Genomic DNA, 72,089 nt, shown 5'->3' on the forward strand with positions numbered 1-72,089 from the left:
GTTTTTTTTTTCGTTTTTTTAACTGCCAGGAAGATGCTGGTTACAACTGATTATGTGGTCGTCCAAATGATGTCTTTGGTCAAGCGTACGTATATCTTCCTGCCAAATCCCTTTATATTTTGAAGTCAAATGAGTGGGGTTGTTGAGCTGCCAGTGGGAGGGTGAGTCTAAACCACCTTTAGTACCCGGAATAAAATGAATGTTTTCTCTTTCCATTTCTCTCTATCTCTCTTTCTCTCTCTTTCTCTCTCTCTCTCTCTCTCTCTCTCTCTCTCTCTCTCTCTCTCTCTCTCCATTGGGAGCCAAGTGAGTGTGCAAAAAAGGTAATTGTGATAATTACATGGCAGGTCCTCAGCCAGAAACGCTTGGCAGTAGCCAGTTAGCAGTGAAGCGGAGAAATATCACCGCCATCGCTGCCATGGCATGGATGTTACACATTGGTGTGATGCTCGCCTGAGGGTGCTAATGGCATTTAGATGTGGATCATGAAGATCAAACCAATTTAGGTATAGATAATGAACGGTCATGAATAAAGATACACCTCGTCGAAAGCTATAAAGTAAAGACATATAGATGATGAAGAGTCAAGAATTCAGATGTGGGAAGAACTGTTAGTTCAGATGTTATTCATTATGTGCTACAAATCAGTACAGAGTAGTATAACCACTGAGGTGTGTTTGGTGTGTGTGATGGCCAGGTGAGATTTTTTTGGTCACTACAAGCTGATAGTCGATACTGAATAAAGTCAGGGCAAACTGTTATTAGGAGTGGTATCAGCAAACTGAAGCTAACAGTCTACACAATAACTCTAAATCACTAAACCAAGGTCACCGGTAGAATCCAGGGCCTGAGGCACATTTATTACTCCGCTTGTGTTTTTTATTTGTTTCCCCCCCTCCCCCCCTTCTCTTTGTCTCTCTGTCCCTGCCTGTCTCTCTGTCTCTGACTGTCTCTGACTGTCTCTCTGTCTCTGTCTGTGTGTCTGTGTGTCTGTCTCTCTCTCTGTCTCTCTCTCTCTCTCTCTCTCTCTCTCTCTCTCTCTCTCTCTCTCTCTCTCTCTCTCTCTCTCTCTCTCTCTCTCTCTCTCTCTCCCTCCCTTTCCTTGTTGTGTATATGTGGTGGTGGTATTTCGGTCCTGTGGGAATGTTCCCTGGATCAATGCGGATATTACCTTGTGGTATCAAACAGGGAATTTCCACATCACTTCCAAGTCACTCCCCCCCCTTCCCCCCCACAGCAGGAAATCAACTTATTACCTCATGACACCTCAACTAAGCCTATAGCCTGCCGCCCCACCATGACGCCAAGATTGCACCACCAGTCTATACACAGTGGATTTCATTGTGCTAATTCAGAGTAAGATCAACACTATCAGTGTTAAATTCAACTCTTTGGGTGCTGAATTTACACCACAACATTTACTGTGTAGTTATATCACTCTGAGTCACAGTGAGTCAGGGAAGACTACGGGGGAAAGACACCCACCCACCTGGCTCTCTAATCTGGTCCCTCTTCTTTTTGATTTGGTTTGAATCCCCTTTTATGAAATAATGGCAGTCAGTCCACCATAGGCCTACACTAAAAAATGCAATGTTACGGAAATCGATTTTTCTTTCATAAAAGTTAGCATATTAGCTTTAAAAAAAGAATAAAAAAAATAGTTAGCTCATATTGAAAGTACATTTCAATGTCATAGACGTAGATCCATCCCCCTGTTCTGAGGGAGAGCGAGGTGATTGTGTGGTTGTAAATTAGCCCAGCGCCGCGGGGATCCCGGGGAAAAAGTCCAGCTGTCATAGTCAGCTGAGGTTTAGCCTGGAGATGAGCCAGAGCCAGACATCGCTAATACGTATTACCCCACAATTCAGGTGTCTTTCCTTTGATCTGCAGACACTTTGAAAACCAGACAGCCACACAGTGTTTAGACTCTCCCTCAGATCAGACAGTATTGGCCAGCTGTTGTGTTCTTAATGCCAGGGTCGCTCCACCACACTAGACAAAAACAGAAATCATTAACTTATATAGTTGGAGATGGTCTTATTGAGGTGCCCGTCTTGTTCAGCATAGTCGTGGGCCATATTATAACAAAGAGGTAAATTCTGTGCATCAAGTATTCTTTCCTCACATTGTACAGTATGTTGTTGATTATGTCCTTTGTTGTAAGTTGCGTTGGATAAAAGTGTCTGTTAAATGCAATGTAATGTAATGTTGGGCAGGGGGGGCATACCCAGTTAATGGATGAAATCTTGGTTTTACATAGGAGATTAGCATGAGAAAAAATGACAGAGCGAGAGAAGGAGAGAGAGAGAGAAAGAGAGAGAGAGAGAGAGAGAAAGAGAGACAAAGTGATAGATAGATAACAAAAATGTAATCGAACTGAACATCCTTCAACCTCTACTCAACCTCACACTTAACTCGGCACAACATTCATCTCAACGTCATGTGATTTGCATGGTAAACATGTGATTATGTCACTTATGTACACGTACATGTCATGCTGCTCACTGATTTACGGCACGGCACACGGTGCGACCGACCTGGTGGGGATGTTTAATGACATGTTGACGCAAATGATGTTCTGTCTTCCAACTCCACACTCAGGTACAGTACAGTTTGTGTCCACTTACCTCCGTGGTGAGAAAATATAACCTCGGTTTATAGGTTGCTATTTTTCACCACTAATGGTTGTCTTTCGGAGCGGTTTGCTGTTTATTGCTTGGCCATGGTTGGCTTGTTCCTGACAGGAAGCTGTCATAATTCTCCATTTGTCTGTGGCAACAGCGCGAGTGTAAGGCTGCATTTCTTCATTACCGGACAGTATGTGTGTGTGATGGCCTCCTAATTAGAAGAAATAACCCAGCAGCTGAAGCCACCACGCACAAAAAACACACACACAAACACATGCACGCACGCACGCACAAACGCAAACGCAAACGCACACACACACGCAAACGCACACACACACACACACTCGCACACGCACATGCACACACATACAGAAGAAATAGCCCCGCAGAACCTACCACATTCTCTCTCTCTCTCTCTCTCTCTCTCTCTCTCTCTCTCTCTCTCTCTCACACACACATGCACACACACATACAGAAGAAATAGCCCAGCAGAACATACCATATTCTCTCTCTCTCTCTCACACACACACACACGCACACACACACACACACACACACACACACACACACGCACACGCGCACACACACACACGTCGCCAAGTCCCAGTCAAGTGTGCAGGAGGACATGGCCTGTCCGCACGGTTATAAACGGCCACACCTCTTCACTTGTACAGTACAGTAAGACCATGATGGATACCTCACCCCCAGCTCCAGGATCAGTTAGAGCAGATCGATCAGCGCAGCCTGCAGCCGCTAAGCTAGCCTCTTCATCTCATGGACTGACAATATAATATGGTCACTCAACACATTAGATATTTTTTTATATATTCCATGCTCATCCGAAGAATTGACCTGAAACGGAAAAAAGTGGGAACACAAAAAATCAGTTTGAAGCGGACTTTTTCGTCCTTTACTTGTATATTCCACTCACACCCATGCGAGCAGGGTGCTCAAGTGGTCAGTGTTAACATGTGCATGCTCCAGTGAGACGGAAGCAGAGGGACTTATGCAGGTTAATCCTCCATACCACTCATGTCCTCCACAAACAAAACAAAAAAAACAACTTCAAGGATTCAATTACTGTATATAGTACTATCGCAGTACATTGTGCCCACAGGCACAATCGTGCAAATTCTCACATGCTTTTTGAAGAACGAGAGCTTTCCAATTAACTTAAAGCTCATGAATATTAGCCAGCTATGTCAAGTCAATCAAGAGAGGGTGCTACTGCCAAACTCCTCGTTGTGTCTCCAGAGTGTTGTTCTTCATGCTCATGTTTATTACATACAGCATCTCTCTATGCAGGCCCGCCGACATTGGGGGACAAACAAGGGGTATGTTGTCCCGGGCCCAGTGAGATATAGGGGGCCCAGAATTGGGCTCCTGCCCTTTACATTGTACTGTATGTATTGGATGGAGGGCTCTTTCAGATGACTTCGTCTTGGGCCCCAGCAAAAGCTGTCAGCGCCCCTGTCTCTATGCAAAGATGATTACTCCTGCCCGCATTGTGTAGTGCAATTGTGTGGAATTTTCAATCAATTGCTGGATTTCCTTCCACACAGAAACGGGGCTAATGAGTCTCACTGTAAATTAGTAAAGCCCCGTTGTACAAAGTAGAGGAAAAACAACAACCAACTACTATAACGCCACCACCACCACTCCGAATAAATAATTTAACATCAGGCTTATTTACAATTTACTCATTCTCTGTTCACATCCACGTAAGGATAGAACAGTTGTTTGTTGTTGTGTTGTGTTGTGTTGAGCTGTGGATTTTGACAAAAAAGGATGCTTAAGTCTTCTTCAAACAAAATATGTAATTCCTTTTTACTGATATACAGTGCCAGTGTGGAAAAGTTTTTTTTTCATTGCAAGTGAAAAGTTATTTTCTGTAAGTTCATCAACTTATTTCATCCAAGTTACTTTCTGCCTCTTCTGCTGCGTGACACCATGGGTGGTTTTAAGAAGCATCCGCCTGGCATGCGGGGGGAAGAAAAAAGAGGCAAAACCCAAAGCAGCACAAACATCATTAATGAGACTAACTGATTATTTCCTTTGTATTTTTTATCTTTGATAACTCGGAGCCAAAACATTTGGAGCAGTCATTAGGCACAAAACCTGTCACTGCCAGCGCAGATGGCAGAGATCTCATGAATAACAAAAGAACTGATTTGGGCTAAATATACAATATACAGGCATCAGCACAGCAGAACCTTCTCGTGCCCATACACTTACTGTCAATCAAACCCTTCTTGATCTCACCAGGACAAGCCAGAGCTAAACCACAGCCCCCTCGTTCCCTCAGTTACCGTACAGTTCAGAGGAAGGTCGTCTACTGTAGTACGGTACTGAGTTTCATTTCTTTTATCACAGACAATGTAGGCTACAAAGTTTGATAGTGAGACTAACAAAAACTTTGCAGCCTGCTTATCTGTGATAAATTATATGATATCATCACCAAGGACGCAATTACGTATGCAGATAATGAATTCTCATTCTACATAGTACATTTTAAGTTAATTCAACACTTATGGAGTAGGAGAGTTTTAAAGTGTACTTGCTAAGGGTAGAATTAACACATTTAATTGTATACAGTTATTTCAGTATCACAGGTGTAGCGCCATGGGTGGAATGGTCATCAGGTCCATGCTCCATAAGTTCTATTGACTATTTAGGAATACAAAACACCCAGACATGAATACAAACACTTGTATGCCGCTAAACAAGATCGGCAGTAGCAATCAGCTGGCCGTTGTGACATGCTGTTGTCCCCACATGCAGCAGATGGGGACTTAAACATCGTCTCAAAATGTCCTCTGGGACTCTGTCTCTCCCCCTCTCCCCCCCTCTCTCTCTTTCTCTCCCTCTGTCTCTGTCTCTCTCTCTCTCTCGACACTCCAAACATTGTCATAGATAGGGTAAAGTTACATCATCATTCAAAGTGCATTCATATGTCAATTTTGCAATAAAACAAAAAAGCTTTATCGCCCCTCTGTTATCATTATGCATTTTCTTTTATTATGCCACAAGGGGAAGATCATTCTTTATTGTTGGGTAGTTAACAAAGCTGTCCGTTTGGTGTGAATAGCCTATTTGGCTGTCAATAAGTAATGTTGAGAAGAAGACTTTAATCGCCCTCCTGAAGAGTGCCAGTATCTTATCTGGACAAAGCAGACCTGGTTATGAAAGTGCTACTGGGTCTGGCAAGAGAGAGAGAGAGAGAGAGAGAGAGAGAGAGAGAGAGAGAGAGAGAGAGAGAGAGAGGGAGGGAGGGAGGAGTGAGCAGAAAGAGTATCCAATAATTACCAAACGCTCCATGTGCGCTCGTGAAATTGCTCAAATTTTAATTAGGGTTTTAATGGACCATCTATCATTCGGAGTCATGGTAGATCTGTCAGAAAGACCCATCCCAATCATCAATTTGTACTGCTCAAGATCACAGCGAGCGGTGTGTGTGTGTGTGTGTGTGTGTGTGTGTGTGTGTGTGCATGTGCGTGCGTGCGTGCGTGCGTGCGTGCGTGCGTGCGTGTGTGCGCGTGTGCGCGTGTGTGTGTGTGCGCGTGTGTGTGTGTGTGTGTTTATGTTTGTGTATGCACCTGTGTAGGTGTGTCTGTTTATACCTAAGTGTGTGGGGGTCTACATTAAATGTGTGTGTGTGTGTGTGTGTGTGTGTGTGTGTGTGTGTGTGTGTGTGTGTGTGTGTGTGTGTGTGTGTGTGTGTGTGTGTGTGTGTGTGTGTGTGTGTGTGTGGTTGTGTGTTTATGTTTGTGTATGCACCTGTGTAGGTGTGTCTGTTTATACCTAAGTGTGTGGGGGTCTACATTAAATGTGTGTGTGTGTGTGTGTGTGTGTGTGTGTGTGTGTGTGTGTGTGTGTGTGTGTGTGTGTGTGTGTGTGTGTGTGTGTGTGTGTGTGTGTGTGTGTGAGTGTGTGTGTACTGTAAGTGGTTAGTGTGTGCACTATGCATGCGTAACCAAGGGACGGGCCATGTTTAGCCCTGCTGGGAGCTGCATTGCTACTGGGCCTCTGTGTGTGTGTGTGCGTGAGTGAGTGAGTGAGTGGTGAACTAGCGAGCAATGAATCTCCCAGAGTGCATTTGCAGTAATCAAGAGCGAGCCGCCATCACGCTGCACCGCATTTGCATCTCAGTGCTAAAGCGTGTGCTACAGTACGCTTCCATCATTCGTCTGCTGTGCACACCGCCCGTGACTGTCGTGGGAATGAGTTGGGGTGTTGGGTGTGTGTGTGTGTGTGTGTGTGTGTGTGTGTGTGTGTGTGTGTGTGTGTGTGTGTGTGTGTGTGTGTGTGTGTGTGTGTGTGTGTGTGTGTGCGTGTGTGTGTAGGGGGTGCAAGTCACTTTTTTAAGCCCATGATGGACAGTCGGATCATATTTCTGTGAAATTATGCTGGAAACGTGCTCCCAGAAATGAGAAATTGGCCCCATTTGAGTCCAACGTGAGCAGGAATCCGTCATAGGGGAGCGGCGGGCGAATTCACAACACGTTAAAAAGCAAATCAGTGTTCTCTTATATTCGCCTTGGCAGGACATTTTCAGACTAAATGGTCCCTCAACCACTCTGAGATTGCAACCATTTTGTTCACGTCATGGGCAGAAGGCCGCACGCAAGTATAGGCCAGCAGCGAGCTCATTTTATTTTCTTTGAATTTTGGTACAATTGACGTCAGCACAACACTGCAGTTTGGTGAAAACACACCTGCCTGGCTTCTTTCAAAGTCTCCTGTTGAAACTCTTATTACCTGTCCCCCGAATGCATCAGTCATATTTAATCAAACACCAAAATTATAAAAGGATTAAATATTCATGTGAATGTGAACACAGCGGTGAATACAGATACGGAGTCTTGCTAAATGTTTGTGGTGCTCAAGGCAGCAGCAGGACTGCTTGTCACAGTGGCATGCAGATTACCTGCCATTATCCTTGATTTGAACAGCGTGCGGGAAAAAAGGGCTTGCTGTATCGAAGAAGAAAAAAACATGCATGTAATTTGACAAAGATGGTTATCTCAGAGCACTCCGAGGACATTTCCTGTATTATTCGGGACGCTGCGGCTGAAATTGTCGGTCTGCGTTGATTATTTCCTTCCCTGTGACAAAAATTCACCAGATGTTCTAAAACATCATTTCCAGCACGGTTAACGGGCGGAGAAACAATTGGGTAGTTGTTTTTGTTTTTGCTGCGGTTGTTTTGTCTCTAGGGGGGAGCAGGTGCTCCGAGGGAAGAACACTGGGGTCAGCAAAGAGAATCTAAAAATGCAGATGGTGTAGTAGGCTACTTAAATCTCCAAGACCTTGTTGCAAGGTGATTGTGTAGCTTGGGAGAACTTGCTACTCACCCAAACACTACTACACAGGAAAAACAAAAAAGCTGTGTTAAGTCAACACTTATCGAGTTACTTTTGGGAATGTAGAAGATGTAAAATTGACTCTCTAAGGCTTGAATCAACACTGCAATGAACACGTCCTCAAATAGTTAAGTATTGCTTAATAGACACAACCATGGGCCCAGTTTTATACTGTGTTGTGTATATTGGTGAGTGTCCTCACAAAGAACACAGTGTATTGTTAATTTCCTCTTTTTCACATCTGTGGGAACAAAGAATATCATGATCACTGTTTGCATGTAGTTTCTGAAAAAAAAGTCATAAATAAAACATTTAACAGTAACAAACTCCCTGATCACAACCCTTCAAAACCCCTAAAACAATCATCCAAATGCCAATGCAATGCTTCCCTACATTCCAAGAAAATTACTTAATGAACAATATGTAATTCAAATAGCGATGTTTGACAGCAGGTCAAAAGGGTGACAATGTACTATGTATGTACTGAGTCCATTGCTAATATTAGACTCCGTTTAGTCCATGTCAGCACACGCACCACATCGCTCCAGTAATATATGCTATACATACAGTATCTAAAATGCACATATCATACATCTCATCAGCTTTATTCAATGCTCATCAAAGCACACTGGGTACTTGAGACTGAACACTTTACTTCAGCACTGTCGCTTCGAGCCCACCCTCTGTTTACTGATTTGCACCGCACTCTCTATTCCCTGATTGATCTAGGCAGGGGTGTTGCATTGGGTTGGGGTGGGGGCTATGTGTGTGCTAGAGCCCCAAGTGTACAGAGGGGTGGGGGTGGGGGTCACATGAACCTCCAGGGTATATGATCTGCTTTTGCATACACTAAGGCCCAGAATGTGAGTATAATCGAAAGACATGTGACAGACCCAGGATAGTTGGTTACAGTATGTTAGGCTGGTATACATGGGTTCTAAATTTTGTTTATAACCTGACTGCGCAAACCTAGCTGCGCACAACTCAACCTGTGATTGTTGGAAACCGCTGTCAGTCAATAAATTAGCTCACGTGGTTGGCTGCCAGCGTCAGCGTCAGCGCCAGCGTCCTCCTCATAACATCGTGTTGATAAACACTGAGATCTCATGTATATGTGTGTCGGTTTGTTAGACTGGTATGGGTGTGCAGATTCCCCATGTTTGCTTGTGCACATATCACCATTACCATCACATTATAAATTATTATTCTGTATTATAAACCCAAAGAAACAAACACTTAGAGTAAGTGTGCTTTTGCTGCCACTGCCATATTGTGTTTTGGAATGCATAATGAGCATTGTCTTACAAGTGTTAATTTGTGTCCCATGGGCCATTGGTTTTCGCTTCCACGTAATGGGTCCATGTGTGTGCGCTATAAATTACCAGATAAAAGGAATAGGCACAGTCCAGCGTTGTGATTCATCATTTCATTTCTCAGCTGCATGTGGCCCAGCTCAGCTCAGGTGGTGGTGCCATCTCTAGAGGTCCCCATGCGGGACTGTATAAGCAGATTGACAATATGTGTAATCATACACACGACAACGCCTCCGCACTCACTTCCTGTCTTCTCCTCAATATCTCGACATTTCCCAGCCTACCTTTGTAATCTACTTTCCATCTAACTTTGCTCCGGCTCATATGCGCATGACACCCTTTCAATATTTATTAGACTCTTCAGATATTGTGGCTTCACGTGGGAATTGGGCGGGGAAAAAAAATATCAAAGGGTAGACAGTGTTATTAAGATTTCTTTCACATGTCTGGCGCTGATGTTTTTACTTCTATTTTTCCGACATCACCAGATTCAGATTTATACACATTTGTGATGAGGTATTATGATGAGCCAATTCGCCATGCTGCTTTTAAACTGTGTTCACTGAATTGAGTCTTTAGCTGAGTAATTCATCAAAGTTATGTGATTATGTCATTGATTCATTCCCTGAGCCTTATGGTATAGTGCTCTGCCAGCAGCCAGCACTCTTGGGATCTATTTCTGATGGTTCTGTGGGAGGAGACACTGTTTTCTGTGTATACACACTGTACAGTAAATACATTTGGGCACAGCTCGCACGATTGCACTTCTCTGCTCTGGTATAAAAACAATAAAAAGAAATAATAAAAGAAAACGAGACACCCACTCCTCGTGGTCTATTTGAGTATGCATGGCTGCAAACAGAGGCATGCCCTCCTCCATCTGCTGTGCTGTCCTCATTGAGGCGCCAACAGATGCAAAGTCTCAAGTATGTTTGAGAGGTCTCCTATGCGCACATTCAAAAAGACACACACACTACACCACACCACGCGCTCTCCACCACATACGCATACTGTCATTGTCACTGTGAAATGAACAGAGGGACGAGACCAGACGGTTTTGACACCTCCACAAGAATGAAGTGGTTTGTTGTGACCTCAAATTTCTCTCTCGCCTCCCTGCTCCCTACCCCCTTCCCCGAGCCTGATCTCGAAGGATTGCGTCTCATTTATCACGCAAACCAAACTCAAAATTGCGTCAATACAAGGACGCATTCTCTTTTATGTCACACATGCGCAGTGGCCACTCTGCTGTCTGGAGCCCCCCTGACATCTTTGTAGCCTAATTTACTGAAAAATAAGCCGTTATTCATGTTGCTCCACATAACCGCGTATTGCAACTTCATAATTAAATCCCCACAACAAAATACTGAGCTTATGGGCTATTTTAGTCACATTTTAGTTCCTAGACAAAAGTCTGTTTTGCTAGGATATTAATAAAATAACAGAAGCTGTTTTATCCTATACGAGAGCATTTGTAGTATTTGTCCAGAAGACTTTTGTGGCTGAAAACCATTCAACCAGTAAGGTTTTTGAAATATTCATTGTAAATAACCCTGATGTACCCCCACTGTTTATGATGATGTCATTTCATCGCGACCTCCATGCATTGGATTGTGGATTTGATTGTACTGCCTGCAGTCTGATGTGGTTTGGCTGAGCTTTATTCATCAATTGGTAAGTTAATCTGATAAATTAGATATTTATCATCTACCCTATTTGAATGCTTGACACAGCGGCACATCGGGATGATCATGCAATTTGTTTATCACACAATTCCCACTTCATTTGTTAAGCTAACTTGGTTTTACGAGCTAGCTGCTTCTACACCCGTATTGTATTACTCGCGTGATTTGTGATGTTAACAGTTTGTTTAGTCCATAATTTATTAACGTGATTGTTTATATGCGTGCCATCTCAGCCACATCCACCTCTGGTTTGCATGTAACATCAAAATTAGCTGCAAGTTCAGTGTGGTGCAACTAAGTTAGCCTAGCTTTACCAAAGGTGTTGTATGTTCTCCCTTTCCAAGGTCTCTGGCTTTTCCAAATTCGACTTAATAGCTCATTTTGCATCACTAACTAATCAGTATTAATGTGCATTTTGTGTGCAAAGTCAAAGTGCCGTTGAAAATATCTGAAAAAGGAGATCTGAACAGAAATAAGATGAGCTATTAAGTCACACCAACCTAATTGTCTCTTCTAAGCACAATCTTCTCGTTGATTTAATGCATGTTATATTTTCCATCCTCTCCACAGAATATGACAACATTGTCTTCATATGGCTGTTTGTATGCATTATCTAACTGAAGTTGTGTGTGGTTTTTCTGTTGCACATTTAAGAAACTTACTATTTCTTCTGGTCTAAATCTTACTTTACAGTTTTACGTCTCCAGTTTTCCCTGAGGTCCAAAATATTCAGTGGAGCGAAACTGTTGATGGGTAAGTAGTAGTTTCATTTAATTCATATGCTGTGTTTTTTAACTGAAGTACAACACAAATCTCAATCCCTCTTTATCAGATCTCATTCTATCTGGTGACATTAGGATATAATTATCAATATTATAAATGCAGTTTTTAGGCATGTCCTTTGTATGTTCACAAAACCAATGAACGGAAGAGAGGGAAGACTAGGAGGGGCCTAGCAAAACCAAAGAGGCACATTAATACTGTAAAAATGACAATGACAGCATAGACGAGCATCATCATATTGGCTGAGAGGACACTATGATACCTCTTCCTTACGATGGTGAATAGTAGATGAGCTGGATAAAAGAGGGGTTAGAGTTTATGCAAATAGTCTTCCCTTAAAAATATCTACCCCCTGCAACCTTGTATGGAAATGGTCTCATCTTGAAAATCACTTGTATTGATATCATTAATACAATTGCTGAGGGGGTTAGTAGACTTAAGTCAGTGATGTGTATTTCCATTGCATTGGTTAATGTGCAGTCTGTTCAAAGTAAGATTTAATATCTATTGGTTGTGTTTCTGTCAGAAGTACAGTGCATTACCAGGCGAATACACCGGTGGCGACAAGATCAAGCAACAGAGAATCGCTGGACTGTGCAGCAAGAGTGATAGAAGTATGTCCGTTAAAAGCAGAATGCAAGCAGTCCAACATTCCAATTGGCTGTGGCGACTGTTGCAATACCACATCATAGCTAATTTGAATAATAAGTAAAACTACAAACTGTCGCTCAAGTCGCGCGAATTGCCTCTAGTTGCCCGAATCACTTTTGTTGGGCGACTCAATGCAAAGTCAATTACTTCCGTCGCTGGAATCGCTGATGTAGTGCTTGGTCTATTTGTGACGGATATGTTGTGGTAGGCTATTCACCTTCTATTCTTGCTATGGTTCATTCTTCTGTTTCAGCAGCAAAATGTAACAAGTTTGTCCTGGAGGACTGCTCTGATGGGGAATGCTGTGGAGGAGAGACAGGCAGACTGTGGTCCATCGTGTGTGCTCCCAGTGCGTTAATACACGGACAGTCCTTTTTAAGTAAGATTTCATATCTCCTGGACCAATAATGAAAATTTGTATTGATCAAACAAAAAAATGAAGGAGGAATAATATCCATTTATATAATCATTCAATGTGTCATTATGCATGTTTTTGTAATTTCACAGTGACACTTTTACATGTAGTTAAACACATTTCATATACAGACAAAAAATGTGCTAGGCTCCAGTGCTTGAGATTGTGACTGATGTAGACTTTGCAGCTGCACATTTAGTCCACCAGATGGCAGGATTAAGCTTACAAATCAAATAGTTACAATTAACAAAAGGCTTGACCTCAATGGGTGGCTGAACTGGTAGAAACACTTTTAGATGTTATGTTTAGTCATGGGAACTTGTGCCCAAGTCATGGAAAAGTCATGGACATTTGTTGGTTAAAATGTCTTTGAACTCTGATTGGTTGCGTTTCTGTGAAAAAAGATGCATTTCTGCATGTTGCTGTCTTTCTTTAGCCTCCTAGTTTCATAATCAAAAAGCAAGTTCACAGTAAGTAGTTTTGGTATTTTGGGCAGGTCTTTGATGTGCAGATTTAATGTAGTGGTGCGCTGCTTTCTTCATCTACACCTTTCTTCATCCACACCTACTGGTGCTATCACAATAACTGATGTACACTTCTATCTGTGTTGTTTTCAGGTGCAACCAGAGGAATAATGTGATTGAGAGGAAGAGTGGCCCCATACATTGCTTGACCTGGAGCCTACCAAAGTCTAAGGTCTCAGGTAGGCAGCAATTGTGGGAATGTTGTTGGAATGTATTGTGTGTTGGCGTTACAGGGCATTCCACTCATTTCTTTGTGGTTAGACGATTCAATGTCATGAATGTCAGCCAAATCACTGGGGTAACATACTGTATGCTTTTAAACTAACCTTCTGTCTAAATTGGAAAAAACACTACTAACATGATGTTTGCATGAAGTAACATGAAGTATTGACACTACATCTTATGTGACATTTTTATGGTCGCCCTTTTACATGAAACTTAGTATGTTTCATAAGGGGCCAGTGCACAGTATGTTAGCATTTGACCACCACTGTTTGAGGTGCTGAGGAAATATCTTCAACTCCTCAACATGATGCAATTTCAAATTCCTGAATCTGGACTCATGTACCCTCCACAAGCCGTACACAAGTTTTGATGAGCCTGATTGAAATTAAGAGATGAAACTAAGGTGTTCACTCTTAAATTAGAGCTGATACTAATAGTATTACTGATAGTAGATACTAATAGTATTACTATCTCTCACAGTTTGTAATCATAATTTTAGCATTCCTGTTTAATGATGGAATGCTCTTGCTGAGGACTGCTGATTCTGCTGTGTTGTGTTTTGTAGTTGTTGTTAATGTTGTTGTTTTTTTTTATATGGCCATATGCACCGTCATATATTTACTCATGCCCATGCATGTATATTTATTTTGTTTTGCAGGTGTCTCCAGAAGAACACATCCCAATGAAGACCCCAGTCATAGTCATCAACTTGACAGCTCAGCCTGTTACTTGAACTGTGTTCTTAGAGCCAAGTGTAACTGAGGTGTTTCCACACAGTCTGTCCCCCTTAGATCTTGAACTTGCCACCACCTAGTCAACGCATCGGTTCGGGTATGGGAGGCACAGCACGATACCGCTGAGCTAAATGACCAGTCCCATAGCTCAGCGCTGCTGGTACTGTATGAGGCTTCGGGAGGGAGGTTTACTATCCTTCCACGCCACACTCTGCTAGTTGGCCTCCGTTACACAAGCTCGAATAATCCAAGCAGCCAATCCAACTTCTTCAGCACTGCCTTTGAACACTATGAAGAACCACTCAGAACCACTGGTCCTAGAACTAAATGACCACATTATACTGTTAAAGGTCCACTGTGTAGGATGGTGATCAGAGCAGGTATTGCACCTATGCTGCTCATTGCAACTGTGCTACCTATTGTCCATTTTGACTTTTGAATTTTCAAGAATTTTACCAAGTATTTACTAGTATGTACCAATATTTACTAGTATGACCAAAATACAGTACATTATGCAACTAAATTCAAGATGGTGGACAATGGACTCCTTTCATGTTTTCATGAAAAGTGTAATTTTCCCAGTCATAATGAATACTCAGAATTTGATGGTGGTAAGTATTCTGAAAAAGGTTACATTTGTGAATGGCCTGAATGAATTCTGGAAAGAAACTGCTTAAAAATATTACACAGCGTACCTTTTAACATTTCATCTGTAGTAACAGAATGTAGCGTTTCTCAGCTGCGACTCAAACCTAGACCCTCTTTCGTGGTGGTTGTTGTAATGACACACTAAAAGCGATAATATCTGCATGAAGCTGCTCAGAAAGTGTCACTGGATATATACCTTGATAAAAGCAACAGAATCTTCAAGGAAGAACAGATACAAAATGGGATGCATGCATCATGACATGCCAACTGGTTGCAGTGATATTCACTGGTTGCAGTGATATTCATGGAAATGTCTAATGCCTTTTCACCATTAACTTAAACTTCTTTTATGTTCTGTTCTTGTCTCTTTGTTATGATTGAATTAGGAGTTTTAATTTACACAAAAGCTGACACATTTCCCACCTTTCTGTTAAGACTTGGTCCTAAGTGTTCTGATTTGTTTGCTGTTTTATACCTTGTGAATATTGATGATTTTTTAATGATTTTTAATAAACTGTTTTGATCATTACATTGCACGTCTTAGTTATTTACAGGATTTTGGTCACAGTCCCTGGAGATGTGTGGGTTTAGGTGCGTTGCACAAGGGCACTTCAGCTGAGGATGTCGGGCGAGGTAAAGCTGGGATTCAAACATGCAACCCTCTGATCTTAAACTCATTTCCTCAAGCATTAGACCACGACTGATCACCTTGTTTTACTGGTGATTTCATGTTTAATGCAATAAATAAAACATCTTAGCATTGATGATGCCCTTAGTAATTACTGTCATTGTCTTTTAAAGTATGATCACTGCATTTTGGTCATGGTTATAAGGCCAAGTTAGGCTAACACTGACTTGAGGAGTCTTCAGTGCAGCATATTGATCAAGTCCAGACACTGAGTTAGTTGATTCAATACAGTATGGACAATGAGTCTTTTTGGGCTGCATTATGAAAGAGAGCTGGCCCAAAACCTGGTTTAGTATGTGTTGGTGTTGAATACTCAATAGAAATGCAGGAACAAAGTGAAATGATATTATGCAGTCTTGTACATTCCTTATGATGTTTAAAGACTACATTCACCATTTCTAGCTACCTTCTAGGCCCATAAAATGTGGTAAGCTATGACATGCTGATGTGTGCTTACAACAACTGTAATCCAATCATGGCATGTAGTTCATGGAATTACATATTACTTGGGTCTCGGATTAAAACTATGCATGTGACATAAAATAATGTTACCTAAAACATTTCTGAAATCTAATTGCACTCTGTTGCATCCCTTTTATGATAAGAAAAATACAGCCACATGAAATTACACCATGCAGTCTTTTGTACACCCAGGGGCGCAACTACAGTATATGCGACGAATGCGTTGCAGGGGGGCGCCAGAGAGAGGGGGGCACCAAAGGGAGGGCATTGGAGGGCGCCAAATAATGGGGTTTTTTTGGTGGGGGGGGCACCTAATAGTTCTTGCATACCCCCCCAGAAATGAGTAGTTGTGCCCCTGTGTACACCAGTGATACACATATTTCAAGACTATAAGACCACTAGGATTCTATCACCATTTCCAGATACTTTATAGGCTGGTAGAATGTTGATTATATGCTGCCAGGACATTCTGACATGTCCATACAACAACTCACCCAGGCATGGCCCGTATTCTAAAGAATTGTATTATTTGAACCCAAGATTTAAGCCATGCATGTGACATACAATAATTTCCTGAATTATGCTGTGTAATCTAATTGCAATTTACACACTCACTGGTTCTGTAGCACCACCTTATACACCACATTTTATCCTTAATCCAACAGGCGTTTCATCATTTTCAGTTTGTTTCATCATTTTCAATTTGTGTAATCCCTAACAGTAACATAATGTTCCACGTGCTCATATTTGTTTTCAATAACTGCCCTATAACTCTATTACAGGCTATTCATTATGGAATTCGTGATAATTAGGGTTAGGGTTACCATTTCTAATTTCCTTTTATTGCAGGATGACAAACTTTGGTATGCAACATCAATGTGTAACGAAAAACATGGGATTGGAGTCTGATTGTGGATTACTCATTGTTAAACTCAATAGCGCCCCCTAGGAATTCTTTTTTTTGACATATTTGGCACCATCTGCTGGCAACATGCAACAATTTGGAAATCTAAAATTTGGCATAGAACATCTTTGTGTCTCCCAGAATAAGTAAGTTAAGTCAAATTACAGATTTCCTAGCCACAGACTCTGTAGCGCCCCCTACAATTTCATGCACTTTCTCTCTTTTTGACAACTTTGGCCCCACCCCCTTGGAATTCAAAAGTACATACAGACTTCATATTGGATATGTCACTTATATAGGTCACACTGAACATGTGAGTGAAGTCAAAATGCAGCCAACACATTTGCAGACTCAATAGCGCCCCCTAGAAATTCTATTTTTTGTCAGTTTTTCCTCATTTTTGACCCAGTCTACAGCCAACACATAAAAAGGTAGAAGCCTGCAATTTGGTATGATTGATCTATGTGTCACACAGAATAGGAAAAATAAGTTAAATTACAACTTCCATGTTCACTGGCTCTATAGCGCCCCCTAGAAATTCCACATTTTTGATTTTTGGCCCCGCCTCCCAGTCACATACAAGCAGGTAGAGGGCCAATATTTTACAGATATGTTTGTCACTATAGCCTCTATCAAAATATGTGCCATATGTTGACATTCCATGAAAAAAAAGGTGTTACGCCTACCAAGCTGTAAATGGCTCCTTCGCTTCTTTTAATGGTACCTTTTTAGGATGGCTGTGGGCTAAGCATCGACAGAGCATGAAAATTTGCGTGTAATATATTTTTTTTTTGCAGATCATGTATTTCTGCATCAAGACAAGTCAAAATAAGAATGTTTTGATGTTTTTTGACCAATTTATTGACTTTTAAGCATTAAAAGTCACAACCGTTGGATGCCAAAATTACACATGGCAAGCATTTCCCTTTCCCTACAGTGGCTACTATTAGTCAAATGCCTGAAAAATGGTTAATATAATTTCAGCACATATCCATTTGTCAATTCAAGTACATATTGGGATGTGTAAGTGGGTAATAAATGATTTATTAACTTAAAATTACCAACCGTCATAGCCGTTTCCTACCAAAATTATGCATTTCCAAGCATCCCAGTTTGCCCCACAGTGGCTACATTGACTCAAATACCTGAAAATTGGTTTATTTCACCACAGCACACATGGCTTTGTCAATCCAAGCACATATGGGGATGTTTAAGTGGGTTTTCAATCATTTATTTACTTATAAGTATCAAAAGTCTTAGTCGCTTGCTGGCACAATTATGTATTTCCAAGCAATTCAGGATGCCCCACGCATGGCTATTGAATCAAGCGTCTAAATCTTGGATTATTTCCTATCAACTTGCCAATTCAAGTGCATATGTGGATGTTAAGAGAGTTTTAAGGATGTATGGACATAAAAGTAGGCTACCAAAAGTCATAGCTTGCTGCCAAAATAAGCATATACGTTCCCCCCAGTGGCTACATTGAGTCAAATCATGCTGGATTATTTCTGCAAGGCGTATGTTCACCTATCAATTAAACTAAAATGTGGATATTCAAGTGGGTTTTGAATTAGGCTATGTAAGTTATGTGTGTAGGCAAAACAAACCTATTTTTACAGAAAAAAAACGAACTGGCAGCATATCCAAAACGGTCTCAGATTTGACATTGCAAAACTGTTTTTTATTTTTATTTTAGAATGGCACACATCTGGCCTATAAGCACAACTCAAAATACATATTTACAAGTGGGTTTTGAAGGATCCAAGCCAGGAGTATTAAGACAAAATGCCAAAATCAAAATCTGAAATAAAGTTAGGCCAAACGAAGTATTTGTTTTGTGTGTAATATTTTTAGTATTATTTCCAGAGTAATACTAATACTACTGCTGCCCATTAACAGATGTTAGGAGACCTTTTTAATGAATACTTACCACCGTCATGAAATTCAAAGTAGGCTATTTGTTATGACCGCCATTTTGAATGTCCAGAAATAGAATTTTTAGCTGCAAAACTTACTGTACTTTGGTCATACTATTAGATATCACTTTAGTCCTATTATTTAGTAATTAATCATGAAAAGATCTAATTTGGCAATGGGCAGCACTATTTCAATGAGCAGCATAGTTGCAATACTCTGGCCAACATCCTACACAGCGCACCTTTAAGTAGACCTAATATGTAACGAATTGGTCATTGCCATTCTGGTAACAGCTAATTTAGGTCTACAGGGGTAGTGCTTTAAAATGTTACATACACTCTTCTCCATCATCATGCATGGTAGTTCATATTGTGTTACATATGAATGAGCTGTTTCATTGGCCTGGGCACACTCATATTCCTCTGACAACCAAATTTCATGTTCAAGTCTTGTTACAACATACATTAATGGTGTATGTGGGCCAACTGTGTAATACACATTTGAAATGATCCCATGGGCTGCATGAAATTAAGATTTTGCCCCCAGTGTTATGTACAATAAAACTGTAAACAATACGCTACACACAGAGCTGTCAAAGTCTAGCCATACCAGACGTTTATTTCACTGAACTCGCATCCCAGCATGCCCTGCACAAATGTTATTATGTCGTCTTCAAGTAGCATCAGGAAATATGAAATATCAGCACAGGCAACAGAGCAGACATAACATTTCCCCCCTCCCCAGGGGAGACCCAGGAACATCATTCATATTGTCAGAGTACATAGTCCCTGAGATGGCCTGGATGGGCCCTTGTACGGGCCGGTCGCCTCCAGGTCTGTTGCAGTAGGCGGCGGCACCTTGCGAACACGGCATAAAATGGCGGGGCCCAGCTGCTCAGTCACTTGCAGTGGGGCAGAACAGAATGACTTGAGCTTGTGGCCCCGGGTAGGCCTGCGGATCCTCAATCAGTCCAGTGGAGCAAGTGTGGGGCTTTTAACCCTGTGGGAGCGGTCAAAGCACTGTTTCACTCTGCGTTGATGAGTGGCGACCCAGCTGCTCCAGTGTCTGGTGTCGCGCACCATGCGGGGCAGATGGTAGTGGGCCAACAGGGAACTGCAGACGATCCAAAGGTAAAGGCAGTTCGGTCTAAGTTTAATGTGAAGACTAGCAAAAAACACATTCTATTAATTTAACATATACTCAACTCCAAGCTCAAACCTGATAAAGGCATATAGTATATTGACAATTAAGAATTAAAAACAAGGACCAACCAGATGTGTCAATTACGTAAACTTTGACAAAGTTTTGTATAAAAATCACCTGTCACATCGACTTGACTGGTCCCTTGAAGAAGAAATATTACAGACTGTACACAATTCAGAATCGTTGGCAGGCATCATTAATGTATCACAGCTATTAAAACCACCTGAAATAAAATATGACTTATAGTGGATCGTGTAGAATTATACTGTGAGTCTGCATACAGCCTCTGGTCATGCCATGACCAAGTGAAGACGTATGGCAGTTCTTCAGTCACTTGGTCATAATTTGGCATCCTGGGATGGGAGAGAGGAGGGACGATTCGGCATGACAGTCTGGTAGATGAAGATGTTGGCGAGTCTGGAGTTGCGGAAGCAGATACTCCTGTACCTCTACCCGGAGGGCAGCAGGCTGAACAGCTTGTATGCGTTGTGGTATACATCACTGCCAATAATCAGTCCTTCATAGGTGAAGCAGGTGGTAAATGTCTTGCTTGAGGGGAGTGGGGTCCCAGAAGCCTTGTTGTAGTCTGTGCAGCTTCCACCCCACATAGTGATGATGAATCTACGGAATTCGGTGACACACTGGAAACAACATAAAAAACAGGAGATATATATTTTAAACAAATATATACATTTTTTTTTTAAAGCAGGAGATATATACACAGAAACATATACATAACAATCTCAAATTAAATACAGATTCAGACATTATAATGGCTTTTCACTTGTTGCTGCATTTGGGGAAATGATACATTTTTTTAGTGTACTCATCCCTCTCAACTTTCAAGCAGTTTGTGGAGACTCATCTCGTCTGAGAGAGCTCCCCTACATAACAAAGCATTCATTCCTAATCTGTAATTCATAACCCTATGCACTTACTTTATCCTGCTTACACACGATCAGTAGGTCTTCAGTTTTACAATGGTTTACTTGTATACAGCTGTCCTCTGTGTTCACCCCACACTCTGATCCACATGGATACACATTTGGATAAAGTGTCTGCTAAATGAATTGTAATGTAATATAATGTGATAAAATCACAACACCAAAACAACAACTAAACTGTACTTAAGTTAACCTTCCTCTACTTGGTGGGTTAAAAGATGTCAAGTAGACATATTCTTTTCAGCTTTACAATGTAGAGGGGTGATATTTGTGTGGAGATCTACAAACACAACTGGGAGGTTAGCATGGTCCATTCTGCAGGAGCAGCACTGAGCAATGTGTGCGGTGTGGGGGAGATAATATGGTTAGGTTGAGAAATATGGTTAACTACTTCTACTGTGATCCACCTTCATAGTACACGGACGTAAGACACTTTACCACTGACAGATATTTGGTTGTCTATTGACCCCAAGTGATGGCCTTCAAAAACATCACAGGCAGGATAATGGAGCGCATATGCTTTTTCGACAGATAAAGTAAAACATACCTGCAACCAAACTGGCAGCGTGTTCACTCATCATCTCCTTAGCACATACCCATTAGAATCTGTGAAAAGTGTAACATGCAATGAAATTAGAGTTGTCTGCCTGTATTGTGAAACTCAAACATTCTAATGACTAATCTTGCGGAGCGAGTAATTAGTGGTGTGTGTGTGGAGTCAAGTCAGTTATATTGTCATTTTCTTCATATGCACAGGTTATACAAGTAAAATGAAATTCTCACTCTATGCCATGTCAGGACATAGTCTGTAAATGTCAGTTCTGTGTATGTCTGACATTAGTGCAAGACAGGACACGTAACACTAGTAACAATAAAGTAATTAATTAATAAATAATTACAACAAGCAGCGTTGGTCTGCGTCTGAGGTAGTGCAGGTAAGGTGCAGGTAAGGTGCAGTCACATGGTGCGGTTCCATAGGAGCTGTCTGTGTGTGTGTATGCGTGTGCGTGTGTGTGTCCTTTCCACGAGGGACAGGATCAACAAGCCATTATGTACAGTATGATGTCAAACGCAAACAGGTCATTTGAGTAATCTGGGTCTTCACTTTTTCCCTTGGATGCTCATCAGTGTAGGGCCTCTAAAACTTGGTCGAAGTAGACAAATACTGAGGCACTCAAGGTAACATTTTTTTCTTTTATTATTTGGCTACAATGCCTACGTGTTTCGATCCTTATGTCCCTTCCTCAGGGCATATGTAAAAATTGTAACCTTTAGGAGTTTAGTGCCTCAGCATTGTTCTACCTATGTATGATGTGTTGTATGTTGTTGCAGGGTCCAGACAGTTATTGTTGGGTAGTGTATGAATGGGATAGTGGGGTAGTGTGTTTAGAGAATGCCAAAAATCTGCACATAAGCAGTGTAGTCAGTAGATCCACATCACAAGATGAGATTCTGGGGGATGAAATGGGATGAATTTGATGTGCAAAATAGAAAGACCACAGCTGACCGACCAGTATGACAAAATGTTCAGTTTGTGTATGCTTACCTGCAAATTAGTCTCTGGAAGTAGGAGGGGGAGGGCTGGATTATCTGACGGAGGCTGGACAGGATGAATTCCATGGGAATGGTTGAAGAGGGCAGTCGGGGTGCCCGGAGTGTCATCACTACCCCTCGCTGCAGCTCCTGGATCAGCTGGGTTGTTGGCACTGCCTGGGCTGAGGAGCTGGATTTCTGTTTTTGCCATGATTGGTAGACCCTTTGAATAACTCGTTACCAGCATGATCTATGTAGGTAGGAACAAGCAAAATCCACAAAGATGGTGTGTATACAGCAGGGGTGAAAGTAGTTTTCATGTCTTACAGGTGCTATACCCCACCCATCCCCACCCTCAACCAAACAAAATAAACATGAGCACTACAGATCTATAACTGACTCTTTCAGGTGTCTTCATAGGACACTTGTCTCAAATGGCAGTGTATGTGTTTTTTCCACACCTTGCTTTTTCAGATGAGGGTTTTTGTCCAGCATTAACTCTGTTCTCTTACCAGCTATGTGCTGCTGCTGTAAATGTTATACCAGTCATACACACCTGTGCGCAACGGTACACTTTCAGATGCCTAGGAGCGATGCGATGGAGATGCCTAGGGAAATGCAGACATAACATATGATGACCATATGATCACAAGACTACTACTACTACTACTGTAACAAAACAACAACAAAAAACACAAATAACAGTACTAAAAACATTATGGTAAGCTTATTTAGTCACACAGCATCTCATTCATATGCAGTTAAAAAAAACATGAAAAAATAAATAAAACAGCCCCACCCAATGAAGTTCGATATAGAGTTGGGGGAATTAGAATATGTAATGGAAATTGGCCATTTTATACAGAGAAGCATTTGAAACAAGGTAGACACAGTTTTGGCTGCAATGCTAGGTTGGGTGCCATGGTCAATAGGACTTTTTTTGTTTTTTTTTAAATTACTATGACATTATACTTTAGCTGACGCTTTAGTCCAAAGCACAGAGTATTGGTTACAGTCCCTGGAGCAGTGTGGGGTTAGGTTACGTGCCTTGCTCAAGGGCATCTCAGCCATGGAGCAAGATAGGGAGTGGAAAAGTGGGATTCTAACCTGCAACCCTCTGATCTGACGCCCGCCTCCTGCTCTAGGCTGCCTACTTCATGTATAGATGCAAATGTAAGTTCAAACACATTTTACCTGCATGTACAGAAAGAATGGAATTTGAACTTGAAACACCTAACCAAACCTGTAGCCTACACACACAAAATGACTGCCCATGTAGCCTACCTGGGACAGAAGCACCAGCTCAGTAGGTTAATGACAGAACCAGTCCGAAGCAGGTACAAAATATCCTGTCACCTGAAAGTTGGGGGGAGAGAGAGAGAGAGAGAGAGAGAGAGAGAGAGAGATTAGTGAACCTGTCAAGCAAGTGCTCTGCTCAGAATGAGATTTCAGAGTACATATCGCGCTATTTACTCTCTTTAGCAGAACTTTGGCGCATCTGACGTCGTTTTCAAAGTTCTGCTTGCTTGATGAGGCCGAGATACCGCTTGTAAAACCAAACAGTATAAATAATTATGGACAGAATAATTTGCCACGCGAGCAATAATGGGTAGGCTAGGCTAGGCTACACAGTAGAAGCAGCTGGCTGGTAAAACCAACTGTGACAGTCAGAAAAGTTTGGCGACTAAACCAATGATGTGACCTGGAAGATGCATTCAAATATAGCAGTTAATGCACATTCACCTTATCAATTAAATTAACTTACCTCCAGTCCAATACGGTCCAGCTAAACCCAGTACATGGGAATGCAGTCCGTAAAATCCACAATCCAGAGAGTGGTCGCAATAAAATGACATCATTGGTGTAGTAGCAGAGGGAGGGGGTCTGTGGATTTATTATGAAATTATTATTAGGGATTTAATGATGAAATTATTCAAAACGTTGTAGGCCTAGAGGTTGTTGTGCGCAAATCACGATCTGGACAAATTTATGTCAATGTTTACAGGGTTCGTTTTAATTCAATCAAACAGAAAAATACTTGCTAAAATCAAAACTTGACTTTAACAGCCCAAAAGAGCTCAGTATTAGTTTGTGGGGACTTAACAGCATATTTATAATGAGTCGTTACGTTAAGCAACGTGAATAACGTTTTGTTTTTGTTATAAATAGGCTAACAATAAAGCCTCCTGGCCTTAAAAGATAGTGCTGGCTACTGCGCATGTGTGACATCACAGGGAATGCGGCTGAATAACGACGCAATTTTGAGTTTGGTTTGCGTGATAAATGCGACGCAATTAGCTCGAGATCACGTTGCTTCCCCTCCCCTCCCCTCCCCTCCGTTTCGGCGCTAATGAATTCTTCATTTATATGCAGCCTCATGATGTGGCAGCGCGAGGCAGCACCACAACTCATAATTAATTACCAGAGAGAGCTGTGACTTTGGTGCAAAAACACAAATTCACAGCTTTTTCTGCCCCGTATTAATGTGAGATAAATGCCCTATATACTGTTGTTGCCCATTGACGTTTCTTTTTTTCAATTTAGGAAGGGGACGGACGGAAGACGTGTATCAGTATGCAGAGCATATGGATCCTTAGAAGTACACACACACTAGGGAGGCGGTATCACCAGCAGCGCATGCTGTGACCTCAGAGCTGTGCGGCTAAAGCATAAATAATAGTCCCTTCCCTGACAATCTGCACTCGCGAGTGATCAGCACTTCTGTCACCATGTGTTTGTGCGAGCAGCTTCACTTTATCATCTGTCAGCTCATCAGGGGAGGTGGAAACAAATGTAAAAAATGAAGCCTCTCCATTCTCTCTCCCTCTCTCTCTCTCTCTCTCTCTCTCTCTCTCTCTCTCTCTCTCTCTCTCTCATATCTATCAGAAAAATGGCCCTCCTCTCCTTTCTCTCCAAAGGCGGTGAGTATGTAATGGATGGCACTTGAGTTGTATAGTCCACCCACACACACAGGTATTGCAGATGGTGAGCTTAAAATTCATGTTTTGTTTTGTCCGTTGTTTCCTTATTTCCAGGCACGGCCTTCAGTAAATCCAACCTCTGATCCTAACCTTAATAAACCACAGAGATTTAACAGATGAGTTATTGATATTCCCAGCATCTGTAAGCAGTCTGCAGGATCATCTTTAATCTAACCAAAGGGTAGAATGGTGCCCTTGTGATCCCTTGTGATCTCACATTCATGCTTTTCATAATGCAACTCTATTGCGCAAGTTGGCCTGATGTCAAACGCGTGTAGCAAGGGCACATCCATTTAGAAATGGTTGAAACATTTACATTAACACCTGTGGGAGGAAAGTGCTTTATTTAGCGTAATGTCAGCAAACAACTAGCAAATGGCACCAAACTCCCTGTGGTCATCTGTAGTCATGCTCTGTACCCATCTCATGAAATATTAAAGCTGACATACCCGTATTTTGCTCTCAGTCTTTATTAAGTGTTTTCATTGACCAATGGGGACATAAGGGCAGTCATGGGTAAGCGGTTAGGGCGTCTGACTTGTAGCCCAAAGGTTGCCGGTTCGAGTCCCGACCCGCCAGGTTGGTGGGGGGAGCAATTAACCAGTGCTCTCCCCCATCTTCCTCCATGACTGAGGTACCCTGAGCATGGTACTCTCCCTTGGGACACCATTGGGGGCTGCCACCTTGCACAGGTGAGGCATAAATGCAATTTCATTGTGTGCAGTGAGCACGTGTGTGCTGTGGAGTGCTGTGTTACAATGACAAGGGGATTTGGAGATTCCCAGTGGGGCTTTAATAAGGCATGTTTTCCCCCAAAATATCCAATATATAGCCAATATATTATAGGCCTATATATTACATTTTAAAGAGCAGCTTCGCCATTCATCCATGTCATTCATTCAATCTAGAAGACTACCTAATATATTAGGTAGGCCTATATATAACTAACCATGAATCAATGTCCATCCATTCCAATTATTCATTCATCCACTAATTAATCAAATGAATAAAAAAGGTCAACACTACCTTTTTTCTTTACACCTGACCTACAAGATGCACATACTGTACCACATAACCTACCCCATGTCCAATTTAGAGCAGAGCTAACTGTGCCCATGAGCCAGGGTCAGGGGTTGGGGGTTAGGGTTTGGGCCATGTTGACAGGCTACTGGTTGCTCTTTTTGAAAAAAAAAAAGAAACACTGGTGCTACTTGTTAGCACAGCCATATCAAAGGAACATACAAATAATAGGCCCCGATAGAAGACAGCATCCCTTTTGAAACAACAAAATTAATTGTGTCCGTTTATTTACCGTCGTCGCCAGCGTTTCATAAAACCGGGCTATTCCCAGGTGTGTTTTTAAGTTTGAAAAGCCTTTTAATTTTGTCTCCCACTCTTTCTCTCCCTGTTTCTCTAATCACCTCATCTCCATTTTTTGTTTGTGAGTCACAAAGAGACTTTTTTCCCACTCTCTTCCTGTTTCTCCTGAAGTGCCATCATCAGCTCATGGCCCAGTGAACATCATTTATTTTGAGAAGGAGGTGAGTGCACAGGAGTCAGCTACTTCTCTACTCTCTCAGCCCGGGAGACAAATTGAGGAGTGAAAATAGAAGTAGGAAGGGAACATTTATTTTTTTGGGCGCTTAGTGTTTTAAAACTTCTCACATTAATGAATCCCTATGCTCTCAGGATGACCTCACGTTTCCTTCACTGGGGTTTTTATTCTTGGCGGAGAGCATGCCTGCTGGCAGCTTTTGCCAGGCCCAGGACAAAGTCATCTGATAGGCCCCCCCACCAATACATACGATGTAATGAAGACCCAATTTTGGGGCCCTTCTTTCCCTGGGTCTGGGACAACGGACTCCTTTGTCTCCCCTTGTCGGCCTCCTTGGTGGGGAGACAAGAAATCCAAGAGACAGGGATGTTAGCAACCCTGCTGATGGGTGCTGATATATACGCTCCCCTATCACTGTCCTATGTGGCTGCTATCTTCAGCCATGGGAACTGACATGCCTTGATAAGTTCACCTCTCCTCCCTGGGGGAAGGGCATCGATGACCGGGAAAGTCAATACTGGTCAGCCGGAGACACATACTCCGATGGCTGGATGCTGCAGAGTGTGGCTTACTGACCACTCTAGAAACCCCCTGAAGGCTTCTGAATCGAGGATCAGAAACAGTATTTCTGATTATTCTATAACCCAAAAAAATACTACATGACAGCAAAAATGTATTCTTTTCATGGACAGTACTTCATTTTACAGTCTTCTTCACAGTATGTACTTACATTGTATGCACAGCACATACGTACCCTAACCATAACCTAACCCTCATTTTAACCTCGGTCCTCCTGAAGTATTTTGTAATCAGTAATGTTTTGGGTCGGTACATGTTATATTACATTGTACTTTTACAATTACAAATAATAGGGACTGTAAATGTACTATTATTTTTCAAATGTAATAAAGCTTTGCATTGCATAAAAAATATGTATGAGTCATGCCAAAATCTGACAGAGATGTTGACAAAATGCAGATTTACATGTATTTTAGACCAATAACCAAAGGTTACACTCATTATTTTTGTTGATATGATGTATGGATTAATCTTGATAACTGGAGTGCTCTCCTGGGAAAAAAAGACAAACAACAACAACAACAAAACATCATTACTGCAGGGGAGCGCTAGGGAGTCTGGCCATTGAGCGTTCCGTGATTGTCCAATAATGTGCAGGGGCCCGGCCATTAGAACGGATTGGTATTCCGATTTCACACCTCCAAATGAGAGTGTGGGGTAGGCCACCCCTCCCTGCGATGGGCTAGGAGCCATTTTCCAAGTGGCAATATACACCAGCCTCTCCAAGCCAATGCACCATCTTCTAGTGCAATTACATGAATTTGGCTATTAATGCTTCACTTCCTCCATCCACCTCCATTAAAATACCCTCAGGCTCACGTTAAAGCAGGATTTTCTTCCAAAACAAGCAATAAAAGGTAAATGCTTGTCTAAGCGAATGGTTGTGTGTGAACGGGCGAAGGCAACAATCATTTGTGAATCCCGTTTTAATGACCGACTTGCAGGTTGAATCAACGCATAGTAAGAAAATATTGGTAGAATTTGATTTCCATGAGTGTTGAAAGACAAAATGACACATCACGCATGAAGGACACAAATCACAATGTCAAATGTGTGATAAAAATAATTATTCTTTGAAGAAATTGTGAATAAAAGATCATCTTTGACTCTGCAAAGTGCTACATGCAGTTGAAAATCACATGCTTGACCGGATATTGTGAACACGACTGTCCTACAGTAATTAGCCAAAGACATCCAGATTTAATGGGAAAGTGGGGGTGGTGGAGTGGCATAACGACATTTACGAGCCAATAATACCTGAATAACACCAGTGCTGTTCTTGAAGTAGTCTACTACAAATGCAAAAAAACATGTCAGAGTGAATTTACGTATATATAGGCCTACGTTTTTCAGGCCTGTTTTATGACAACTTCACAGCCACAGGATCAGCATGACTTGTATTGAACAAGAGAAGTCAGTTCTTCATATGTATACAGTACATGTGTTGTGAGCAACATTCTGTATCTTGTCTACTAATCATCCTGAGGGCAGTGTAAAAAGATTGCAACTCAAGCTCCAGAAATCTGTGATCAAAGAGGTTTCATTACCTGTTCGACACTGCATAAGACAAACTGCAGCCTATATACATTGTATGATAACAGAATCCTAGCTAAATGTTGAGGGGCTCACGAGGTCCTCTGCAGATACAAATCACTGTTACAGCTGGCTTAGGACTACAACATAAAAAAGACACTGCAGACCATAAACTGACTATTTAACATTCGGTTATTGTACAGTGGAGGTAAAGTCTTGAGGGTGAAGTGAGTGGTTGCATGCATTACCTCGATGAGTAGAACATGCAGATGTACACAAGATGTAAGAAATGTCTGTTAAAACCAGGAGAAGATCTTAACAATCATTATCAACAGGTTATTTTTTAGCAGATGTAGAGCACTAAAGTAGGTTCCACTCTAATCTCGGGCCAATAAATCACTGTAAATCCAGATATTGATGCAGAAGGGGAAAAACATCTCACCAACACATTCTTACACTTTTCTCCTCCTTAGAGCAGCAGTGGTAATTTATTGAGGTCTTTTGATGATCTGACAAGGAACAGTCAATATCATCAAATTTGGATGGGATTTCTGGCGCAAGCCCTTTTTCTCTTCAAAAGAGACTCGCCTTTAACACACGGTTACAGTCTTACATCCACGCGCAGCAGCCCGATACGCTGAGGGATCAATTAGTTGCCATGAGAGATAACCGCCGAATATTTGCATAGAGCTTTCATCGTTGCCATGGAGCGCCGCAAACATTCCAGCCACTCTTGTTGTGGATGTGCAGGGGGCAGGGCCGCTGACAGCTTTTGCTGGGCCCAGGACAAAGTCAACTGAAAGGGCCCCCTTCCCAGTTCATATACAATGTAATGGGCACCCAATTCTAGGGCCCTATGTCCCTGGGCCCGGGACAACATACCCCTTTATCCCCCTCTGTCGGCGGGCCTGGCAGGGGGTGTGTGCAGCTGGGAGAAATATAACATGTAGGCAGTACACTGTATACAGTATATCAAAGAGACGCCGCAACCTCCCTCGTACCCCTTGCTGTGCATAGTGGATGCCTGTGATGATGAACGCAGTGCTACAGCTGCTTGAAGAAAAAATGGGGAGATGACAAGAAACATTGTGGATGCTACTGTAAATTTATATTGGCAGGGCAATAGACCATACATGGACGCTTGAATCAGTTAGCCTATGTCAGAGGGTGTGTATATATATGTGTACATTTTCAATGTGTGCGCAATAAGAGGCAGAGCGCCTTCAGAGAGTAAATTACACAGTCCGGCATGCAGGAGAAAAGGAAGGTTTTCACGGATCATGACATGCAGTAAACCATCTTTGGGAGGGGAGGGGATGCATTGAGTGTTTCCTCTAATGCATAAAATGAACCTTTGATAAATGCCGAGGATGTTCTTGAGCACACCGGTGTATGTACGTATATCTCTCCCCAGGCTCATTTCATTTGAGAGTAGCGGGCACTACATGTACGTACAGTATGGTAATGCGGCATGGTGCGCCATTAACCTAATGCAGTGATTCACTCAGGTTTGTGGCCCTGACACTTAAGTCACTGTTCATGTAAAAGTCCTAGAGAGAGAGCCTGCTACATCTTTGACCAAGGAATTCAGCCTGTGCATCTTTAGCTCAATTATGAGATCCATGATTATGTAGACATAAGGGAAATCGTGTTGACAGTGGCCTCTGTGAGCCTCTCGGCAGGGTGTTGGTATGCCACGCGTATCAGGGGCTCCCCGTTATGCATGTGAACGTTTCTGCCAGAACGCTGTCCTCAATTTGCCCCGGAAATTGTGTGCATTATTGTGTGTGAGAGAGTGTATGCTTGCATTCGTGCTCGTGTGTGTGTGTGTGTGTGTGTGTGTGTGTGTGTGTGTGTGTGTGTGTGTGTGTGTGTGTGTGTGTGTGTGTGTGTGTGTGTGCGCGCGCTTGCATTCATGCTTGTGTGCGTGCGTGCGTGCGTGCGTGCGTGTGTGTGTTTGTGTGAGTGCTCATGTGCTGGTGAGATTATATTTGTATTCATGTGTGTATCTGTATGTGTGTGTCTGTGTTTATAGAGTCGGCCTAATATTGGCACGGTGTCTTCATCATGAGTCTCTCTAAGCATCTAAATGTTCATAACCATCCCAATAAAGCCTGAGGAGGAGGCTGGCGAGAGAGAGAGAGAGAGAGACAGAGAGAGAGAGACAGAGAGAGAGAGAGACAGAGAGAGAGAGAGAGAGAGAGGAGGGAAGGGGAGGGGAGGAAAGGGGAGGAAAGGGGAGGAAAGGGACAGAGAGAGAAAGATGCAGGTAGACAGAGAGAGGAGGAGGAGGAGAGAGAGAGTTTGAGAAAGAGAGAGAGAGGAACGGGAGAAAGAGAGACTGAGAGTGAGCGTGAGAGTGGGACTCAGCTCGTCCCCATTGAGGCTGTAATGTCATTGCCAGGGCCTGTGACAGCCTTTGCAGGGTCGGGGACAAAATCATCTGAAAGGTCTCCCCTTCACATATGTACAATATAATGGCGCCCTAATTCTGGGTGCCCCCTTTTCATGGGACCGGGACAACAGACCCCTTTGCCATCACCTCACCCCACCCCACCTCCCCCATCCTGACTCCCTGGCCATTGCCATAACATTTGGATAATGGAAGTGCCGTACATTCACTCCTCCTCCTGCCGGCGGACAGCGCAAGCAAGGGCAGAAGTAAGGCGTCTGCATCTGCTGGATCCACATTAGCAATGATGGCTCCATTAGCCTACCCCAACAGTTGCAGTGCACCGTTTAACACTAGCGAAGCTATATCAGCCCTGACAACGGAGGACCGGCTCGACTTTTTGGTCAGCTGTCACGGGCAGCCAGATGGCCAGGCGCTGTGATGATATCAGGGATCACAAGACCTTCTGCAATGACATCCAGCTGGTGGGCTGTGGTTGCCATGTGTTTGTTAGCAAACTCTCTCTCTCTCGCTAACGCCTCACTTCATGGGGTGTTATGCTAATGCTACTGACTGACAACATTAGCTGTCAGGATTCTGGATCACTTTGTTGCCCAATGTCCTTTTAATCTGAGGAGCTCGGGGAGTTTAGTGGATACAGTACAAGTCCATGCGGACGCAGAGGGCTAAACTGCATACGTAGGCCTACTGTAAGCCTAAACTCCCGATCCAGTGGCACAGGAAAATCAAGACCGGTGAGAACACAGAGAAAATATGAAGATGTACTTTCAATTATTTTATCTTCATTTAATCACCTGGGGTACTGAAGGCTTGTGCATCCAATTTGTATAAATCACACTGTACACGGTATCTGGTAGTGTTAATTCAACACTTAGAGAGTCATTTGATGGTACTCAAAGTGTTGAATTAACACTGCATTTGTTTACTGTGTGTGAAACTCAATTGAGTTTGTACTTTGTACTTTGTTCTTTTATAAGTATGGTACCCAAATCCTCTCTTGGGAGACCACTTGGCAATGTTGGCGCATGTTCTTCTTGACTGGCCAAATCCATTTCTCTGACGTCAGTTGCTATGATTAATGTAGCTTTGAGCATGTGTGGGATTTGGCACGGCAGTGCATTCGTGATCCTTCACAACAACATCAACAAAATAATTCTCCTCACGAAATTGAACAAGTCATCAAACATAATGCAAGCTGACAGCTGTTACTCATAGGTTAGGTTAAAAGGGCTTTAACAGACAAAGCTCATTGAAATATCTGTTGTTTTAATATCCGCAATCGTTCAACCCTGCACCTGCCTCTGACTTCATAATTAATATATTATAGGCTATGTGGGCCCTTTTCGGCCCATGTTACTATATCAAGCAGAGATAAAATCTGTTCCCTATCAAATGTCACAGCCAGTGTCACAGCCAACCTTCAATAGAAGGCCAAGTTCTAAAGTGCAAAAAAGCTTGTAATCCTGCCGTTAAAACTCGGTGAAACTCAGGACTGACTATATTACTGCTTTTTTAACCATTAAATGTTGAAGTCAAGCCGTGCACTTTTACTGATGAAAATGGGCACTTGAAGGTTTGAGCAGCCATAGTAACATTATATATAATAACTATATATCTGTACCACCAGATTATAAGATTTGAAGTCTTTACAGCCAGTGGCAACAACCCCTGGAGACACTGCAGCAAGGCTAAGCATATAGACTGAGGGCTCTAACAACACAAAGTCTTGACTATGAGTAAGATAACATGTGCCACAGTCCACAACATGTACCTAATCTATACGGTTGTTTGGGAGTTGCACCTTAAAGTGGAGGTTAAATTACAAATGAAGAAAGACATAGCGGTAAATAGCCTTTAGGGCAGTGTTTCTCAACCTTTTTTTAGGCGAGGCACCCTTTCAATTCATGAAAAAATTTCAAGGCACCCCAAACCAATAAGTCGTAACATTGCATCGCATCCGATACCACACAAGCTTAGAAAATCAACACATTTGGAGACGTCACACGACCTACGTTCGAAGTTGCAGCTGACTGGGGCGACCTATATTTACTTTATTGTGCGTAAATGGCAGATGAAAGATTCCACTGACTAGCATTAACTTATCAATGTAGACAAATATGTATTATATTACATCATTTATTTATCAACCACGTTTCCTCGGCACCCCTGAGGGGGCCCCGCGGCACCCCTGAGGGGGCCCCGCGGCACCCCAGGGTGCCCCGGCACCCCTGTTGAGAAACACTGCTTTATGGAACCAACCAAGCCCAAAACTTTTCATAATACTGATAGCTAGTGTTTAACACTTAGCAGCCATATACAGTACGTACATTGCTGGCGTAGCAATTACACTTCAAAGTGCTGATCCTTTGTTTTATAGCTTCCATGTATACGTGAACTCCTGTAGAGAAATGTGCAGGTCATACAGTGCACGGCTGACACATGATGAAGTACGTACACATGTAAACTTGCAATGCGAGGCAAGTTGCACTGCAATGTTGCTGAAGGACTCACTGGTTCCCAAACTTTTTCTGACGAGGCCCTCTTTTGGACTTAAGAATGTTTTCACGAGCCCCACCCCCCACATTTTTAGGTATTTTTTTGCCCATTAATATTCATACATTTTCCATTAACAATTCCTGAAATTATGTCAGCTGTTAACTTGTGGATTTTTCGTTTTTATGCAAAGTCCCTTCTGTCAGTGACCCTCCAGCAGTAATTCTGTAACCCCCCTCCCGTTTGGGAACCACTGCTGTAGGTTATGTACAGTGCTCCCCACGTGTGAGTTCTTGTGTGAGCAACATTCTGATGATCTAGTCACATCAGAATATGACTGCGTAAGTAAGGACACACCTAGAGTTAGTCTGTCCTCAAGTGTTGGCCTACTGCAACTCAGGCACTGAATACTGTTGGACAAATCCAAAAGCCTTGAGTAGACAGAAGACTTTTTGTCTGTAACGAAGAAACAAAGATGGCAGCAAGGCCACTGTGCTGTGCAGATAAATGAAAAAGTGTCAGGTGCAAAAGGAAAAGACCAAGAGAGAGGGAATGAGTCATCATACAAATAATGACACTAGAAATCCTTACTGTAAGACAATGACATGAATAAGCGTAACGTGATAATAACTAGGACAGGAGGGGGTTGCAACATCATTGTTTTTGGAGATGACTTGGGCCATGACTTGTGATGTGAATCGCAATGAATGATTTATCCTGTATGCAATGTGAATGGTTACATTTTTGTCATAGGGCCAAAAATATTAAAGAATGCCTTGTCTACGAGACACAGGTGATGTGAATAAAACTTGCTGGAAGATGGCAGGCAGGTTCCTTCCTTCCTATTTCTGTTGAGTAAAATGGCTTGTGATGTGTGCTTTGCCTCCAGATCTGAGAACCTAAAGTTAGCACTGCATCATGCACTTGGGTTTGGAGGATATATATATACATATAGTTATATATTTACTCTTTCTGTGAAATCTAGTGTTTTCTCTCTCTCCCCCCCACCAAAATCTCTGGAGAGGGAAATGTCCTTGAGACTGCGGGCCCCTCTGACTGTTGGCTGCATCTTGAAGAAAGGACTAAGAGGAGCGACTTGAGAGACTAAGACGTAAAAAAAATAAGGCCACGGGGAGCACAACTCTCACCCTTGGGTTTGACGTAAAACTAGTAATGACCTGCCTCCATTGAGACAGCGTTTTATAAAACCCGCTCTGAACTGTGTAAACAAAAATAGAAGAACATCGAATGTCCAGGGAGGGTTTTTGTAAATGCAGCCCTTTAATTCTGTTGCAAGGCTATCATCACCAAGCTGTGAACGAAATCCCTAAGGCGGCCATTCGTTATTCGTTTTTAAACATCGTTGTTTATTGCGTTCATGCCAATCCATCTTCAAGTGAAGAACAGGGAGAGAGCTCTGTCTTGGGCCTTATCAGTTTCTAACAACGGGAGATTTCCTCAGCAGATAATGTAAATGCACCAATTTATTACGCACATAGACCTTATAATGTGTATGTTTTTATGTCTACTCCGTTTGTTTTCATAATGAGCTGGTGGGCTTAAATGGTGGTCAGGAAAATATCTTTTTGGCGTTTAAGGATGGCTACCCGGCAACCATGACCTTTGCCAATGACACATAGTGATTAAGAGAATTTGCCCTTATTAAATCACTGTCAGATGCTCAGTGTTACAAATGGCCTCATTATCGTGACTGCTCAAACATGACCTCGGGAATTTTTGGTGTCCACAGCAGCGATTTCAATTTAATTTAGCCTTTCAATTTTAATTTTGATCGTTACAGGCAATGGATTGCTAAATATTGAGAGTAAACAGTGGACAAGCATGTCAAAGAGACACATAACTGTTGTGACGAATGTCTTCAATGCGCCAACAACTATGCTTTATGATATCTAGTGTCAAACACATTATGGCATTCTATCCTTCACTGATTCATTTGTTGGTTATTATACTGCAGCAGTGTTATGACCATGTAGACCAATCACATACTTGCATTAACATAGCAACATAATATAGATCTTTCGTCACTGCAGGCTCGCTCTGTTGTACACAGGGTTTTTTCCCCTCGTTCAATAATGTTTTTATTCGAATCTTTGAGTAGTTCATTTTTTTTCTATTTGTTTTGCTTTGTACAGAAAGTGTGGAGGCGGATCCGCAGTAATGAGTAGGCCTGTCGTAAAAAAAAAACCAGCGCATTTGCGGATTCACCACAATAAGTAGGAGAGAAGAAATCACCATGCATGCGCTGGCTCGCAGAGCCTTCACTCCATTCTAGCCCACTTTAGATTTATAAGGGTGAGCCTTCCTCTGGGTGTATTTAACGCTCCAAATTAAGGATCAAGCCAGCTGAATGCATATTGTATGGGTCAAAATGCAGCCCTGGGTGAGGGAGGAGGGGAGGGGAGGGGAGCACATGAAGGTGTCCTTTATCATCTTTTAGCGGCAACAAATGACTGCCCTTGGGTCCCGCCGCTCGCTGCCTCAATTGACTGAAGATTTCTTTTCCTAAGAAAATCACAGCATCTTAAGATCTGCTCACTTTTTTCTTTCTTGAGGCATTTTTTCCCCCTTTCTTTTTCCTTCTTTTTCTTTCAAGAAAAGAGCATGAAGACTGACCTTCCATGGATCTGATGAGAGGAGGGCTTTGGTGGTAACCTTAAGGTGGATAAAGCTTTTTTACTAGAGAATAACATCCAACAAGCGTACACGGGGGCAAGATGGGAGCAGGTGAAAGTGCAGGTCTACATTGTAGAACAGCAGGCTGCACCCTCCAGACACACCAGCTGCCCTTGCAGAGTCTGCCTCATTGTTGTGACACACATAGAGGATTTTAGGTCAAAAGATTACACACCATACATACAGGATATGCCATGAAAGCGCAACAAATTGTAGAAAGAGGAAACAGTACCTTTGCTTTACCCATGACATGTATCACAATTCTATCTCCATCATCTGTCTCTATCAGCATTTGATGCTTAATACTTGTAGTCAATACATAAAAGGCCTATTTCTCAGGCTGCGTGCTGGAAATTCCTAAATAATGTGAGTACATAGTGTTAACAACGTCTTCGTGTGCAGTTCAGACTTAGTCTCGCATCTGCAACTTTACATCAACTCCGTTTGGCAGAGGTGCTACCAAGAGGAATGAAGGTGGACCTTGTTTCAATAGCTCCATCACTAGCTCCATCACTAGCCTCATTATGTGCACCAAGTTTACTACCATAGCACCACTCTACAACGTTACACAGAGCCTTCAGCAATACATTATGACTTGGTCATTGCCACTCTGGTAACAGCAACATTTATAACAGGGCCCATGTCTTAACAGATCGAGGTGTAGGCCTAGAGAGGAAGGTTAACTAATGTTCGACACCAAGCTGTGCTAGCTGTAATGATGTTTCTCGTTTCTTTCAAAGAGGTTTTCAAAGCAGTGTTTTGTGGAGACCTCTGCCCTAACTGTTTCTTTAAATGCCAGTATAAAAAAACGATACAGAAAATAATTGTTTTGTGTGAACTATGAGTGTGTGGAGTGGATTGCAGTATTATCCCATGACACGCTAGTAGTGCACTGTAGGGCAGGGGTTCCCCAACTTTACCATGACAAGGCCCCCGTATGCCGGTATAGATTCCAGCCAAGGCCTCCCTGACATGGGTCTATGTCTGTGTGTCAGCACCCCAGTCGGACATATAAAATATCAATAATAGTATTAATGTTCAGAGATGCAATAGATTATTATCATTCAGTTCAGTTATAATGCAGTTCTTTTCTAGTGAGAGTATTGTCCAGCTTATTTTTGTTTATTTTTGTTTATTTTTGTTTATTCAGTTATTATTTTGTTTTGCTATATCTTCTCTTCCAACTTGCCGTGGACCCCCGAGCACCCCTTTGCGGTTCCCCTGGGGTCCCCGACCCCCATTTTGAAAACCACTGCTGTAGGGTATACTCATTTGTCTTTGAAAAAAAGAAATCTTGCCGCAAAACAGTGCACTTACATCAATGATCTCAGTGTTGGACAAATATGTGGTCCCTGCATGACAGCTGGTGTGTGAGTTTTTTTTCCTTCTATTTCTATCATTTATTCATTTATTTATGGTATGGACCCTGTTGTGAGCCTGTGAGTGAAAAGACTGATATATAAAACATAATAAGCAAGTAATGCCACATGGGAGGTGGATGTTGGTGGAGATATTTGCCCAAGGCCATATAGGACCTTTTCCGACAGCTCAAACAAAAGCACACATTTGTAACCAGTCTATTGTTTTTGCATGCTCTAGACGGCAAAGGGAAGGTACACTACACTACACTACACTTTTTTTCTTGAAATGTGGTTGCAACCCCCCCCCCCAAAGCCTTCTCCACTTGTTTTTCTTAATGAGTTATATTGCAGAGGGCCGTGTCATTCCTTAAGATAGAGATAAAACACCTCTCTTAAGGCCTGGAAGACACTCTGTTTCCCTTTGAGTAATGCATTCTTTTACCTGCGCATCAGCTATTCCTGCATATAAACGAGAGGTGATTTCTCTTTTCACTCACTTCTATCTTTCGGTTTTCACGAAAGAGCTGTCTACACAGCCCATTTGGAAACTTTAATGCGCTGTAATCACCAAGTTTGTCTTGCGCAGAGAAATGCAAAAGTTCAGCCAGACGTGATGAGCATGCCTTTTTCTGATTTCCGGTGATTCAGAAAACATGGCCTCGATTCTGACATTAATTGGTAATGAATAGCAATGTCGCTGATTGTTTTGATTGGAGGAACAAATCCGAGTGCATCTTTGCACTGAAACTGCAGCAAATTGCTGCTGCATTTGCCGTGCTGCTATATATGCCCTGTGGAAAAAAAACATGAGGCACAAACAGCTTCAGAGAGTGGGTTTGCTGAAGGTTATGTTTCAACTTCTGGCGGCAAAATCCCAGCTGCCCATGCAGAACACAGAGAGAGCCTAGCTGAGATTCTTAGGGCTCTACTCACTAATGCATCAGAAGAGACGACAGATGAAATTGGCAAAGGAATGAGACAGAGCGAGAGAAAGCGGAGGATGGGGGGTGGGGGGTATTGGAGAAAGGGAGAGAGGAGTATAGTGAGATATGGTGAGAGAGAGAGAGAGAGGGAGCAAGAGAGAGAGAGAGAGAGAGAGAGAGAGAGAGAGAGACAGAGTCGCTGCTGTTTCTATGGTTTCCCCCTTTTGTTTCTCATTGAAATGATGCCACAGCGAAGGTGAGAGGTGACACTGTGAACTTCATGTCACCGTAGTTTCAAACATGCCACTAAATTAAAACCATGCCATCACATGGGACTGCAAAATGGAAAACGTGGCGACACATCCCATTTACATACTGTGAGGTGTGATGCCGCACTTACCTCCAAATTGTCAACAGTAATTAAAACTGTTTCTCTCTGTAATTATGATGTCAGGAAGCTAATTTTAGCAAGGTATGTATGGGAGGAATTTCATTAGGCTATGAAATCATTGCATGAAGTCTCTTGGTGTACAGTTGTTTTTCTTTACTACTAAACCACTTTCTTTCTTTTTTTCTTTACCACTGTTCTGATACTAAAAAAAGTGAAAAGTCATATTGGCTGCGGGTATAGATAGGCTACTTGTATTCTGGTAGGCCCTACTTGTAAATGTGTAGCACAATCCTTAGAATTATACTATTATAATTATACTATTATTATACTATTATTATACTACTGTATACTAAATATTGGTTTTTCGGGCAGCATTTATGTTCTACTATAAAGTTGTAACTTTTTACATCCGCAACACTCACACACAAGAAACAAACAAATCCTGGAAGTCCTGAAGCCATCCTGAAAACCAATCAAACCAAAGATAAAGCTTACTAAATACAAATAAATAAACAAACAAATGGCTTTTGCAAAAAAGCCAAAAGCGAACAGGCGGCTGGAGGTAGATAACCCAAATTACAATTAACCCAAGGTCTGGTGGAAAATGGCAGCTTACTCGTTGTGAAAATGGAAGACATCAAGCAGTTAATACACAAATATCTCACAAGTACCTGGATTCCAAGCTGGAATGGGTACAGCTTGAGGAATATGTGTGTTCCCAAATTAGACGACAAAATGCCTGAATTCATCACCTCCATCTTTTGTTTAAATAGGGCAGAACATTGAATCCATTGCATTGGGATGCATTGTGTGATATTGCAATACATTGGGGTATATTGTACTTATTGCACATATTACATTGAGTAATTTACCTCTCCAATTTAAAAACCCAAAGCTGGATTGCGTAGGCTTGCAGAATAATTGGGCAGCTGCCACCAACCACTCCACTCCACAAGAGACGTTCCAGAAAACCGTGAGAAAGCCTAAGCCTAAAAACAATTTTCACAAACCCCAGTCTTCTCCAACCGTGTGAGATGATGCCTTCAGGCAGAGGGGGACTGCACAGTACAAGCAGCCAAATATGAAGTGTAGGAGGTGTACCTTTCCCTTAGTTCCCTTAGTATTGATTGAGTTAATTAACTGCAAAGGAATGAGGGGGTGTGTTGCATGATGATTAGGACTGGGTTGTGGAATTTACACAACACATTTTGTAGTGTTAATTCAACACTTAAAGAGTTCATTTAAGTAAAAAAAGAAAAATAGAGGTCGAATCAACACTCTAAGTGAGCACTGCAGAGCACAGCAGAATTTGCTGTGTACAGAGGAAGATGCAATGGCGGTATTATGGGCAGTAGTGGCAATATTGTACTGAGAACATAGGTGTGCACAGATAGGTACGTTTGTGGTGCTAAAGCACCTGCCCCTTTGCCCTCCTGGACTAAAATGCCCTTTTGGAAGTTATTTTTTTGAAGTTTTTTGTCACAGTGTAGTGTGGTCCATGTTGACATGATCATCTACAAATGCAAATGCTTGATAATCTATTAATGCCAGACGTTCCACATGCCCCTCACCCCACCTCGAGCGCCTGTCCCCAAAATGTCTGTGCACGACACTGACTACGAAAATGGAAAGAAAATTGTCTGAAGGTCTTTATCGGAAAGGCTTGGCAAATAAAAGAACAAAAAGGATTTAAGTGTGATAACATTTTTTGTTTTCATTTTCAATTTTTGTTTTTGTTTGGAACCTTTTAGCCGTGAATGCGGTCTAAGTGGTCTAAATGCAGTATTGCACTGAAAAAAATACTACCCATTGCTACCCTTCATTCCAACAAACAGTCCTGTACGTGAGAATTTTTTTCTTCCAAAAACGAGTACAATACAATAACACTTTGTCAGTTTTCACAGAAATTCATTCTGCATCCTTGAACAAGACTCATAGGAAGGACAAGACACACAGTAGCCTAAATGTCACAGGACTACTGCACAATATTGCACATTACATGATACATCACATCACATACAGTACATACAGACATGCATAACGTCAGGACAATTTTCTCCATGGGGTGATTGTACTGCATCTCCAAGACTGCAGATTCAAGAAAAGAATTGTTTGATGAAAAGAGAGGTGTGCTGCAGAACAGTGCTAGCCTAGCTCTGTCAGATCAAGTCACATTTGCAGTACATGCTGGTCAGTCAATAACTGCTTTCTGGTTGGGAATTACGTGGAAAGCCACTTCTGTGAGTGAACAGGTGGTTTGCAATTTGAGGAGGATGAGGATGATTCTTTTCTGAGAAGAAATAGCTGAATAAGGCCTCCACACAACGGTTCTGACAAAGTGCAGAGCACTGCTCTGCCAACGTTCTATTCCACTATTTTCAATACAACCAAGCACACCGGCCTTGACGTCCGCGGATGTCTGCCGATTACGGCAGAGCTCTATTTTGTCTGAGTCACCCCTTGTTTATCCATGCTCTGCTGTGATGAAATTGACCATTCATTGTTTATAGTGCGTCTGCACCAAAATGGTCAGAACCGATAGTGCTCCACAGTGCTGTAGGAACAAGTGTGTGGAGGCCCTTACTGTTGCAGTCAAGTGCTATGGTACATTGTATCAGTTAATGTGTGTGTGTGTGTGTGTATGTGTGTGTGTGTGTGTGTGTGTGTGTGTGTGTGTGTGTGTGTGTGTGTGTGTGTGTGTGTGTGTGTGTGTGTGTGCGTGTGTGTGTGTGTGTGTGTGTGTGTGTGTTTGTGTGTGCGTGTGTGTGCGTTCGTGCGTGTGCATGCGTGTGTGCGTGTGTGTCTTTGTGCGTGTGTGTGTGTGTGCGTGTGTTTCTTTGTGTGTGTGTGTGTGTGTGTACGTGTGTGTGTGTGTGTGTGTGCATGTGCGCATATGTGTGTGTGTGTGTGTGTGTGTGTGTGTGTGTGTGTGTGTGTGTGTGTGTGTGTGTGTGTGTGTGTGTGTGTGTGTGTGTGTGTGTGTGTGTGTGTACTTGCGCATGTGGATAGTGCAATATGGGTATCAGGGCATGCAAGGCTGGGCTTGCACAGGCATCCAGGGAATGGCTATGTAATGTTGCTGGGTAGGGGATGTACTATTGCACTGTACATGCACACTACAAGTCTTAGTAAGAGAATGATGGTAATGCTGGAGGTGGTGCTTCCTTGCTCTGTTTGTCTCAAAACAGCTGTCTTCCTGGGAAAACAAAGTATCATAATCACCAGCTGTCCTCTGCTCTCTTTAGAGGAGTGGTTATCCTGCCGCTGTCTCAAGAAAGCCAAACAAATTATCAGAGACCCATGCCACCCTGGACATAAACTGTTTGAGCTGCTGCCATCAGGCAGACGTTAACAGTGCTCTGTGTACAAGAATCAACAGACTAAAAGACACACAACATTTTTGCACAGATCACTTTTAAAGTCTTAATTTTTTATAGTTTTTTATGTTGTTTTTAAGCACCGAGAACATCTGCACTTTACAAATTCCATTGTACCTACAATGATAATGCAGACATTCATTAATTTGTTCGTTCATTCACTCATTAAGCAGTTGATTCCTCCACACTATTTGCTATGTGTATGCAATGTCTAAGTCACTTTGAATAAAAGTGTCTGCTGCTTGAGGATAAAATAATTTTGGAGGGAAAAAGTCGAACAATAACCCTGAAATGAAAACGTGTTTATTGAGCACAATATCACAACTATTCAGTTGACTCGAAGCTTTCAATAAGTTCACCAAGAATACGGTACATGTTAAATACAAAACAGAGGCCAAACATACGTGAATCATTTTTCAAAATGTCAAAGATTGCTGTCGAAAAGCTTTCATATTATTTCTAAATGTATAATCTGCCTTTTGCCAATCAGCTAAAGCCATGTTTGTGTTTAAGCCAGATATCATGGAAATGGTAAAACAGCATCACACCTTTTTAATAAACAGCTTTTTAATAAATACAGAAATCCTGATTCGATCCATTTTATAATGACCCGAACAACCTGCTTGTGTGTTTCATTGCAGTCTAAAAGCCGCAGCGCTATAATTTCATAAGACCCCCTGCAACTCATCAGATGACCGGGTTAAAAGGTTGCTGTGCCCTCACAGCAGTGTCTTGCTGCAAATGCATTATAATGGATGCAGGGGTGAGACACCGTGCACATATGTGTTGTTGTTGGTTTGTTTGTTTTTTGTTTTTTGCAGGTGCTGCTGTTTCATTTATTAGACATGAGAAAGCCCTGGGGTGCATTTCTGGAAAGTGTAGTTGTTAGGAGTTAGCAACTTCGGTAGTTGCCAATGGGAAATTGCATTGCAACCAACAAAGTAGCTAACATAGTTAGCAAATACGCTTTCCAGAAATGCACCCCTGGTTTGCCACGGCATTAGGACTGGCTTATGTAATGCTGGGTAATGTGTGAGATGATAAGCACCTTTTTGATATCGTATTCATTGTATTCATTCTGCCTTTTTTGTAGCCACTCAAATGCACAACTCTCATGTACTCCAATCACCTTTCGCCTATGTGTTTGCGGACTTCACTTGGACCCAGAACAAGCCAAAAAAAACCCAGCCTGGTTTAAATTACAGATGAAAGACCACAAACGTGCAGTATGCACCGTCTATATCTACCAAGCTTCTTTAAATGCCTTTAAAATATACTACATAGAGTATATATTTTCTGTCTGTTTTTTTTAATCCTCTCGTTTGCTGTGAATATGCATCACATTCATTTGCATAAGCGGAATAGACTTCTTTTTATTTCCAAAGTTGGCAAGAACTGTAAAAGGTGCCCATGGGAATGTGTGAAGAGGGTTTTGCGAATTTTAGAGGCTGGGAAAGTACCTTTTTAATGCACTTCCCAAATTCACAAATCACAGCAATGGATAGAATACTCTACCTATCTCGTCCATGGCCTCGTTTCCCGATAACGATGATTCTTAGCCTTACGTGTGTCGTTAACCAGTGATCCTACGAATGTTCTTAGATTTCCTACGACTGTTTCCCAAAGACACTCGTACATGAACGCGCGTGCACAGCCTCTAAGATCATTCGTAGCGTCGCTCTTAAGGATCGCTGTCCACATATGTGGTGCTGAAGTGTCATCGGAGTGAACTGCGCGGTCATCTGCTGCTACCATTTACAAAAAGTAAGGCGTGTGTAAGTGTCAAAAGTTGCTCTCCATAAAAGGTGGACTACATTTGTAGCAGTTTGCAACTATTGACAGGAGTTATTGTTGGCAAATGAAATAAAATGCACACAAACAATGAAATCATGCAAAACTCCCAACTGACTGTAATAACCATGAGCTACGCCGTTAAGACCCAGATAAAGCGCGTGCAGTTGGCTACTGCAGCTTAATATTTAAGAAGACAAGTAGGCCTAGTTGGAGTTCCAAATTGGGATGCGCAAAGTTACAACCTCAATGCGTTCAAGGCTTGACAACTGTCGGGAGCACGTCAGCATGCTGTTATGAAAAACAATGTCCATCAAAATTGACACATCCCCTTGCTGCCTTTTTGTTATTGCTTAGCCTACTAGAGTCGGAATATGGAGAGCAGAGCTTGGCACATGTGGTGAGCGGTGCGCAAAGTACCGCACGCTCAAGGCTTTCACAACTGTGAGGACATTTTTGCACGGCAGTCTGCTGTTATTAAAACAAAAAAATCTACACGAATCCCCATCGCTGCCTTTTTTTGTCATAGCTTACCCTTCGCCTACTACAACTATCGTGTATTTTCTTTGTCGCCTTCCCTTTCTTAGGCTACTTGAAAATGAAAGAGGGTGCAACGACTCGCTGACCATTTTTCTTTTAAAAAAATTAAATTAAATAAAGTTTTGAAAGTGGCCTTCCGACATCAACACTCTTGTCTCTGGTTGCGGAAGCCTGTTCATGAAGCACCCACACAAATTATGATTGATCACAGTTTAATTATGCCCAGGTTTATCAAACACAGTCGAACTATTTTACTACCTGTAAAACACATTGCTTTTATTTTATAGGCCTACACATCCACAATTAATGTTACCTTGTTAGTTTCGTTGCAGTGTCAACTGTGCTGCCATGATATTTACACTCCCGTCTTAAAACCTCAACTTGAAGCGCAAGTTTCCTCTTTTCCTATGGGTGTCTCCACTGTGCCATGCCGCTCGCGTCTTAAAACAGCAATCTTATGCGCAGGTTTCTTCTTTTCCCTTCATATCCTGTGGGTGTCTCCACTGTGCCATGCCGCTACGATCAATCTTAGCGCGTTAAGACTACTCTAGACCACTCGTGGATTGCTCTTAGAGTTACGTGTCAACCTGCGATGGTTCTTTGCTAAGTTGGCTTTGGGAAACGCTCCGTGAGCTCTACGATGATGTTACGTGTGAACTTAAGTAGCACGTAGCGTTAAGTAGTACTTAAGGCCCTTTCGGAAACGAGGCCCATGTCACTTGATGTTTTCATATTATGGATCAGGTTGGTCTCGGGGGGCTGAGGCATGGAAATCTAACCACCTGCTTTACCACCTGGACGTCTAACCATTCCCACCTGTGGGGGAGTCATGATGTGTTGTGATGCAATACGTTCAAGTAACACGGACTACAGCTATCTTTAAAGCTGTCTTGATATTCATGTTCATGGTTGTAGCATGCTGTGTCCTACTGTTGTATACAGAGTAATCTCAGTGGGCTATATACTTTACTGGATATTTTCTAGGCATCTGACTCCTTAAGTACAGTACGTGGCCCTTACCTCCGTTAGGTTGTCATGACCCATGGCACACACTTCCAAATTACTGCATCATACTGCTAGCTCAGACTCCTGGCTCTCCTTGTCCTATCCCAGTGATTCTCAAAGTGTGGTCCGGGGACCACTGTTGATCCGTGACACGGTTCAGGTGGTCCACGAATGGATTTCTACTTTTCCAAGACGAGTTAGCAGTAGGCTATATTTGTAACATTATTACAAAGCTAAACATAGCTGAAGTCTTATTTTCACTACAATAAGGCTTGTAAATGTGAATAAAAAGTAAGTGAACTGCATTGAAATCAGCAGTGCCCAATACGCACCGCTCAACTGTCAATTCAGTTGACAGGTGGTCCCTGAACATTTTTTCGGGGGACAGAGTGGTCCTTGGTCTAACAAAGTTTGAGAAACACTGTCCTATCCTAAATAAGGGCACAAAAGCCCAAAAAGTATATTCAAATGGGATAACCACTGATGACCCCCCCCCCCCCCCTTTCAACATAGGGACCCCATCACCAATAAGGAAGGGCCCTGGGCCCACCCATTGCGATACCCCTGACCTGGGCTCTTTGCACAAACAGATCTCTGATAACCTATTCCCAATATGGAGTACTTTTTGAGTGCTGATATAGTACACGTACAGTGGCATTCAAGCTGATGTTAATTTGAGGCTCACCTCTTAGTGTACATCATATTGTCAATACTTTGCCATTACACATATAGAAATTTTGAGTATTGAGGACCTTGGAGCACAGCATTCATGTACCTCTTGTTTCTCAGGGGCAAGAAAGGCCCTACTCTCTCCTTGGTTGTAAGACGATGCATTTGCACGCTGAATTGGCCAACAGTGTTTTCGCTTGTGTAAAGGTGAATGGAACAAAGTAGAACAATTTAATCTCTTAAGCTGTAATGGTCTTTCACCTCCGCCAATTCCCAAGACCATCTGGTACTCAACCCGGAATTCGTTACACAATCTAGTTCCTTCTGCTTAAAGTTGCTCTGCTTTAGCAGGAAATGTTTGGCAGACGCGGTTGCATTAGGCACACTCATGGAAATCTCAGAGGACACAGTAGTTTGCTAGTTGGCGAGCACAGATCTGCGATTTCTGCTGAACAAGTCTACAGCTTCAAGGGACTGAATACTTCAGGCCACAATAGTAAAGTTTGCATATGTTTATCTGTTTCATCTTCATTTTTGTTGTACCATACCCTCTACCGTAATTTGTGCAGAGGGTCTGTAAGTGTCAAATGGAGAAATGACTACTGGTGAGAGGGGTGAACTCTGTTGAAGTTTGAAATATGAGGGCCCTGCCGTGGCCTAATGGTAGGGCACTGGGCAGGGGCGTATCCAGGACATTTTTACTAGGGTGGCCAAGATGACACACAAATATAGTCTGAGGTGGCCATGGAATCATGGAATTATATACACATACGGGGGTCCTCCCACACAGAAAATGTTGCATTTATTCTATGCTATTTCCTGCATTTTAAAGAAAAGCACCAGTGAACTTCAAATACAATATTTTGTAGTAGTATAAAATATATATATATATATATAGTATTGAAATGTTCTATGTTTAGGTCTTTGTTTTCTATGTACGTATTCACAGAAATTAAAGATAAATGCACACACATATCCTCATTAAGTTATTTTAATGTGCCAGGCTTTTAATTGAAAATGCAGTGTAATCTGGTTAAATGCTATGCATTCACATATTCACATAAAATTGGCCATTTTTAAATAACTGAAGTATGAGAGAGTAGACACCAACTTCATGAATGACATCTGAACCTGACATACCATGCTCAGTAGGTGGAGATCCAGACAACACAGATTCACAGTCCGTCTCCTCCTCCTCCAAATGTGGCTGGTCAACTGTGGTAATACAAGGATAGTTTAAAATGACAGACAGACAGACAGACAGACAGGTCCATGCACATATACATACTGTATAATACAAATCTTTAGTTCATCATCTTCTGTCTCAACATTTGTCAGCTGTTAAACCCTTTAATGCATGGCGTTATACCTTTGTCGTTACCAGAGTTACCATAGTGTATTACTAAAGACCCTGTGTTATGTAGTGTGGCACTATGACAGAACCTTTTTGATGACAATAACAGTGTTCCACTGGTTGAACGGTGTGCATGAAAGGGCTACATGTAACTAATTCAAACTTTCCATGCACAACCTACCATCTTGTATTGGGGTAGTGGACTGCTCATCAACACTATCCCTAGGCTGCTGGCGTGTGTGGGCATCTGCACTGGTGCTGGTACTGGCTGTAGCTGACTCTGACTCTTTTTTTTCTTGATAAAGAAGCTCTCAATATCGTTTCTTCTCTTCATCTTAATGTCACTCACTGGAGGAAATGTAATCAAATCAATGCAACCAATTAATCATTCAATCAACTCACTTCTAAGCATAGTAACTGGATACAATATCAGAGGGATTATTGTCGAATTGGCAGAGTACACATGTTGTGTTCATGAGTTTTGTGTTCGTGGTTGTGGTTCCCCTTAGAGTAACAACTTTGACTTCATTCAACAATGTCAGAATACAAAAAAAAACTATATTATTGATGTTGACAGTGTCAGATGTCAAAGTGGCATATGGTTTTAACAAAGAAATTACATGACGTGAATTTCAAGTCTGAGGCGCCGTCGGCCTGCAAGGCAATTACAGCTGTGAGCAGTGGCTGATTCTAAAGCCGTGGCTGCAGGGTTTTTAGCACAAGAAATTACATGACGTGAATTTCGTTGGTGAACAAACTCACATCTGTAACCATGATTTTGTTGTGCGTGACGATTTATTTTCGCTACGTTTGAACAAAAGGATTACGATATATTGACACATTTGAGGTCAAATATGTACCGCAAATTTAGCTATTGGGGGGAGTCATACTCTGAAGTGGACTAGCGCTGTGGGTTTAGGCAACACATCTGTGAACTTGCTTACTCTAAAGAGGCAGAGGTGCTCTTCACTACGACTTACTCCGACTTTATTTAAGTTTGATTTAAACTCCAAGAAAAGTCAAGACAATCGAAGAAGCAAAGGAGAAGCTTCTCACTGAGAGAAGGCATCACAACAATCATAGTCCAGCTTAGCATTAGTTCATTTCACATGCTAGGTTTCGAGCTAGGTACTGACGTCTGCCTACCGATCCTGACTGTAGATAACAACCGACTACCCTTTCCAATGTGTGGCCAATGGGCCAATGCTATCCATGCCATGTCCCTATCCAAACGGTTTCATATTAACTATCCTGTTATCAACAAAAAAATAAACTGACGTGCACGTTAGGATTGTGCTGTGCTACTAACTTGGTTTGCAGCTGCCACAACACTAACTTGCTCTCATTTAGTCATGTTGTTGTTTCGTGTAGCTATCTCGTATTTTGGCTCTTCCTGGCTGCTAATACTTGCATAAAGTTTTCAAAATTAGGTTTTCCAACACATTCAGACAACCAACAAATCATTAAATTGCCATACCTTATTGTCCAAATTAGACTGTCCAGGCAGTTAGGGACTGTTCGTAATTTACCGGGGGGGGAGGGCTGGTGCGTAGGGGGGGGAGGGCCATGATGAAAAAAAATTAGGTGGAGGGGAGGGCCACGGGGAAAAAAATCGGAGTTAGGGGGAGGGCCATGGGAAAAAAAACGAATTTATTTTATTTTATTTTTATTTCTTTTTTAAAATAATAATAAAAAATGCTCTGAAACACATCGCTTTGCGATGCAAGGTCCCGGTGCATACTATAGCACTGAAGCGTGTATCTGTAGTCAAAAAACTATCAGGTGCAGCTACTGTAGATTGCCCGCGCTGACTCTCTTTCACTGTAGGCCTATTGCTAGTGCTACGGGAACATTGAGCATCATAGAAAATGCCCGTGAGCAAATAACTAGCTGAGGTGAACTATATGGGCTAAACAGTTTGGGAAGTTTTGACAACGAATTGGATGAGCATTTCCAGAGGAATTTTGGAGAGGTGTTGTAGTCAACTGGTGGTCAGGTCACAGCTTCTGGTAAGTCATGATTTTATTTATTGGCACCGCCGTGTGCTTTACATCTGTGTTCAAAAAACTTTTAGACCCCAACCAGACCGGAATGAACAGTAGGCCTACCTAGGCCTAGACGTAGGCCTACTTTGGTAGAACGGTGCAGTGACGCGGGAGATTTTGTTTTGTTTAGCTTGTGGTGTCAAGGTAGTAATAACAGTGGTATTAACGGCGATGTGTTGGCCATGCATCATATATGGTCTTGAAACCATTGGAGGAGCTAACTTGTTGTGAAGAGAAGTCTCGTCACTTTGGTGAACAAAAACGGACCAACTAAGCAAGGAATTGTGTAGCCTACATTTAAAGCGTGACGGGAGAAGGGAATGTCACCAAAGTTGTGCATCGTGTCAGGTAAGAAGTGACTTGTTTCTTGCTGTGGACATTGGATTCGTAGAAGCGTGTATTGGTATGCTAGGTCTTGCCTGTTGCTGGTGAAGTAGTCTAGCTTAGCCGGGGTGAATCTGAAGGAGAGCACAGCTGGTGTGCCTGGCTTGTCTATCATCAGTTGTCAAAGTTGAATTGCCGCGGTGTGTAATGGCTGTGCTATTGTTGGATGTTTTGGAATGTTGTACTGGTTCTGTTTTGGCAATTTGTTCCATTTTGCTGATTTGACCACCATAGCACCACCTAGGCCTATGAATGCGTCTTAAATAGGCCTATGGCCTACGTTAAATGCAAACTAAAGGTGGATTTCTCACTCTCTCTGTATCAATAGCCAGCAATGGCTCGAGCTGCTTTGGCGCTTAGCCTACTTCTTGCTCCGATCACATCCCGGACTCTTTGGCCGTCAAAGTGTATCACATTCGGGAAGGTAGAGCTATGCCTGTGTGTGTGTGTGCGTGCGTGCTTTTATGCGCGGTCTGGGAGACAGGACAGGGGTCCTGATCGAGATGCACCTTGAGATCCACAGTCGCAAATCTAAATTATTTGAAAGCCCGGTCACCTCTCACGAGTGCATCGCATAGCCTAGTCAAAGCATTTCTTCTAATTTCACACATTGCACACTGCCCATGCTGAGACAAACTGTCAAGACAGCGCGATTTGCTCTTGAACACGCCCTCACCTCCACATCAGGTGCGCGTTTCCCTTCCGCAAGAAGAACTTAAATTAATAATGTCAAAGTGAGATGTTTAACAAAAAGGTAAATCTACCCATCCTTGTTTAGGCTACATAAAACATGAGGAAGTTATTCAGATGTGATTCGCCATTCCTCACCCTAAAATCGATTAGAACGCAGGAAATTGCATCTAAAAAACAGATTTTTTTTTCACAGCACCCCCTGGTCAAAACCAGTTCCTGCGTCCCTGGCTTCGCTACTGTGCTGAACATGTAAAACGTACTTTGTGAAAGGCGCTGCTTGTCGAGCAGGGAAATATTGAAGCTGCGGTGGGGAAACTCTCTCCACTTTGTAGTTTACAGTAGTAACAACTCGGACATTGGTATTGAAATGGAAGTTTTTATTATTATCATTATTATTACTTAACACGTAAAAACAATAGTGAAGGCAATTTGTCTTGGTGACAGTGGAGTTAAAAGGCATCCCATGCAGCCGCAGAGGTAGATTCTAGCCAGAAATATTCTAGTATTCTAGAATCTCTCTGTTCTAGCGGCTTCTCATAGGTATCCACTGATATCGATAGCACATAATAGTGCAGACAACCGCCCTTGATGTAGGCTACTCTGACTGTTCTCATGATGGTTGTTCATCTACCAATTTTACATATTATTTTTTTTTACCTGTAGGGGGAGGGCCATGGGAAAACAAAATTGAAGTGGGGGGAGGGCCATGGGGAAAAAATTGAGGTGGAGGGGGGGGGGCATGATTTTTTTTTTTGACCGGACTTCCAGCGCACCAGCCCTCCCCCCCCGGTAAATAACGTACAGTCCCTTAGTGGATGCGGTCTCTCGTGAAGGAACTGCAGGTGACACAGTGCTCCTCAGCATCGCTGGTGCGGGGTTGCCAGATCTTTCACGATAAATAAGCGACTATAGGGGCAGCAGGCGACACGCAGTGGTCATCTCGTGTAAGCCAACTGATCAGAAATCAGCCTTGTGCAGCATCAGTCCAACGACTGTCGTGTTAGTTAAAGTGTAAAACTGACCCTAGATCTGTCAGCCAGCGATCACCATGGATTGATCGTTTTCTCTTTTTTGTTGTTGGGTTGACGAACTTGAATGATTACCTGATAATTACCTATTATTGGTCTTATACTGTTGTTATTATTGTATATTTATTTATTTATTTTTAAATATATATTTTTTTTATTAATTACTTGTCGAATCAAGGGTGGCCAGTAGGGTGGACAATAGCGTCCCAGGGGTGGCCCTGGCCACCCCCTGCCCCCCCCTAGAATCGCCAGTGGCACTGGGTTACTAAGCCGGTGACCTGATTCCGACCCAGGTCATATGCCGATCCTTCCCTGTCTCTCTCTCCCCACTCATTTCCTGTCTCTCCTCCGCTGTCCTGTCAAAAACATATAATAGGCAAAAAACCCCTATATATAAAGTTTGAAATGTGAGTTTACCCAATCGCTAACGTTTGGTTTTGGCCCATGGGATGTAACGTGTTAACACTGCTCCCAGAACCCAGACGTAACATGGAGGGATATGAGACTTCAGTGACATTAAAATGCGGCTTCGATTAAACATACGCACAACATCAACAACAACAACATGTTGACACTACTAGTTTGCGCCCACACGCATGCGCACACACATACACCACTAATACATCACCCTGTTTTTCTGTCTGTTTATTGCATTTGTAGTTGTACCATGAATACAATAATTAACCATAATATTAATACACTTGTTTAGTGCATACTTTTCTGTGTGACTTACAAAACAAGGGTGCAAAACAAGGGTTTTCGTTGATGCTGAACATGAGGAAACATGTCTAGATTTTCAGCATTTTATCCAGTGGCCAGCAGCAGGGGCGCTGCCAGAAATGTTGGGCCCCATGAAAGATTCAAATTTTGGGGCCCCTTAAGGAGCCCGTCTCAGTGCTTGGGCCCTTAGAATCTGTACCACTCCCCCCCCCCCCCCCCCCCTAGCGGCCCCCATGGCAAGCAGTAATCGCACTGAGACCACTGAAGAGCCAGCTACCATGACATACAGTACAGTGCAGTGTGATGACACAAAGATGTAGTGGTGCATGTTGATATTTGCGGTGGTCTGTCATGCTCTAATCCCTTTGGTGAAGCGCTGGGTCTTTTCCCGATAGGCATCATGGAGAGGTGTACGTATAGTCAACAACAACAGATAAGCAGAGTGGAGGCGTCATTATAGTATCTAGCAGAAATCTCTCAGCATTCATTTCGAAACCCATGGGACATTATTACTGACAGAGCCATCAGCATGCGCTGGTCCTCCGCCATGTCAATAGCAGCAGACAGGTCAATTAAAATGAAAAATGAAGCAGTACCTTTTTTTTTGCAGTGTCTGTCTGGGTGAAGAGCTACATCTATATGCAAGATGCAGCCAATAGCAGTGTCTTTGAGTGAACTGGGAGCACATTCTGTTGGTGTGTGACGGGGAAAAAAAAGACTGCCTTTGTATCTACTTCTGAGTGAATGTTTGGATGTGCCTCAGGAGTGGAGGTGACACTGAATGTCTTGGCACCGAAACTTGGCGTCGGGTTTACGCCTGTGAAGCTGCCTCGCCTATAAAAACCTGTCTGGAGACGGGGAGACATACTGTAGGAAGATAAACATTTAAATCCAAGCCCAAAAAAACAATCTGATGTCTGCGTGACAGTTTTATGTTTTTGCTGTAGGCTATACCACTACTGTGAATGTGTATGTCTGTGAGGGGTAAGAGGTCCTCTCAACAATCAACTGTTCAAAAATGTGTATGATTTGAAGTGATAGGGTGTGTGTTTGAGATTCTCACTACACTTCCATGGTGTCATAAATACTGAGTATAAAAGGTAAGTTGAAAACAAACAGTTCTGAGGAAATGTGTAGAGATCGACTCTAAGAGAGAATAGAGAAAAGTTGTGAAACTTTTGAAGTGCTCCGAAAATCACTGTTATAGTGCTGTCAGACTCAATAGCCGGCCTATCTAAAGATAATGTTTTTGACAAGACAGGGACAGGAGATGTTCAATGTTGTCTCAGATAGATATTTTCAATAATATCCCGCGCCATTGTTTGTCCACAAAACAGCGAGAAAACAACAAGTGTTTGCGGAAACTATTAAAATGCAGGTGGACTTTTTCATGTCTAAACTCAAGAGCCACAACAACACCCCACCTCCCTTCCCGAACTCCACCCCAACCGACTGAACCAATATTCCCTCATACATCTGATAGTCTCACGCAAGACCCCATCACAGCCCCGACAGAGATGAAAAGGCTAGGAAGCAAGACAAAAAAAAATAAAAAAATACACAAACAGTTTGCTATACCCACAGTCAGACAAAGATACAGGGCCATTTGTGAAAGGGGCGGACAGACACTAAGACAGGCACAAAGGCATGTATTGACATTTGAGTAGACATTTGAAACCATACAGCCTACTTCTCAACTTGATACTGTGCTATGGTGTAAAATAGCAACACACCTAGCCACAGCAAGAGAAATCAAAACCGTACTTTTCTGTCCCCTATCTGAGGACCACAAATTTGATAGGTTACATAAAAATTTGTTTTTTTTCTCCCTCCAACCTGACTCCTGTGTCACAAAAGTTTTGTTTTACATTCATGTTTTGAAAAGATCTCAACTATGATTTAAGGATTGGATTACGTAGGAAACTGACATGTGGCAAAGATGGCAGGGGAAATAAAACAGGTGATATTATTGGATCTGGTATCCACGGCAACACTTACTGCATGAAAAAAATAAGGTAGGCCTACACATCATCAGTGATGCTCTCGATGATATTAATGCTCTCATGAATCTACCATAAATCTACCATTTCCGTGAGAATAGTAGTCATTTTAAACATTTATTTTCTTACTACTTCTTACTCTTACTACGTTCTTACTTGTTGCTTCTTTTGTCTGCTGCTTGGTATGTTTTGTCTGCTGCCTTGCCATACACTTTATTAACGCCCCCCCCCCCCCCCCCCCCCCCCACCTCCCCACCCCCACCCCCCCCCCACCCGCCCCCCCCCCCCCCCCCCCCCCCCCCCCCCCCCCCCCCCCCCCCTAATAACAGTATAGAGCTGAACGTGGGCCTAAGTCATAGGACTCCCATATTTGTATGTTGAATTTCAGCAATTGGTTTAACTTATGTTTTGCTTATTTTCCAATCAATTTCTTTTCCAGACATACGTTAGTGCACCTCTATAATGTAGCATCTAGGGAACTAACCCTCTCTCACACAGAAGCGTACACACGCGCGTACACACACACACACACACACACACACGCACACACACACACACACACGCACGCGCACACGCACACACACACACACACACACACACACACACACACACACACACACACACACACACACACACACACACACACCTGTAGGAGCACGTCACTGTAGGCCCACGGCATCATAAAAAAGCCAGTTTTCTCTCTCCCCGACAGGCCAAGCCAATTGGATTACGTAGGAACTAACCTGACATGTGGCAAATATGACAGGGGAAATAAAACAGGTGATGTCCACCGTGATATGACAAGAGAGCCGCATATTGCAGATGTTTAGTTCAGCTGAGGTGGAAAAGACAGGTAATATCTGTGCGAGTCTCTGACAGAATAGTATGTAATATCCTGAGTCAAATATTAGTTCCTCTATCCGCCATAGTCTGACAGACAGACTGCCCCATATCATATCACAGCACGGGATATGTGACTGTGGTTTAAGAACTATATGTGTAGCCCCATAGGTTATCCCAGTCATATTGCATTTTCTGTCACCATTCACTTTACATTGTGTCTAGGGATGGATTACACGCTGGAATGGGACTGAAGTGTACACATATTGGGAGACCGCCTTTGAATTGATGTCGTGTTTCCCTAAATGCCACGTCCATTAGCGCCCATGGAAGGACAGTAGATAAGAAAGATTGTCTGATATATGAGATGCTAATGGCCATGCTGGGGTTGGGAACGATCATCACTCAGTTGACATGACCGTATGTAATGGCAAAGATGTCTGCATGGGAATGTACTGTTGACTATATATGCTTGTATCACTGTCATGTATTCGTACATGTGCACTGTATGTAACAGAGAAATTGAATTCAAAATTTCAGGTTCAAGTTCAAGGTCGATTGATTTATTTCTAGATTTAATTATCTAGTACATTTTTCATACTGGTGTCTGGTGATACAGTAAATGTAGTAAAATATGCAGTGAGTGAATGAATGAAATGAATAAAATGTCATAAAAATGCCCAGCCAAAAATAATATTGAAACACAAAACAAACAAACAGAAAAAGCAAAAAATGTCTGCATAATGGGTCCTTTATATTAAAAAAAAGTAAATCATAGGCTACATACCACCAGTAGCAATGATCAGAGTTAGCACCTATTTTACGTTCAATCACACCTTTCTCTTTCCCCAAGAAGGAGACGGGCCCATTTCTGAAGGCTATATTTAGGGCAATTCACAGTTCATTGGTTCTACAAGCCAATATCAGTCCTCACATTATGATGCCAGCCATGAGCACGAATACATCACAACACATCAGAAGGGCCTAAGGCAGCCGCAGAAACCCTTTGAAAAAAATCCAGTGGGGATTTATTGTGATTTTTCCCCCATATACTCCTCTGTTATTCACCCAATGTGATGAAGACATCACAGCCTGACACCCTTTGAGGTACATTACACAGCACTAGAAAACCTGAACAGTAAATGAGTACGTTTTTATCATGGCTTAAAAGAAGAACTTCATGCTATTTTGCGTATTTAATTTTAAAAAGGGTTTTGTTTTCGCTCCTGAACTAATTTCGTACGAAACAAAAAAATAATTAAAAATCACCTTGCCCTGATTTAGCTGTAAATGCTGTCACAGATGGGGAATGAATGGAAAACAATGCCAGGAAAGTAAGAAGTAGGTGATTAGTGCTGACAAACACAGCTTGAACTGTAGTATAGGCGACTCCCAGAAACACTGAGCAGTAATTTAATGAGCACATTGTTTTATGCAAAAGCGCAAGGCCCCACAGACTGTGAAAAGGTGGAACTGACGTGGTGGTGTGGGCGGTGTGGGTGAGGTGAGGTGCCGCAGGTGGGGGGGGGCACAAGCTGACAGAAAACAGCTCCTACCCTGGACCCAAGGACATAAAAAAGACAGGCAGAAAAACAGACCAAAAGCAAAGAAGAGTCACTAAAAAGGAAGAAGAAGGCGGGAAGAAAAGACAAGAATTTGGTGACAATGTCCTTGACCTTCACGAAAGTGATGAGAGAAGCCGAGACAGACTGAGAACGCAATAAAAAGACGGAGCCTTGAAGTGCTCCAGTGGAGGGGGTAATAAGCGAAAGAAAACCTTTTCCTCATACATGATCACAGCAATCAGAAAGGTATGAGGAGGACAAAGAGTGAGGAAAATCAAAAAGGGTGCCGCGCTCAAGGAGACAAGACTTGGCGGGCGGTCAGACTTTGAGGCCTTGTCTTGTGGTGGGTAGGAGTGGGGAAGGATGGGGCCGCTGGCCGGGGGGCATTTCTTGCCTCATTTCTTAGACAGGGAGACACCGTTATTTAAGATGGAAGCGCCCGTATTTCAGTATATCACCTCCATTAAACGCAGGTATTTGCTATTTCACCATGCGACTGTGCCGAAATGAAAGTTGTGCAATTTGCCAAGGAATTTATAATGCTATTGACTAGAACAGTGGCTAGCACAAATAAACTCTGGGTTTTTTTTTTGTTTTTTTTTACCCCAAACTGATGTGCTGCAGCATTGTCATAAAATTGGCTTTGTGAGATTGCCTCTGCTGTGGAAATCAAAGGAGCCTTAGGGGAGGAGGAGAAGGAGGTGGAGGAGGTGGAGGAGGAGGAGGAGGAGGAGGAGGAGGAGGAGGAGGTGGAGGAGGAGAATAAGGAGGAGGAGAAGGAGGTGGAGGAGGAGAAGAAGGAGGAGGAAGAGGAGGAGAAGGAGGTGGAGGAGGAGAAGGAGGAGGTGGAGGAGGAGGAGGAGAAGAAGGAGGAGGAGGAGGAGAAGGAGGTGGAGGAGGAGAAGGAGGAGGAGGTGGAGGAGGAGAAGGAGGAGAAGGAGGAGGAGGAGGAGGAGGAAGTGAAGAGGAAGGCCTAGTAGTATTTCAAAACATTGTTTTTAATTTCACCCGGTTTCTTAAAAGATTATTTCGACTGCTGCTGGCTGGCACCTGCAGTTGCCTTTCAGGACACTGATTTTATGGGATGAGATGAGATTAGCCAGGAGGACTGTGTTGTCCATAATGGGATGGCTGGCAGGCGTCCCATTCATTTTCTTTCCATCAAAAGCTAATGCACCTTTTTGAGTATATCGGTTCAATTTCCACTAATTGCTCGGACTGTGCTGTGCTTTATCTATGCACCAAGAGGCGTAATGGCATTTACTGTACGGTGGATGTGTTTAGGCCGGGGATTTATTTACATCAGGACAGAGAGCCAACTTGTTGTACGGCGATGCACCGGGCCTGTTTAGACACAAAAAGGTGTTAATTTGGGAAAGTGCAGCTGGGATTTAATGTTGTGAGTTACATCAGTTGGACTGCCTGGTGATATTAAAAAAAATAACCAGACGGGCTGAGAATATTAAATATTCTTTCATTTCTCTGCAGGTTTCATAGAGGATGGAGTATACAAATACGTATTCCGCATATTAAGTGAGTGAGAGAGAGAGAGAGAGAGAGAGAGAGAGAGAGAGAGAGAGAGAGAGAGAGAGAGAGAGAGAGAGAGAGAGAGAGACTTGCTGGGGATAGTGCATTATGAGTAGCAGGGCATGCAAAGCTGGGCCTGTCTATACACACCGAGAGAGAGTGCATACAATATGTATGTGAGAGAGATGGTATGTGTGTGTGTGAGAAAGAAAGGCCTTTGTGCTGGAATCTGAAAAGATGTGTTTCCCTATGCAAACTAAATGCAAAATACTGAGCTTCCATTATCGTGAGTCTGCCACGGGAGCCTGCAAAATAGTGAGCAGCCAAATGAACATGCAGAACGGGCGAGATGAGAAACATGGATCACCATGACAGTGCTTTAAAGCATGCATGTATATGCTGAAGATGCTATCTCCCCCTCTATTCTGTTCAAAGTGACTATCTCACAGCAAAGCATGTCTCGAGTGTTTCTTTCTGCATGAGCACAACCCACAATAGCCACTGATAAACAACACACACACAGCGCGAGGGAGAGGAGAAGAATCATATAGTGGGACAATACACCGCGAGACACGTGTGTTGCATGGGGAGACCACTCGTTTGGAGCAAAAGGCACATAAAAAGCACATGGCTATGAAATAGAATCTCATCAGCATTTGTTTGTGCGAAAATAAACAACCGTTTGTCTCCCACAAACAATTTACATAGAGAACAGGGGCACAATTTAGTTTGATGTATGGCGTTTGTTTCCAGGGCGGCAGTCAGATCATCATTGTATTTCCCTTGGTGAGTTACATAAAGGCTGAACGTCTGGATAAAGTAGGCCTACGGTATGGATGTAAAAGAAGATACATAAGAACTGCACTATTGCTACTTATTGAATTTAGTATCTTTAAGTAAACATGACACTGCTGAAATCACATTCTGGTAGCCTAGGCTACTTCCCTTAGGCCTACTCAATGAAGTAACCTAACAGTTAAAGAATGGAACAGTGGAAGTAATATATGAAGTATAATGTTTGGAGTTATTTTTCTTTTCATACTCAATTTAAGGTCACTGTCAGACATAGAGATTTGCATCGTAGAAACCGTTATGTTCTTTTTTTTCTCCTCTCACTTTTCTACAGGCATGAGTAGAATTACTGATGCAAACTGAAATGTCATAACTGAACAAAAGAGCCACCGGGTACGAATGAAAAGGAGGCGCTTAAAAAAAATATGGCAGGCTCAGTCAGTGCTGCACCCTCTTGCAAACCTAAATCAAGTCCTCCTCGGCAGTTTCCCTCCATAAAGAGGCTCGGCAAAACTGCTTTACATTAGCTGAAGAAATTAGATAGCTATTCCATTATCATGATGCTGCCATTATAGCATGTCCAGGCATAGAGAACGGTGAAAGCCGACCTGTCGAGATTGGTCTCATAATTTTTGGTGGGGGGGCTATGTCTGCTCAATCTATTTAACAAACATTATTATCTGATAATAATGTCTGAGGAAGTAGGCTACTGTACTCTTGTCTGTGAATCTAATCTCACACAGCCCTGTGCAATGGTAGCGGTTGTGCAGGCATTACGGCCAACCCAATGGTCTAACGGTTAATCTTGTCATTTATGTTTTGGATAGCACTTAGTGAAGCAAGAGGAAAAAAAGAGACTTGTGTCAAATACAAGGCGTTTAAAATTGCTGTCACATAGTACAAGCAGTGTATTTAATAAAGGGTACTTAATGGCAACTGTACATGGTTCGCTGTAGGCTATACAAACACAGCATTCATACATAATTTGTGTTGTGCTTCCCTGGCGGAAAAAAAAGTTGCTGAATATTCATCGGTGCAACTCCTCCTGTCAGTTGGGAATAGGTTCTGCTGTTTACATGCTACAGATCTCCTTCCGACATATTAAGAATATAGGGCTGTAAAATGTCTGGCTTATCCATTATAGACACTGTAAGGGAGTATACGGTGAGGGCATGCCCCCGGGTGAATTCATCTGTTAAGGTATTTCGGTTTAGAGTGCAAGAGATCACCCTGTTGTTTCAATGCCGCTTGCGGAGTTGTTATATAACTGTCTATCTACCCAAAGCTGTAGTGCTTTTCATTTTCTTGTCAACGGCAGAGATTCTTCTGACAGGGGGATGCCAAACCTTTCAGCATTTTGAGGCTGACCTCTCAGCCATAGGAGAGGTCAAACTTGGAATGAATTAGGGAAGAACCATATGAAGAAAATGGCAGGCAAGAAGCTGAATCAGACCCAAATCCTTACAATACAATACAATACAATACAATACAATACAATACAATACAATACAATACAATACTACAAAACCATACAATACAATACAACATGTATTATACATTGCTGTATCACAGCTATGACGTTGGCTCAGCGTGCTTTCAAAATACACATACACATACTGTATCTACATACATTCACACACCAGCTCTGAAGGCTGCTGTACGGTGCCAATTGTCCGGGGCTAAAGTGAGAAAGTGCACACAGACACACACAAACACACACACACACACACACACACACACACACACACACACACACACACACACACACACACACACACACACACACACACACACACACACAAATAATAGTCCTCAAAGAGCTTACTCTGGAAGCGATCGTAACATAGCCTAATTTCATAAAAGCCTAGCCTAGTTACAAGCTTGTCTGTGAAGAAACTCATTCATCCAGCTCCTGTTTTCCAAAGACTTAAGTTGTAAGCGAGCCAGACGTTTTCTTGGAGCTTGGAGGACATTTTGTTTCTCACCAAAAACTTTCATTAACCAAAGACCTTCATCAGTTCTCGCCAAATTAGAAATAAACACTAGAAGTCATACTGCTCTAGAGGCTTCACTGCCTCACCAAGCAGATCCACTGAGCTCCACATACAGGTAGGTCAATTAGATCTCTACACATTTGTTGATTTGCCAAATTGATATCAAGCCCTAGGCAGTTAACCCCTTAGCGCAGCACTATGGCTCTCTGTGATGTCACAGCAATGTTGTTATGATGTAGTTAAGCATGTTCAGCAAGTGAATAGGGTCGCCGGCGACCCCTGCTGCAGTAAGAGGCTACAACATGACCCCTGTTATAAATTTGCTGTTACCTGAATGGCAATGACCAAGTTGTGATGTAAGCCTGCTACTGAAGCCTCTGTGTAATGTCCTAATAGTGTGGTACTATTGTAGTAACCTTTTTTCAATACCTAACCAACAGTAACTCGGGCCATTCGTGAAGTCTTTACGAGAAAAACTGAAAAAAATCAACTTTAAGCCTTGTGGTGCCTTTACGAATAGCCTCGTTTCTCGTGGTTGGGCGACGAAAAGGGGGAACTGACAATTGGGGTAGTTTGGTTCTGGGGGGAAGAATAATGCGGACGGACGTCAACAATCAAGCGCGACTGAAGGTTAACTGGAAACGACGGTAATCAAACATTTCAAACAAGTGATTTACAGTTAAGTTTAGGGTTAAGTTTAGGGTTAGGGTTAAGGTTAGGGTTAGGGTTAGGTTTAGGGTTAAGGTTAGGGATAATGTTGGAGGAATGGAGACATGGCATGAAGCTGACACAACGACAGCGCTCCCCTCCCGGAATGCACGCACGCTGCTCGGGTGGTCTCTCTCTCTCACTCGCTTTCTCTCACCGTCTCTCTCACCCACTCTCGACGACAGCGAGCGTTGCCCAATTACGAAAAATGAGGCTATATCGTAGCGACACCACGAAGCATGTAGTTGATTTTCCCAGAGAATGGGCTCACCTATCACAGTTTTCCAGTAGCACAGTGGAGCCACAGATGAGGATGAGCCACAGATCAGGAATACTCATCTTTAAAAAAAAACATATGTTGTTGGCCTTTCTATGACTTTACTTGAATCAGGATAGTTTAGAGTGACAGGCAATGATTGGGGAGAGAGAGAGACGAGGAAGGAGCTGCAAATAACCCAATCCGGATTCAAACCCGGGTCACCGGCGTAGCAGCCCAGGGCCCTGCCATTAGATCTGCGGTAGGGCCCTTTTTAAAATCTTAACTGATTTACTCCCATCCTGTCCACGATGACCACCCCATGCCACCATGTAGGCCGTATTCCACACTACACGTCATCAGAGATGCATGAGCAGGAGCCGACACAGACCATTGACACAAGGGAGATATAGAGCAAAAGAGGAAGCTGTACCTACAGTATCCCACTCAGCCGTAAATAAAGAAAAAAAAATCAAAACAAGCATAGACGGAAAACAAAACACACAGACAACAGGCAGAGACATGATCCTGAAGTTACAAGATACAAGACCTTGGAGAAGATAAGTGATGGAAATGATGCAGAGACAACAACAAAGACAAAGGCGAATGCTGTTCATATACACAACACTGATTGCACAAAGACAAAAATAGCAGAACCGGTATACGTTCACCGGTGACCCCATTTGACACATCTACAAAAACACATCTATAAATGTGAGTTTTTGTCATTCAAGCCTGTAAGTGACACCATTTAAAACCTTGGAACTTCTAGTTTTCAGATATATACTGACAATTAGTACATGGAAAGTGACAGGGGGTGGGGGCCATCAGAGGTGTTACAGGCCCATCTAATTAGAATTTAACTAACCGAGAAACTTGACTTGACTTACAATTACTTTTTAACACTTTGTAAGGAAACAACAAAACATTTCTAAATGCTCTTTTTACTTTTATATAGCAAACACTTTTGTTTACAAGTCTTGGCTATATATATTTAGAGTGTGTTTTCTTGCACTGTTTGAAGACGTCCAAAACGTTTTTTTTTGTACACTCAATTTAAATAAAAAACTTCTTTGCTTTACATTCACTTTACTGTAATATTCTTTTTGTTAGGCAGAATACAACCGTATATGCCACTTTTGCATAGATGTTTACAGTTAGTTGAAATACTAAGTCAAGGTGTTGCAAACTACCTCAAAGCCTCTGAGAGGCCTTAGACTTCAGAGGGTTAGAAACGGCTATAGATTAAATGAGAAAGGCAAACCAGGGGAGGCAAAAAAAAATGAACATGAGGTAACCATTAGTGAGATCAGGTGGCATAGACAAACATGGCAACATTAACATAGAGTAGCAAGGCAATCAAAATCAACACAAGCCAGACCACATGGCAGCAGAGGGCACAGACTGGTCGACAGGGTGGGCAAAGGCTGTGCCCATGGACCTCCCAGGTCAACAGAGGTGGACAAAGTAGTAGAAGTACATTTATGGTGTAAATAGGCTACAACACATGTATAACACATGATATTACATAGGGATTACACCTGTTATCCCATTATACCTATTACCTAATGAGTTGGCTAGACATTGTTACTAAAAAAACATAAAAACCTAAAAAGAAGCCTCCCAAATTTGATCCAAACACTGCTGAACCAGGTACATTACTTTATAGTAACTTCAGACTAGTTACTCGGGCAGGTTTTGTTTTTACCTCTACTTCTTCTGTTTTTACTTTTACTTCTACTTTAATTCTACTTTACTTGACGAGGTGGTCTACTTGACCACCTCATCAGCCTGAGCCATTGCTCAAGTCATACTAACACTCACTCCCACATAGGAGGCATGACATGACAGTAAGTTTTCTCAATGGAGCGCACATTACAGTATCTTATTTTAGTAGCCTATAGTTGCTGTAATCTTATGTAGCCATTTCAACATATGCTGCAAGATTGAGACAATGGTTGGGTAGCCTGGAAAGCACTTCTGGTCACTTACCCAACTTTAGGGACTGTGGGGAGTGATTTAATTTCACCTGTAGGTAGGAGGGGTATCTCTCCCCAACTTAGCTGATTTTTGGTCATCTGAGTCACTGAGTGATATACGGCATATGCCTCAAAGAATAATGCAAACCTATGAGACCAGCTGGCGGCTAACTGGTCTCATAGGACTCAATGTTAACTGCTAGCTTGGAGGTAAACTTTGCACTGCTATACCCAGAGAACGATTGAAAGTACAGGAGACCCGTAAAACCCTATTATCTAACTCAAGGGAAGGTGTAAAATAAGCTTATTTCCAAAAATGGGACCGTATCACTTTAAGACAATGCTCCTGTTTGCTGTTAAGGGAATGTCAATGACCAAGTTGTAATGCATCACTAAATAAGTCTCTGTGTCATGTCGAAGTAGTGTAGTAGGCCTACTATGGTAGGCCTTGTACAGTCTTTTATGATAGGCCTACTCCTCAACAAACAAAAGAAACAGTTAAATGAGGAAAAACAACAATAAATAGCTTTCTGGTAGTGATTCTGAAAGTGCTGGTGCCCATATCAGCTGAGAATATTCTTTTCTGTCTTAGCCTTTGAATAGAAAAGAAAACTAGGGCACAAAGGGTAGTCAATAATCACCTTCAAACTGAGCGCTTAAGAATTTCCTGCCTCTTTGCAGTCAGTTATCCAGGCTGAACAACGAATCAGTTCAAACAGCAATTAGTAGTGGGCAGACCTCAGCTGCACTGCAAGTGGAGTCTAAAGAGGAGAGAGAGAGAGAGAGAGAGAGAGAGAGAGAGAGAGAGAGCGACAGAGACAGAGAAAGAGCGAGAGAGAGAAAGAGAGAAAGAGAAAGTGAGAGCTCTCTGGTTAAGAGAGATGCACAAATGGAGGCTGCGTCATTGCCAAGGTCACACAGAGTGCCAAAAAACGTGGCCATTTAATCACGAGGCCCTCCATCTTCCAGTCCCGCTCCTAAAAATGGACCACCCTCTCTCGTCAAGTCTCCCAGGACCTTGGCGCTGAGAGATAGTGAAGTTGCTGGCACTTGCCACGTGGCAATCTCTGCCAATATCATAAACATGCTTCCGCACATACAATCCTTCACATCGGCCTGTCACAGTGACAAAGACAAACGCCACCGCCTGGGTGGCTCTCATCATCTGTTTCAAAATTAGAACATTAATGTCTCTCCCTCATGCCGCGTATGGAAATGGAGATATTATTCTCCAAAGACGTGGCTTGTAGGCAGTGGATTTTTTTTACCACAGAGTACTGCACATTTAGTTAGTTTTTCTTTTTGCAACAGAAGCTGCCTTTATTCCGTGCACGCCTCTGAAGTTGTTTTCTGTCACGAACATGACTTACGGCGATAGTAAGCAAACCCCTATGAGGCCCGAATTATAGTTCTGGCTGAATTGGTTTCGTTTTGGTTTTTAAAGACCCAATATGCGCAGGAGAGTACCTGAGAAAATCTGCTGGTGGGATTTCCCAAAAAACACAAAGCAATTACTTGTTGTCGCGTAATCAATTCCTAATGTCTGAGTCCAAGACACATTGGAGAAGAAGATTTCAATAAACTCTTCCACTTTTTAAACAGTCATTGTGGGGTTTTTTTCTTTTTCGTGCAGCTTTTTCAGTCCAGCAGTGAACAAAGCAGGCTGAAAGCTTGGCATCACTTATTAATCCTAACCATTGGCAGTGCTGCTTGGTAGTTATCATATCCCCAGATGTTTGCAGATTGCTCATTACTGACGCGCTCTCTGTGAAGTGCCAGCCGTTTGGCCTGGGCAAAGGCTTCCGCAACAAAAACCTACGGCCACGATTTTGAAAAAGAAAAAGGAGAAGAAGTACAGTAGGGGAAAAAAAACTGCTGGCCTGGGTTCTGAACACCCTCACACCATCTTTATTCATCTCTGTAAAACATCTCTCTCAGCCACAGTGCAGTGTACAGCAGGCCACCTACTCTGGAATGTATTTCTCGAAAGTGTAGTTGCTAACTACGTTAGCTACTTTGTTGTTTGCAATGCAATTTCCCATGGCCAACTACTGAAGTTGCTAACTGGCTAACTACTACGCTTTCGAGAAACGCACCCCTGCTCTCTACCTAAGGGCCCCACTGTCCGATGATGATGATGATGATGATGATGGCAAGGCCGATAGAGAAGCAAAGATGGAGAGCAAGGGGTGAATGAGGTCTCTTTTGTCCGGAGCCAAAAGTCAGAGCCATCACCTTGTAATTATATAATTTAATTAATGAGTTGCACCTCCAGGGTAGGACTTTCTGTGGGGACCTACGACTCATCCCTCATCTCAACCTTTCACTGTCAGGTAAGGGGATTTTTGGGGGGGATCTGCACCATCATCACTTTAGCTCATATTCCCAGTTCACCGCTAATGCGTTGGAGCTACAAGATGCTCCTACACTCTCCTGGCCGGAGCAGCCATGTTGGATTTGGTTATTGCAGGAGGATGATTGCCTGATAGCTGTGCTGTGTGTTTTTTTCTTTCTTCTTCTTCTTTTTTTTTATTACGTATTAAGTGATGAGTGTTCATTATTTATTATTCAGAATAACTTCATTTAATGCAGGGGGCACATTGATTTAGTTGCGCAGGTCAATAGGAAAAAATGTTAAATGATGAATGCCTCTTTTTTTCCCAGAAATGTAATTCACTAACCTAGGGCCTACAACATGAAATAACTTGGGCTGATAATATTGAACATAGGCTATGAACGCAGTATAACAATCAATGGTGAAATACTGACACAAATTACACAAAATCAGGTCTCCACTACAGCGATATATTGGTGTGTGGTGTAAAACATATTGGACGAGCCACAAACACTGTCCCTTTCACTTTCACTTGCCAAATGATTTTTGAAAGTAATGCATGAGCCAAAATGTATTTACTAAGCACACCAAAGGCAGTATAAATTCTTAATGAGTATAGACTGTTAGACCATCCTGCTTCCCACTGAAACATAGCTGACATAAACCCATAAACTGAAACATGGCTAATGTACATACAGATCAGACAGAGAGAGAGAGAGCAGAGGCATGCTTTGAATTTCCCCTGATGAGCTTGAAAGCCTCAGTGTGTGCGAGTTCGTGTCTTTAGTTGGACCAAGTGTTGCCAGATGGAAAATGCTCTATGAATTATCATACCAATGTCTCAGCATTATGTTGTGTTTTTTTTGGGATGGGGGCTGGGGGGTTATTGTACATGAACCAAATGGTTGTTGTAGCCTCTTACTGCAGCTGGGGTTGCCGGCGACCCTATTCACTTGCTGAAAATGCTTAACTAACTTACATCATAACAACATTGCTGACATTACAGAGAGCCATAGTGCTGCGCTAAGGGGTTAAGACAACAAAATGAAAACTCTGAAATCACAATAGGGTAGAATGCCCTAATGTGGGACGATGCCTAATGTGGGACACCTTAAGGTTTAAGGGGTGTAGCTTTGCCCCAAGTTGGTAAATGTTTACAAAACTATAACCAAATAAAAGCCCTATCATCCTGTTATCATAATATCATGATTTAGTAAATGTATAGTAATACTCCAGGGAGGGGTTACAATTAAGAAGAAGGACCCTGGGTGAAGTCCGTCAAATGGCAAATTACATAGCATTTGGCCAAATTTGTCTTTAGGGTATAAATCAATTCCAATCAAAACAACATTGTCAATTTTTTGATAAATATGTTGGGTAGGTATATGTTCATCAGAAAATAATGTGTGGTGTATATAAAATAATGTCATATTTTATTTTTTAACCATATTATTAGTGTCCCACTTTAGGATAGGTGCGTCCTAAAGTGGGACACACGATTTTCCTAATGTGGGACAGTTGTAAAAGTAGTAATTTAATAAGTCAAACAATTACTATGAAGTCAAACACCATGTCCACATAAGAAAATGGATATTTACATCTATATCAGAGGTGTATTTCAGTCTTTCTGGCCAAATATACTGGAGCACAGCTATCAACACAACATTTGGGTCCAAAAACCGGAAGTTCTTTCCTCAAATAGAGCTGCCATGTTGAAGTGACCAATTGTGTGCAATGGGTTCAAACAGTCTCAGTCATATTAACCAATAAAAGAAAGTAACATTAATTCATAAAACATGCTCTAAATGTGTAGCTGATATGTCTTAAAGAGTGGCAGATCTCATTTTGAATTAATATTTTACACAAACATCTTTTAGAGACCTTTTAATATACACTGTCCCACATTAGGAAACCGATTGTCCCACTTTAGGGATAACCATGGTTTTTGACCAACTTACATTAATATCCAAATTATTCAAATTAGAAACACTTAACATGTTTTTAAAGGCTTTATTTGATTAGAGCACAACTAGAGGATGAAAATGGTGTAATTTGTTTGTATTGAAATGTTGTCATTACATTTTAATAAACCACCAAAGTTGAAGTGACAAAAATTGTCCCACATTAGGGCATTCTACCCATCATGTTGTTTTCACATTATTGTTCATATGGAGGACAAAATAATAATTACAATAATTATCACAGATCTGGCAACACTGGTTGGACATGAGTTTGCAAGCTAATTCACCAGCAGCATACAGTATCATCAAGTGACTGAGATAAGAATGATCTTTGTGTCGAGTAACAAAAGATGTGTCATTCTCTACAAAGGCAAGAATGATGGCGAAACAAAACAACGGTCTTCTTTCTACAGCATGCTTACAGCTTGACAAGCTGTGGATAAAAATAAAAATTACATCTGGACGCATCCATTCACTTTTTCACAAACAGTTTTCAACTTTGATGTCTACTTATGCTCACATGAAAAATTCTATGAAAATAATGTCTTCGAAACGCTACTAAAGCATTCACAGCTGATGAATGTTTATATTGTGTTGTGTATGGTTATAACACATGTATTACAGTGTTATACGCCATTATAAGCATAACACCTACTATTGTATGGATGCTGTGTACTCATCCACTAGTCTGTTTTCTACATCACTGTTTTGAAAGCACTACTGATAAGAGCTGAAATGCAGGACTAGTGTTACTTTGGGTTTGAAGCAATGTGTTTTGTTGTGCAGAAGTATATGTGTAAGTCTAGCAGTGCATTTCATTGGACTATTGGCTGTGGCATGCCTTGTGAGTCTGACTGCTACAGCATAAAGAGCAACATGCATTACTGATGTTGGAAAGAGTAGCAAGAATGATAATTAAAGCTTCTCAATATCCATTTAATACCCTACGATAAATGCAATAGTGCAATAAGCTGTATTTAAGGAAGTCATTACGATCTGAAATAGATGTTTTTTTTTCCAAGCCAGGGGGAATGGAGATGACTCATAACATGGATAATGAACCCCGTGCAAGGGCAGGGGATTTCGGAAAAATCCAGAAATCTGCCAGGTTCCTGACACAGACTGCCAAGTCACAGACATGGGCTGATGCACATTTCTGCCCTGGCAGTGTCACGATCCAGCACGTTGTCCTCTGAGCTGAGCTGAGCTGAGAGCTGTTGAAGTAGGCCCTCTATGATGTATCCAACTCTCTAATTTCCAGTGCAAATGCACAGAGGTGCACCGATGTGCACGTACAACACAGCACAGTCAAACAAGACAATTACAGGAAGCAGCAGGACCGTAACTAGACATTTTCAAATACCGAGGTCAAATACTGCATGGTGTACTGCATATACTGTACATTTAGAATGCTTCAAACACTTCAGTAAAACTCTTAGGTTTGTTTTCATTAATCACTGCCTTGAGGATAAACGAGGGTGGCGTATACAGATTGAATTTATTATTGTTGATCATATATCAATACATTTTACATTACTGAAAAAAATACAGAGGATATGACCTCTATGTCCTCAATGGTAGTTACGGCCATTGGAAGCAGAGGAAAAACATACTGACATAATCCACAATGATGACGTTAATAATGTAATCTATAGGTAGACCTTTCAGAATATGTTCAGAACACATGTGAGTCAACTTCCTTTTTTTTAAAAAAGAGATTATGAAATGGAACATGGTGGACGTTTTGACAGACGAGAGTAGACACACATCGTTCCAGATGTTCTGGGGTTGAGATAATGAGGAAGCTGGGGGCACACTACAGTATGTTGCCACTGTACAAGAAAAGGCACTAACCCAAAAAGCAAACGCTGTCTAGTAGTGCGAACGACGAGTGCGGGCGTGTTCACAGACGTGGAAATAATCCGTAAATCAGAGGCAGAACTTTTTCTGTTTTGTCTGCCTGCCATTGTCCTCGAGGAAATTAGTGACAGAGACCGTGTTTGCATCTGCACATTTAATCGAATGAAATGTAGGCCTACATACCGATTAAATATGGCCCATGGAAACAGTCAAATAATCTACATAAATATAAACGGTTTATATTTTTAAACAGATTATATAAGGTGGTTTAGTGTTGTTCAAATAAACTCATTAGGAAAATGCTTATGTAAACAGTTCCCTCACATTAAGGTTTAAACAGAAAGAGCACGTGTAAATGTGGCTATACTGGTATAGAGGAAAATCGGAGTTGGAAGCAGTGGGGGAATCATGCATGGTAGACATTACCATTTACTGTATGGCAATTGCACCCAGCTGACATCCTCCTCATCACAGACCAGGCCTAATTTCCCTCGAGCATGGATAAATCATGAAGAGTTTGTATGGGGAATACTGATAACTTGGTTAAGGGCTTTACTTTATGGCATATAGATGTATATTTAAATGTGTGTGATAAGGGGCAAAGTGCATCGAAGTGGGCGCAAGAGACAGAACGAGAGAAGAGGGCAAATTCAGTATACGTGCCGACACCAGTATGCTGACTGCTGACTGCCTGTTTTTTTTAGGACTGAAAATCCAACCTGAACCGTGGACTTTGTCTTTCTGGAGCAACCTGCCGGACTGTAAAGCTTTGATTCAGCAGATCCACTGGACGGCTTGAGGAATATCCTTCTTGTGGGCCTAGCTATCCTCTGTGACACGGGGGGAATGTGCTATGGAGAAGCCTTTGAAAATACATTAATCAAGCGCCGCCGCATACAGTATCACTTATCAAAGAGGAAACGGTATGATATGAGCGTGTTACGTGATGCATGAAACATGAGATCACACCCTGGGCCTTCTTATGAGTATAGCTGTAACCTCACAAGAGGAGATCCAAGCACCCACACACACACACACACGTCACACAAAACACACATACACAGACACACAGACACACACACACACACACGTCCCCAAAAATATGGTAAGAGAACCATGATGCA

General features: G+C 42.2%; 3 long non-coding RNA genes across 4 annotated transcripts; 1 reads left to right on the plus strand and 2 right to left on the minus strand.

Annotated features, from left to right (window-relative positions):
• Positions 1-10,520: 10,520 nt before the first annotated feature.
• On the plus strand, positions 10,521-15,183 carry LOC134452311 (uncharacterized). Its single transcript, XR_010035425.1, has 5 exons — positions 10,521-10,977; positions 11,682-11,741; positions 12,676-12,801; positions 13,455-13,540; positions 14,245-15,183. It is a non-coding gene; the product is annotated as an uncharacterized LOC134452311 (long non-coding RNA).
• A 4,346-nt stretch (positions 15,184-19,529) lies between these two features.
• Positions 19,530-20,346, minus strand: LOC134452312 (uncharacterized). The gene is made up of 2 exons (XR_010035426.1): positions 20,260-20,346; positions 19,530-20,052 (listed from the first exon to the last, which is right to left on the minus strand). It is a non-coding gene; the product is annotated as an uncharacterized LOC134452312 (long non-coding RNA).
• A 204-nt stretch (positions 20,347-20,550) lies between these two features.
• On the minus strand, positions 20,551-24,494 carry LOC134452313 (uncharacterized). 2 transcript variants are annotated; one of them, XR_010035428.1, is made up of 7 exons: positions 24,385-24,494; positions 23,904-23,975; positions 23,727-23,813; positions 23,176-23,227; positions 22,633-22,869; positions 21,634-21,692; positions 20,551-20,783 (listed from the first exon to the last, which is right to left on the minus strand). It is a non-coding gene; the product is annotated as an uncharacterized LOC134452313 (long non-coding RNA). The 2 variants fall into 2 exon arrangements; XR_010035427.1 differs by lacking the exon at positions 23,727-23,813.
• Between the last annotated feature and the right edge of the window lie 47,595 nt (positions 24,495-72,089).

The sequence above is a fragment of the Engraulis encrasicolus genome, chromosome 7 (genome assembly GCF_034702125.1).
Source record: "Engraulis encrasicolus isolate BLACKSEA-1 chromosome 7, IST_EnEncr_1.0, whole genome shotgun sequence".
Lineage (NCBI taxonomy): Eukaryota > Metazoa > Chordata > Actinopteri > Clupeiformes > Engraulidae > Engraulis > Engraulis encrasicolus.